A 71,453-nucleotide genomic window follows, 5' to 3' on the forward strand; every position below is an offset into this window, starting at 1 on the left:
TCGGCCAGGCCTTGTGACAGAGGCTGGGCTGAACCCATGTAGCTGATGTGTAGATCAATGTTTGGGTCCCATGCCATACAAGGATAGCCAACTGGCCAGCAGATTAAGAGGGCTAGTGAGCACATAGGTTTAATAGGCCTAAAAGCCCAATTCGAACTGGCTTAATAAGATTAATTAAAAGATGACGGTTCTGGGATTTGGATCAGCAGATAGGATAAGGGATTATCCCTATCCACTCAAAGAGTCCAGATCCAAATAATAGATTTGGATCAAAAACTCCTAATTTGATTAGGAAGGTTGATCTTTATTTGCAGATAAGATAAGGGGTTATCCTTATCTCTTAAAGAGAGTCCAGATCCAAATAAAATATTTGGATTAGGAAACTCCTAATGAGATTAGGAGAACCTCTCTTTAAGGCTATAAATAGGAGAGCAGGGCGAACCTACAGAGACACAACAAAAATCACAGATAGTCTGCTGAATTAAGAGAGAGGACAATATACAGTTCGACTGTTTCTGCCTTCTGCTCTTGTTCCTGCTCTTGCCGCCCTACCCAGTTCGATCTCCACCAATGGGAGTGATCAAGAATAGTTCTTGATATTGCCCTTTGATAGAAAATGCAACTTGAAGTCGTGCTCACCAGCCCTCCATCATACTTTTGCTGAAGAATTCGGTTCTTGCTGAAGAACTGTCCTGCTGATTCAACCTCACCTCGCACCGTGTCATTTTCGGTGGAAGCAGTCTTTGGTATTCTCCTTGGGCGTGAACACCTTCATTGGGGGTTTACTATTACTCCGTATCAGGTATATCCCTCTACTCCCTTTTGGTTTCAGATCTGATCCGGTTTGGTTTCAAGATTGATCCTTGAAAATGCAGTTTTCTAAAATAGGAAATGCGATTCCCATATGGGAGAGATAAATTTTTGAAATTTCACCCAACCTTCCTGTAGAGTTCGGCCATCCATATGATGGATCTCTCATCCCTTCATTATGAATGTTTTCTATCTACCAAAAAAAAAGACAAATGGGTAAAATGGTCAGAGAAATATCATAAAGGGTAATTTTGTCATTTTGAAATGATTTAATGCATAGCTAAGTCCGTGATGGTATTGATTAATAGTCAACTAATGGTAGGAACCTATTAGACACAATTTGGAAGTTTAGGATACTACAAGACACGTTTTGAAGGTTGAGGACAGACTTGATACAACCCCCAAAATTCATAGTACTATTCAGGAATTTTCCCAATAATATATACAAGTACGGGAGATATTCCCGATGTACGGTCAGGACATGCTTGTAAGATGGGTGTGAGACGCACTCTCTAAGGAGCAGATTTCTTTTCTACCCGTTCACACATTCCAACATCAATCCACATGTATCATAGCCCTGCGCTGAAACAAGTAAATCAAAGCCTTTGATTTGTCATCATGGCCCCATTTGACGGGCCACTACAAAAGATCCAACCCATGATTTTCTGTTTTGGCCCTGCTTATAACAATAGGGCTGTAATCATATTGGATCCAAAATCAAGCTACATCGCTTCCGATCCGATTATCAAATGATTAATCTGATGATTCTGATCGAGAGTCCAAATATGCCATACTCGATCGGATTCAGATTTAATCTGCTTCTATCTTTATTTATTTATTGAACAATACCCTTGGTCAATTCCTTTGTAACTAAATCTCAGATTAAATCAATCGAACATTGTCTGGAAAATACAAGATGGTATCGCCAAACTACTATCACATAACTCGTGATTACATCTATTTTATTGTGCTTAAAATGACAAAAATTAAAAATGTTTAAAAAATAATTACTCCTAACTTATAAATGCATATAACTATCAAATTTATTATATATATACTTGAAAATAAAATTTATTAAATATATAATTTTATATAATATATATATATATATATATATAATTAAACTATATTATATATAATATTTTAATAAGACTTAAAATTTTAATTGAATGGGCTAGAGTTAAATTCGTATATGATCCAATTATTGATTGCATGCAAATTTTTTTAAGATAATAGAATTGGGTTCAAATTAAAGTTCTAAACAAGACTGAACTCTGAATTCTAAACCATGGTTTCTGCCTTCAAATTAACCAAAAACACTAACGCAGTAGTGGCCTAACTGACCTATCTTTTTCACTTAATGGCACTTGACCTGCACATCTGAATTCTGAGAGACTGTCGACAAGCACCTTGCAATCAGAATAAAAAATAACATTGTCCAACTCAAAAGAAACTGCCAATTTCACGGCTTCAAGGAAAGTTTTAGCTTCTGAAATTAGGAAAGACCCCAGTTGGAAATAATTCAATATATTGACATAGGGCTCTTAATTAGGGGTGGCCACGAGTGGATCTTTTGACGAGTTATTTGAATTCAATTTGTGAAATTTCAGTTCGGTTTAAATTGAGTTTAAGTCTAATATATAGGCTTGTTTGCTAATTGAGTCAAGTTTGAGCTTATGGGTGGATTCGAGCTGAGTCGAGCCGAATAGTATAAGGCTCGATGTTTGAGCTTGAGCTCGATTTGAACCAGAATCTTGAACTCGAGTTCGGCTCGAGTCCAAAATTCATAAGTTCGAGCTCGATTTTGAGAAAAAATATTTTATAAAAATAAAAAATTATATATGTAAATATTTTTTATTTGATATTTAAAAAATTAAGAATTATAATAATTATATATATATTAAATATCAAATATATATATATGTATATATTCGAGCTCGGCTCAGTTTCAACCGAGCCGAGCCGAGCTCGAGCAACTCGTGAAAAGCTCGGCTTGTTGCCACCCCTATTTGAGCCTAATAAAACTCAGCTCATGAGGCTGATGAGCCAAATCAAGTTTTTACATACATATAATAACTAGTTTTTATAATTTATAATTTTTAAATATTAAATAAAAATATTTTTTATATGTACAATTTTTTATTTTTATAAAACATTTGGCTTAAAATCGAGTTTGAGCTTACGAGCTTTTGACTCGAGCTGGATACAAGCTCAAGTCTCTATCTCAAATTGAGCTCGAGCTCGAGCCTCATATTTTATTGACGAGCCAAGGTTAAATAATTAGATATTCGGCTCAGCTCGAATCTACCCCTATTCTCAAATGTCAAACATCAAACCGGTTGGAATCAGGTTGGTAATCATTAATTAGAAATTTCACACACATGTAATCAAGTTTCAAGCAAATATAATTAATGCACGAATAAAAAGTTGGTTATTAAAGAGTTGGTGGAATCAGTCTCAAACATTCTAGCATCTCTATTTGTTCATTAAAAAAAAAATTAATTCTCTCTCTCTCTCTTAGATATCCTATGGTCTGAATTGTTGCCCAATGAATGATTATTTCTCCATGTAAAGGGTTTAATGGTCCAACCATTGGCTCAAGAACGGGTTGAAAACATAGTCTAAAACATTGACCTCCTCACTTGTTAAGTAAGTGTACCCATTTTATCAAACAATTTGATAGGTTCAAATTGTGTTCCAAAAAGGAGAAAGAACCATAGGAAGGTTTTAAAACCGTTGTAAAAGGATCGACTCCATGGAAGCAGTTGTCAAGTCTCTAAAGTTCTGAGGAAGATGGTGATGGATGCATGTTGGTTGTAGAGAGAGAGAACCATGTAGGTGGGTCTAAGGTCTCCATTTGGCATGGGGCCCATATTTATTAGCACAATGCCAACTACCATGTACTTTTATAAACCTATTGTCTTATGGCTTGGCTTGACTTGACTTGTTATATTGGATTGGACCACCTCGGTTTGGTTTGGGTTTACGCTGAGCCAACCATGTTCATGGACTTTTATAAACCTATTGTCTTACAGCTGTTATTGATCTAGGCAGTCGAACTGTTTGGTCTAAAAATCGAACATGTCATTGGTCTGTTTTGCTCTGAATTGCTTTCTTTTTCTAAAAAAAAGGTTATAAAAGTCAAAAAAAAATATGGACCCAAACAATTAAACCATTCGACTTGAGCAGCAATTCACAGGTCACATTTAAAAGTAATTTAACTTAATACAAAAGAAAAATAAAAATATAACTAATTCAAAGAAGACACTGTTCATTGTCTTCTTTCTCCTAATCAACACAAAATAGTGGCAATGGGCCATCCATCTTCTCTCTCTCTCTCTCATTTTTATTCTCCTTCTTCCTTTCTTCCTTTTTCTTTCTCTCCTTCCTCCCTTCTCAGCCACTATTCGTTATCTTCTTTAGCCTTTCATTGAAAACAGTTCTTCCTCTCTCTTTTTTTTCTTTCTTCTCTTTCTTCTTTTTCTTTCCTTCTCTTTTCTTTCTCTCATTCCTTTCCTACTCTATCATTTCCACCAATTCCCTCTTCATCACCTCTTTCCTTCATCCCCTGCCTCGAGCTTGGTAGCGATTGCATCCATCAAAAGTGTTAGTGTCCAAGGATTCCATCAAAGACAATATTTGTGTGGTGAAGAATGCCATGCAAAACAAGATTATACAATATTCTATAAGAATTTTGGATTTTGTTTCCACAAATTTGGTTCTCACACCATCCTCACAATCCTTCCTACCGTGCATTGAAAACATCTTCCCATGAATGAAAATATACAGTTATAGTGTCGTTTTCAAATTTCAATGCATGGATGCAAGTGTTGTAAGGACAGCATGAGAAATCAATTTCATTCTACAAGTGTCATGTATCACAAGAGCTCACAAACCTTAGTGTTTTGCAATGCTGGTCAAGTTGAGATCACTTTGGGTTCTGAAGCTTGGCCTCGGTCAAAGTGGAGATTTTGCAAATTTATTGACTCCAAAACCGGAAAAGGGGAGGGGGAGGGGAGGGAGGGAAATTGTTAATAAATATTTTATAATTATTACTATTATCATGTCATGGTCAAATTATGACCCGGATGGTTGAACCGCTGGTGGCCAAATAAGGAGGCCCAATTCCATTATTGTGCACATACCTTTTTTGACAAAAGAAAGCCTAATTCCTACTTAGGGGAATTCTTATAAAAGAGACTTTTATGTAGCTCTAGATTTTTCACACTAGCTAAGACCCATGAAAAGACATGTCCACTCTCGCTCTGAATAGTAAATAGGTGTATTATACATATAATTTTGATTTTGTTTTTTATCAAAATTATATCAGATGTTAAATTATTCATGGATACAAAGAAAAAATTGTAAATTTTTCATAAAATTCCCTAATTAAGAAATCTCCCTCAACTTTTTGTTTCTCTCATCTCATATATTTATTGTATGAAACCAACCAAGTTTAACCTTAATATGTGAATAAATTATGTGCAGGACTTCAAACTGCGATGTTCTGTAAGGATGGTGACTGTTTGAAACCTACCAATTAATATTTCAGCGTTTGGCAGAACACAAACCTCAAACCAACTGATTGGTTAATGTTTATTAACTTGGCAAGGGAGCTCCTTCTGTTACCAAATGGGCATGCTAACGGTAAAGGGCGCCCTCATCATTATTCATAACAACACCTGGAACCCCATGCCATCTAGGGAAAGAACCACAGGACCCACCATCAGATGGGTCCCATGCATATATGCTCATTAGCAATATTTACATTATAAGTTGGAGGCAATCTGACTGTGAATAAGTTCTATACATCAAGATTATTATTATATATGCATGGTTGAAAACGGAATTTAATGGTGGCTCCAGACTCAAGATCCTGCCGGCTCGTGCGCCTTCCAAGTTCTTCCATCCTCCCTCACTCATTATATTAGGAGTAAGGACTTGTTTTTGTTCTGGAACCCTGCAGTTGGTGCGAGCCTCTCTCTCTCTCTCTCTTTCTCCTCGGTTTACATAAGTTCAAAGCACAGCCAGAAACAAGGAAATCTCACACGTAAGTTAATTTCAGAGCGAGGAAATGGAGTTGATAGTTAACATCGCAACGCTTTTTATTGGCCTTTCCATTTTGATAACACCCTCTGCTTCTCTCCAAACTCAGCAGAAGTCAGCTCATCAACAAGGTGAGTAACTCGCTCTCTCTCTCTCTCTCTCTGCTCTCTCTCTGATGCAATTTTATCTACAAGTTGAAACAGCTCATGATATCGGCCTTTCGCTTATTACTAGACTGCCAATCAGGAAGCTGCAATTATTCGAGAAGACCATGGTAAGAAAGCATTCCATATGCATTAATTATTCGTCATTTTTGTAGTGTAACTACAAACTCTTTTCTTGTATTACTACTGCTTCTATACTCCCCCACCCCAAGTTCTCTTTCACTAATCCTTGTATACTTCTCCGGCGTGCAGGTTCAAAGATATGAGGTGGAAGACTGCATTGCTGCAGACTATAAACAAAGTAGAGCCCTTTCAGGTGAGATATTATTATAATTACAAGTTCTTATACTGTTTATATAAAATCAACGACACAGCAGGAAGCCAACATATTTACACTTTGTCTTCAGGCCATACACCCTAATCCCAATTATATTATTCCAAACCATTATAGCTTAGACTAGCTAGCTTGGGAGCTATTATCTGAAGGTCAAAGGATGCATTACCATCATTGTATGCTAACCAAGCTTATGATCAGTTATTAAAAGAAAATTAGCGCTGATCTTAGATTACCCTTTTTAATTAATTTCTTGGGTTAATGCTTTCAACTGGTCGCACCTTAATTTTTTTGGCTTTTAATTTGCTCGTATTCGAAACTTCTATATTCTTCTTATTAATTTTGTTCTTTTTGGTTGGATTTATGTGCATCAAGGTGTAATAAACACTCCAAGCATGCGAGATGGAAGAGAAGGGACAAGACAGAGTTGGGTGGAAAGACCAGACACCTGGCAATATTTTACAATGGACTACGCCAAAGTGAGAAGACGGACGCCCATACATAACAAGGCCGTGTCTGTTACTGTTAGGCCATGAAGAAAGAAGTAGGGTCTTTAATTACTCTCTACTTCTGGTAACACTACCTACTTTTTTACATGAAGATGTTATCTCTATGATAAAGAAAGTGCTTTGTATTTACTCAAGGATGAAGCTAGCTAGTTCAGAGAAATGAAGAGTTGTCATCTTTTTGTTTTTTGAAGCCGTGTTGTGGCCGACATTACTTAGCAAAACAGTACTTGTTGCCACCAAGCTAGGTTGAGAGACAGAGAGAAGAGAGCTCCTTTTTGTGATTTCTAAGCTTTGAAAATTGCAAGTATAAAGGGATATCTCATCTCAAAACCCAAATTTTTCGTCCTCCAGTGTCAGCAAGTTACAAGAATCAAACACAATCAAATTACATAACAACATTACTTAGTAAACAAAACTATGTCTCGTTAAGGGAAAGAAAGGGGGAGGGGTTTGGAGTAAATTAATTTCACACTCACCAACCTCCTCGTACCGTACCTATTTATCTCACCTCATATTAGACTTATTCTGGGTTTGTTTAATGAAACCGAGGGTGGAAGTACAACGGAGAAGATCTTTGGGCTCTTTGGCTCTTGCTTCTTGGAATATATATACTACAATTCCCAAGTTAATTTGACCCGTCGACGGATTTGACTGTACTAATCCTAATCCTATTGAACTCGGAGAGAGCTATCCTTCCACCCGCAATCCGGTTCCCGATGTGGATTCACAAACACAAAGCAAATATGAGCATGTGAATTTTTGAAGTTAGGACATCTACTTTGGGTTTGGGTTTGTGGGATGCGAAATCCATTTCTACACTTCCAGTCTATAACTCATCAACAACCCCATTGTCATCCCGCGTACAGCCCACTGTATTAAAATAAGATCCCACTGCATGTTTGATTTGGACCAAGGATTCTGCATGCATACATACATGGCGAATTGGCAATGGATCAGGATTTGCCTTTGCCTGATTCAACTATAACTTGATGATGATCCTACTCAGTCTTAAATCTAAGCTAACTCAAGTCCTATTTCCGTCCTTTCGTTTATGTGGCTAGGGGCCCGGCTGGGATCAGGGAGCCAAACCAATCTATATCTCAATAACAATTAGTAAACCGTGAAACACATTTCATATTTCTAGACCAACTTATCCCAATTCCCACAGCTTTAAAATTATTTCGATCCTATAAATCATTTGATCTTCGTCAATTAGGAATTTTAGTAGGGTTACTGATTCATTTGCAGCGTGACATTGAGGGATGATCAAATTGTTTCACACCAATGAGGTTCCTTTCGATTTTCGGCAAGTTACTGCTACGCAGGTAAGAGTTTCCTAGGAAAGATTTATCCGGGTAAATGTATTTACCCATAATAATCCAATATTAAAAGAGGCATTTTTGTCCCATTCAAGTGTTGGCAATTCCTTCCCCCTCCCCTAGTGAAAACGTTATTTATCCACCTAGGAGGCTAGAAGCAGGAAAATAAACTTTCCCTGATATTTTGACCAATTTCCCCCTCTTAAAATCCAAAAAAAGAACACACACCCTGAGAGTGACGTGATGAGTGAGGACAAGCTAACCAACCCATTGGCTTCTAGAAGCAAAGGCTGGATTTAGGCATTTAGTCCGATCAATACCAACCCCATGCCCTGATGATATTTGATAAGTTGCATAGGTTTTACAACCCACTCTCTTACTCAAGTAACATGTTTGGCACATCCAGCATGAATCATCTCTTTGGAGGTGGGACTTGAGATACAAAACAAACCAGTTAGATTTTGTGAGAACCCCATGATAGTCCAACTTTGTACTAATCCGGCCTGATATGGCAACAATATATCCTTCAACCTAGGACATGATGGTGTTTGTCTCAACTACATAATGTGGAAGCCAAGTATGGACTTGGTTCCAGAGACTTTTTCTTTTTTTTTTTTTTTGTTCTCTCTTAGAAGCAGTCCCTACATCCGAAAGCATATATCATACATGCATCCTCCATGAGAAATATTAAGGCCAAGGAATGAGGAAACAATTCTATCTAATGCCGGTCTACAAATCCACATCTGGATCACTGCCACGCCCCATGGGCTGATATTTAACTTTAGAGAAAAACGAGAAGTAGGGGCCTCACCCTGGTCGGGCATAGAAAGTAGAAGGCCAAACCTTCGTCAAGAATCAACTATAAAGAAGCTTTGGTTGAGAGCCCGTTTGATACGGCTTCTGCATCGGGGGTGAGTTGTGATGATAGAGCCGTGGTGGTTGAGCACCCATGTTCTAGAGAAGCTACCTAGAGTAGCTTCTTATATTACAGTTGTGTTTCTCATGTTTGGAGCACAGTGCACGCTTTTTGGATTTTTACCAAACATAGCTTCTGGTGTTCCTATGTGAGGCCCGACTATGAACACCAGTAGCCACATCCTGAAAGCCCTCCCAAACAGGCACCGAGTTGTTTTTGTTGAGCTGCTTTGAAGAAACCACTAAAAGAAGCTTCATACAAAAGTCTTTTTTTTAGCTGAAATACAGCCAACTTGGGCTTTTCATGTTTTTTCATCGAACATTACAGACATTGCTTATAGGTTGTCTAAATAGGACCTACCTTACAAAGCCAAAAGCCACTGAATAACCCTCCCAAATAGGCTACTTCTTCGCTTCTAACATTCAAAGAGGGTCTTGTTGGAACGGGTGGCCATAGGCCCTCGATTTGGAATCCTCAACGTGTAGGAGAATCCACTGGCCATGTGAAAAGCCACACGTTGATGGAGTAGCTTAATGATATCATCTCTGTGAACACAATACAACACACACCAATTATAATTTTTGTTATATGTAATTATTTATTTTCTAGTAAAAAAAAAATCTGTTTTCTGTAAACTGTTTTTGACTTGTTCACAGGGTGGTTATTGGGTCTAAATTGGATCCATTTCAGCTTTTGACTAAGTCAGCAAGAGGATGTTTGGCTTGGAATGGGCTGAGTGATCATGTGGTTTAAAACCATGATCATTGAGACACTTGTCTCAATCCGAAGGGGTAGAACAAGATAAGTGTTGGTGAGTAAATCTTTTGCAACGGCTCTTATCTCCTTTTTCATAGGAGAGACGTTGTGGCAATTGCCTATAAAAGGGAATGTGCAGAAGTCACAAAGCTCTACCCAACAAAGTTATTCACTTTATTGGAAGGCTATCAAAACCTCCAACAAGGTTCTGCCCAATTCGGATTGTATCATCAGCTTTGTGAAGTCCAAGGTTGTGTTCAAGTGTTGTTGGATCCATCAAGAAGAAGTGGAGTTACTCTTTATTTGCAGCTTTTTATTTGTACTTTATTTTGTCCCTGTTCTGTTATAGTTTTTCATTGGTATCAGAGCTTTGTTACCTATGGTGTGCATGTACATGTGCTACACCATATCAGTCCTTTAAAGTAAAAGGGACTGTGAGCAAATAAAAAGAAAGAACAAAAGTGGTTCAGCAGCTTTCTTTTTAGACCCCAAAAATGGAGTCTTTTCTTTTTCACTACTCTTACACATTTGTCTTCCCAAAAGAAAATATTTGTTATCAATAAGAACAAAGCTTACTCTATTTGATTTACGACTCCAACATCCGGTCTACTGAAACGACATCAAGATTCGGTGAAAGCATAAAAGGTTTGAGATCTCTATTACAGAGATCTATCCAGGTATTTTCTAAACTTTTTCTTTACATTTAGGGTTTCAACCCTTTTTTGAGAAAACATTCAAGTAGTGTTTAATAATTTCTTTTTCTTTTCTTCCTGAATACTTGTTGCTTGGTATGATTGATATCTCTACCGAAGTCTATCCTGCGCTATTGTGTGCTAAGCATTTATTTTGTGCTTCTATAAATTTTCTTGGCTTTATCTTGGGTAAAATATTAATCTCATTCTTACAGAGCAAAATTTAAGAAAGCTGATTTCTTTTTTATGATTTTCAGTTAACTGTTAATCATAGTTAATCATAGTTAGATCTCACCAATTTTCTTGACTGAAAATAGCTGCTTGCTCATATTAGCTTACCATTACACTATAAATTTCATTTTATTTTTGCTTGCAGCCTCCTTGTTTATTCATAGACATAATGGTTGGATCTGCAATAGCAAATGAATTAAACAAAACTGAAAAACTTAACGGTAGTAATTTTCCTCTCTGGAAACGTAGGATGAGACTTATACTAGATCAAAAAGACGTTGAATACCATATTAGAACAAGATGTTCCCTCTGTTCCTGATGATGATGCATCATTGGTTGTTAGAAAAGCCTATAAGAAATACTTAAAAGATAATAAAACTGCCCGCTCTTGTTTGTTAACTTTTATGGAATCAAACATTGAAGTCTTGTTTGAAGAATATGGGAATGCTAAACAATTATTTGATGCAGTTAAGGAAGCTTATGGAAAGGTAACTGAATCTTATCTTCAAATGTTAATAGAAAAATATTATGCTTGTAAGATGAAAGATGGAGATTCAGTAATAGATCATATTAATAAGATGAATGTTATTGCAAAAGAATTAGTAGCAGTTGAGAATCCCATCCCCGAAAAGATTCAGGTGTCTACTATATTGCATAGTCTTCCAGACTCTTGGGATAATGTGGTTGTTGCCTTAAATCATTCTGGAAGAGACATTAATATGAAAAATCTACCAACTTTGCTAGGCCTGGAAGCTGAACGAAAGAGCAAAAAGGCTCAATCATCATCATTGATAGTTGCCACTAGTCCAATTGAAACTAATAAAACTACTAAAAAAATTGAGAACTATAAAAATAAAGGAAAGAAGTATCATAATAAATCTAATTTTTCAAAGAAGTTCAAGAAAACTAAAGGCAAATGTTTTATTTGTGGGAAACCAGGCCATACCAAATATAATTGTTATCAAAACAAGAAAAATAAAGATAACAATCATAATAAATCAACAAAGAAAGATATCATTTGTGTGGTTTCTGAATCATTACTTGCTGATATTGATTATGTTGATTAGTGCATTGATTCGGGTTCTTCTCGCCATGTATGCAAATCCAATGAACTATTTATGGAGATGAAGGAAATGAAGCCTAGCAAACATAGGATCTTCATAAGAAACAATACCTATTGTGATGTACTAGGTGTTGGGAAAGTGAAAATAGTCATCAATGAAAATAAAAATCTTATCTTAAATGATATAATGTATACACCTAGTGTTAGGCGGAATCTTTTGTCTGTACCCCTTTTGGATGAAAAGGGTTTTGAAGTTCGTTTTAGGGGAGGAAAAGTGTCAATTGGAAAACATGGGAGAGTCTTATTGTTTGGAACCAAGTCTGATGGTCTGTATCATTTATCTATTAATAAAGTGAATGTCTCTTCTGCTTATTTTGTTTGTGTATATAATGTGGATGAAAATGCCTATATATGGCACATGAGACTTTGCCATATTAATAAAGACAAAATGATGAGGATGTCTTCAAGTGGCTTAATACCTAAGATGGAAATTAATTTTAAATACTGTGAAGCATGTCTTAGTGAAAAATTATCCAAATTACCATTTAATAAAGGAAGAAAATCAAAAGAATTGTTAGATATTGTACACTCAGATGTTTGTGGTCCACTAAATGTCAAGACACACAAGGGAATAGAATACTTTGTGACCTTTATTGATGATAGCTCTAGATATGGATATGTTTATTTGATTAAAAGAAAATATGAAGTATTAGAAAAATTTAAAGAATACAAATTAGAGGTAGAAAACCAATTAGAAAGAAAAATAAAGATATTAAGAAGTGATAGAGGTGGTGAATATATATCTAATCTATTTAATGATTTTTGTATACAAAATGGGATAAAACATCAATTAACTATGAGTTATACTCCACAACAGAATGGAGTTGCTGAACGTAAGAATAGAACTCTACTTGACATGGTAAGGTCAATGTTATCATACTCCAATCTAGGAACACATTTCTGGGGTGAAGCATTAACTACAACAATTTATATTCTAAACAAAATACCAACTAAAGTGAATAAATTGACACCTCATGAAATCTCGACCGGTAGAAAACCATACCTATATAATATTAAAATTTTGGGTTCTAGTGCCTATGTTAGAACTCCTAGTCAACTAAGAAACAAACTAGATAACAAAAGCATAATATACACCTTTATAGGATATTCAGAAAACAACAAAGGTTACAAATTCATAAATCATAAATCTGATGGATCTATTGAATTCATAGAAAGTCGGGATGTTGTGTTCTTAGAAGACCAAATAAAAGATGAAAATGATAGTCTTGACTCAATTATTTGAAATAGAAAAGGAAGATATACAAAAAGAAACATATACAACAAAGAATGATACATTATGAAAAATTCAAAGAGAAATGTTTCCCTCTTCCAAATTGAAAGATTATTATACCTTCTTAAATGAAGAATCAATAGATGATCCAATAAGTTATTCGGAGGCTATGAAAGCACCCGAAAAAGAAAAATGGAAAAAAGTCATAAATGAAGAACTAAATTCAATAAATAAAAATCAAGTGTGGGAATTGGTAGATTTGCCTAGTAATAGAAGACCAATTGGAAGCAAATGGATCTTCAAAAAGAAATTAAAAGTAGATGGTTCTATAGAAAAATACAAAGCTAGGCTTGTAGCAAAGGGATATATACAAGTTGAAGGTATAGATTATGATGAAACTTACTCACTGGTAGCAAGATTTACTTCCATTAGAATTTTAATGTCCTTAGTTGCACATTTTGATTTAAAGTTATGTCAGATGGATGTAAAAACCGCTTTCTTAAATGAAAAGCTAAATAAAAAAATTTATATGACACAACCAGAATGATACATAAGAGAAGGGCAGGAAAATAAAGTATATAAATTGAACAAGTCTCTATATGGACTAAAACAATCCTCTAGGATGTGGTATTACACATTTCATAATTCCATCACAAAATTTGGGTTTATCCCAAATCCATTCGATCACTGTGTTTACTCAATGAATAGTGGGAGTTCTTTATTATACTCCTTATATGTTGATGATATTCTAATAGCTAGTAATAATATATCAATGATAAATGAAACAAAACATTGGTTAAGTACTAATTTTGAAATGAAAGACATGGGAGATGCTAGCTATGTACTTAGAATAAAAATAGAAAGAGACAGAAAATATAAGACATTATCTCTTTCACAAGAAAATTATTTACAAATGATACTTAAAAGGTTTAACATGATAGATTGTAATGGAATCGATACTCCTATTTGCAAAGGAACTAAAATGTCTAAGGACATATCACCTAGAAATGAAAGAGAAGTTACATGAAGAATATTCCTTATGCACAAGCAGTTGGTAGTTTAATATATGCAATGTTATGTACAAGACCTTATTTGTCTTATGTTGTTAGTCTTGTTAGTAGATACCAAAGTAATCTAGAAACTGCACATTGGTCAGCCATTAAAAGAATTCTAAGATATTTACAACAAACCAAGGATTATAGACTAACATACTCTTGTGATCAATTAGAATTGATGGGTTACTGTGATGCTGATTTTGCAGGAGACCCGGATGATAGAAAATCTACTACCGGGTTCATCTTCCTTTTGGGAGGAGGAGCCATTTCTTGGGCAAGCAAAAAGCAAGGCTGTGAAGCCAAATATACTATGGAAGCTGAATTCATAGCTTGCAGCACAACAGCATCAAAAGGAATTTGGATAAAAAGGTTCTTGGAAGAATTAAAAATACTAGGTGCACCTGAAGGAGCTATCAGAATGTTCAATGATAATGAAGCGGCCATCAAGACAATAAAAAATGGAGAAATTGGTCCAAAAGAAAAGCACATTGACTTGCAATACCGGTATCTTCATGATATCTACCAACGGAATGAGATCCTGGTAGAGCACGTGCCGATAAATGATATGGTTATTGATCCATTGACAAAGCCCATTGGGGTTAGTGATTTTAAAAGGCGCGTGGTGTCAATGGGATTGAGAAGCAACCAAACATCTCGGGCCTAACTGGCTAAGTGGGAGATGTTGGAACGGGTGGCCATAGGCCCTCGATTTGGAATCCTCAACGTGTAGGAGAATCCACTGGCCATGTGAAAAGCCACACGTTGATGGAGTAGCTTAATGATATCATCTCTGTGAACACAATACAACACACACCAATTATAATTTTTGTTATATGTTATTATTTATTTTCTAGTAAAAAAAAAATCTGTTTTCTGTAAACTGTTTTTGACTTGTTCACAGGGTGGTTATTGGGTCTAAATTGGATCCATTTCAGCTTTTGACTAAGTCAGCAAGAGGATGTTTGGCTTGGAATGGGCTGAGTGATCATGTGGTTTAAAACCATGATCATTGAGACACTTGTCTCAATCCGAAGGGGTAAAACAAGATAAGTGTTGGTGAGTAAATCTTTTGCAACGGCTCTTATCTCCTTTTTCATAGGAGAGACGTTGTGGCAATCGCCTATAAAAGGGAATGTGCAGAAGTCACAAAGCTCTACCCAACAAAGTTATTCACTTTATTGGAAGGCTATCAAAACCTCCAACAAGGTTCTGCCCAATTCGGATTGTATCATCAGCTTTGTGAAGTCCAAGGTTGTGTTCAAGTGTTGTTGGATCCATCAAGAAGAAGTGGAGTTACTTTTTATTTGCAGCTTTTTATTTGCACTTTATTTTGTCCCTATTCTGTTATAGTTTTTCAGGTCTTACAATTTGTTTCATCATTGACGAAAAATATGCTGGTGCCATCATGGTTTATAAATGCGCTTGATAAGGATGTATATGCAGAACCAAAGCAAATCTTCACTCTAGTTCAGTTTTGCAGATGTTTTTACACTGAATGGGAAGTAAATTTGTTTTTCCACTGTTTTTACATTCAAAATAGGAACAAAGTTTGTTTCCAAAAAATGGAAGCAAGCTTTGCAGTCAAAGTTGGTCAATGTAAAGGGAGGAAGACCATCCAAATCCCCACCAGTCCTTCAAATGGGAAACAAAGTGGGTCTGCAGTCTGCTCTAAACTTCTAGGTTCTAGCATTCACAGAAGAGTGGAAGAAGAGGACGGGGAGCATGATTTCCCAACAGAAGCCACCATGTCAAGGGTTATAAAACTGAACGTTTGTCTAGGATAGAAAGGATTGCTAAGATTAGTTCAATGAAGGCATGAAAGTAAGCACTACCACAGAGCGTTCAAATCCCCATCAGATTGTCACTTCCTTCAATATCCTCTTGTAACAAATAGTTCCCAAGGTTATAAATGGGTAGACCACTTATATGGTTTTAAATGAGTTAAGACTTTCCTTACAAACTTGTGCACAGTATTGATCATTGGGACCAAGGGACCAACATCCATATGAAGTAGAGATCTAAATTTCCTATCCATTTAACCAGCTCCAGAAAAGAAAATGCAAATTAGAGTAGTTGAATATACACATACAGAATTTACTACTCAGAGATCTTATTTCATCAATCATACGGCTGTAGTTTTGATAGTAAGATGCCAATGGGCCATCTAGAATTGGTAGTTCTCATTATAAAAATCTGATCTTCAGTGGGTGTTAAATAATGAGATTCCATTGTTTTGTGCATGTATGTGTGTTGGGGGAGGGGAGGGGAGGTATGGCCTGAGTTTTATTAGAGAGCCCTTGATTCAAAACCCATCTTTACAACTTCAGCAAATGACAAAACAGCAACCTTCTTGCATGCTAGCCTATTCATATCACAATTCTATATGAAAAAAAGTCACTATTTAACACCACAGTGAACTCATCTCATCAAAAAACAGTTTTGTTGTATAATAACTTAACTCTTGTTAGCTTACATATAAACTTAAATTAACACTTCCTAGATACCCAAAAATTGAGAAACTTGATATCATTTTATTACGGAGTACTCCATTAGAAAGCACAAGAAAAGGGGGCAAAGGGATCATTACTTTTCTTTGTTTTGTCAGCATTTAAGCTACAACTACAGAGTTGGTGATTGATGTATAACACTGCATAAAATGTCAGATACATGAACCAGAATATATGAAAATGTCAGATACATGAGAATAAAAACATCAAAGAAAAAAGCTTCCAAGATTACATTTCACACGTGTTATTTGGTTAGACAAAAAGCTGCTAGGAGCAAGATTACCTGTCCATTTACTGAAGTAGTTTTATCAAACAGAAAGTCATCCTTCCCTTAGATGTTGGATTGCAGTGTACATCTTCCGCCGAGTCCCAACAGCATTAATGCCCATCTCTTTGAGATCTTCAATTGTAAGTAAGGGCAGCACATCCTCATCCACCTCATGCATTTCAAATATATCAGAATACCTACCAAACCCTAGCTCCTCCAACCATCTTCTAACACTATTTACACCACTACTACCCATATCGTCATATCCACCACTTGATTTATGAGCCATACAGGGCCCATCATGAGAATACAAGGCACCATCTCCTCTACAAGCATCCCCTACCCAATGCTCATCAGAATCTCCCCTTGCCTGTGCATCGGAAATGGGTTCTAAGCAGTTATTCTCATGAGCTTCTTTGCTTGTATTTGAAGTATCACGGTCTGATGAATCCTTGAACCCCTCAACAGTGTAAACATCGTAACATGGATTTGATGCAGGACCAAACTCGAAGCCCCTAAACCCTCTTTCATTTCCATAACTCATGTCAGGACAAAACTTAGAACTCCAAGCTCTGCCAACAACACCATTGTTACCTCTGGTACTCCGCCCTCTCCTCTTCATGAGCCGGCCCTTGCGCTTTACTGTTCCAAAATCCAACATAGGTTTACCAGCATTAGTTTCACCCGTACTCGCAAATTCAGAAACCAATTTCGAAGAGTTAGGGTTCCTATTCTCTCTGCTGTGCTGCGTATCGGACGAAACCCTTGGAGATACACTAGGATCTGAAACTGTTAATCCGGATGACCTTGGCATAGAAAATCCATAAATGGGATTATTAAAATCAGTTTCTCTATAGTTATCCAGCTCATATTTCCATCTATTGTCTTCCAAACTTTCCTTAGCTTTGTGAGAAAAGCCACAAGCAAAAGCCGCAGGAACGTCCCCTATCTCTACCAATCTGACATTTGGGCGTCTCTGCCTCTTCGAGTCCATGCTAAGAACCAACATATCTCGGAAACACTATCAGCTAAAACATGAACCAAACCCTAAAAACCATTAAAAAAAAAAAAAAACCACCAAAACAAAATACTAATCAGTCAGTAAAAAAAGAAAGTAAACCCACAAGCCAATCAGAAAGCCGAGATTCAGGAAATCCTTAAATCACCCAAACCAACCCAAAATTGATGGAACTAACATCACCCGCCTCTCGGAGGCGTAAACAAAAGATAACCCAGATAAGTACAAAATTCATCCTCTAAATTCAACGATTGCTAACAAAACGAAAACAATAAAAAGGGAATGCTTGTAAAGAGCATAAGAGTGAGAAGTGCACCTTATGAGACGGTTTCACACTCGCACTGTTCGATGACTTGTCCCAACCCCCAATGTGGAAAAGCTTACGATGGTTGCCTTGCTTACACCCACACATATAGATACATATAGAGGAACGAAACGAAAAGGAGGAAAACTGCGGAGTTTTTACCTTGTGGTGGCCATCTGGTTTGAGGGTCGAGGGTCGAAGCTGTTGTGACTGGAGTCAATGGAGACTGATTATCATTATATATTATCCTTTTCAAATTTAAAGTGCAGAAAGGAATGAGTAGGATTGTTAAGGTGTAACAACTAACAAGCAACAACAAGTCAACAACAACTAAAGCCCGATAACCCCACCCCCATTCATGTTACTCAAGTGGCCCACCTTTGCTTTACAGCATTTCAGAGTTCTGACGTTTTATTAATTTGTTTCTACAGCATTCCTCCAGTCCCCATATGATTCTAGATCCCTCGCCTCATTCTTTTACGTTTAAAACAAAGACACAATGGCAAAAAAAGAATCTCTCTTTTTCCCATTTAAGATACTTCGGAGGTGAACAGCAGATAAAGGACAGCGATGCGTGTTGTTAAACATACTTTCTGCACCTGACACGTGGAATTTGCTCTTCAATTCTAGGGGTGGCTGGCCAATTGCATTAGGAGTTAGGACTTGGGCTTGAAAATTCCAAGCCCATTGACATCACATTGTACCATCTAAAAATGGGTTTTGTCGCCAGACCAGAATCTTCTTCTGATACCGGGAGTTCCCTTGCTTTTCAAAAACCACTGGCCGATCATGGTGTCAATTCAGAAGGGATAACGATTAGTATTTACCTAATATTTAATATTAGGAATTTAGGATTGGGAGTAATGTATTGGAGATAGCCAGATAGGTCTAAGGGTAGGTGTAATAACGTATTGAATCATTGACTTGGTAATGCTTTCAGCTCCAGTTTTCTTAAAACCCGCATATATCAATTAAAAAATAAAAATCATTGACTTGGTTATGTATACATGGATCCCGGCGGTTTAACTGTTAAAGTTTTCATACGCCCGGATTAGAGTGATCTTTTTATAGCTGACTTTTGGAGATCTATATTTCGTTTTTTAGCCCAAAGAACTCTTTTTTGCTTCAAATTTCAATTTTTTTATTTATAAAAATCTAAAATTATAATAATAATAATAATAATAATAATAATAATAATATATAAATTAGACCTAGTATGAACCACATATAGGTATTTGGCTTATGTCCATGGTCTAACCTATTTAACCTGCAGGCAAAAATGGTTCAGCGCCCGCGTTAATTTTTAAAACTCTACATGACAGTTCATAAAAATGAAAAACCCTAGTTTTGATTGTTTATTAGGCATGACCCCGTACTAAGTACGGGCCCATTAATATAAATAGAAAAACTTTCTGATAGGTACTTGTATTTTAGGTTGAGTGCCAATTTAGTATCCGAACTTTAAAATACGATAATTTAATACATGAATTTTCATTTTACAACAATTTAGTGCCCAACCTTAACTCACCGTCAGTTTGAACCATTACGTGATATCAGGTGCGGGCTAAAAATTTCCGTAATACCAAAACTAACATTTATGAAAACTCTGACCGTTCCATCCCTTTCTCTTCATTCCGAACGCTCTTCACATGAATTTGCCATTAAAACCCTATCTCGTTGAGCGGTTGAGCCCTAGATCTTGATCGTTCAAATGGTCCAGCTCCAACGATGGCGTCACTAGTGGGCTCTTCTTGTACGTATCTAGATATATACATGTGCCATGCATAAATCTTTCTTCCTCTGAAACCCTGCACTGTATCCCTTTCGATGTCATCAATGGCATCTACCTCTACACAGCTCTCCCTCTCAAGGCCCTCCCACTTCCCTTCCTTCAATTCACTAAAACCCCATTACCAAATCTCGCTCCCCCTCTCGACAAACCACCAGAAATCCAGTTCCTTTTGTCCTCTCTACATCGCAAACAGCGTCTTAGATAGGAAGCCAAAACACTCCATCGCCGCTGCCCCTGCCACTGCCACTGCCTTCACCACTGCTACCATCACCACCTCACCCTCCTCTTCATCAACTTTCGTTCCTCGATTCACCCCCGATGAACCCAAAAAAGGTGCTGATGTGCTCATCGAAGTTCTCGAACAGGAAGGTGTAACCAACTAACCACTCTCTTTGCCTACCCAGGTGGAGAGTCCATGGAAATACACCAAGCCCTCACCTGCTCCTTCATAATCTGCAATGTTTTCCCCAGACACGAACAAGGTGGCATCTTTGCTGCAAAAGGGTTACGCTCGTGTGTTGAGGCCTTCCGAGAGTCTGCGTTGCCACCTCGGGTCCCGGTGCCACCTGATGGAGCACGAACTGGATGCTCCCTTCTCGAGGATGGCCTAAAGCTTCATTGTGTGATGAGCTGGTTGTTCTGCAAAACAATGAACTCAGAGAACTAAGGGTGGCTAACCCAACGAGGCCGCTCCAATGCTTAAGTTAATATTCTTGCGGGAGACTACTAGCTGAAAATGAGCTAGAGTGTTAGTGTGCAAATGATATTATGCGTACCTGGGCCCCGAAGGGGTTGCTGCCGTGAACCTTATGGAATAGTTCCAGGATCTTCGACCTAGATGGATGAGGTCGGTTCCCGTTTTATCCGGAGGGTATCGTGAGTTTATGATCCTTATCGTTATCGCCCGATCCGGACGGAGAGAGGATAAGGCCTACCATCGTGTGGCGTAATCCCATGGGGTTCGGAATTGCCTAGGGACAATTACGTGTCACTTTGGCTCCTATGTCACGAACTAGTTGGAACGCCGAGGTGACCTGATTCCAAAGTGGCTACATATCGAGGTAGCTTTGCGCCGAGGTGATAGAAAAGTGGGTTTTAACTTTCAAGCAACCTAGATTGTTTGAAAAAGTGGTGTCGTACATTAGTCACCTCTCGAGTTTGCACTTCCTAGTGACGATGCTGGTTGACTCGGTTGCAGGGAATGGGATTAGAGGAGGAACAAAGGAAAGGAGGGAAGAAGAGAGTGGGAGGTAGAGAAAAATGGGAGAAGAGAGAAAGAGAGAGAGAGAGAGAGGAAGGAGAATGTGTGTGAGAGAGAGCAAATGAAATTGTCAAAGATTTTTTTCCTTTTCCGACAATGATCTCTAATGAAAGTCATTTTTTTTCTTTTTTGGGATGATCAAAGTATTTATGGGCTAGTTAAGTTTTAAGAGAAAACGATAAGAAAAAAAAAATAAAAAAAGTTTAGTGGAGTATTTTGATAATTTAGCACCCTCTGCCATTTGACTTATCAACCGAGGGAATTTTTATGGCAATGTAAAAATTCAGGGGTTCTTTTGTCCCAAATTAAAGTTAAGGGGTCTTTGTCACTGATCTATAATATAAGGGGGTTTTTGTAATTCACCAATCAAATAAAATAAAATCTAAACAAAAGTAAATCATAATCTACTCTATTTGGGTTATGCCGGTGCGGGCCGTGCCACTCTCCTCGATGAAAATTTTGAGGGTCGGCCCGCCATGGCCCACGACCCAAGCCCATGCGGGGCCCGTGCTATTTATTTAAAAAATTAATAAAAAACTTAAAATTTTAATTTTATATGAACTTTATGCATACAATTGCTTATATATACAATAATTAAATAAATTAGTATAATAAAATAAAATATTTATTTTATTAATATATTATATACTACATATTATTATATAATTATAATTTATATAATATTACATAAATATATATAATATATATATATATAATATATGGGTCGTGGGCGACACGACTCGCTTGGTTGTACCGTGTTGTGCCGGCCTGTGGACCTAAAACCCTAGGCCCAGCACGGCTCGCATGATCGTGCCAGGCCACGGGCGGCACGACCCGATTCACCTCTAAGCTTGGGGGGGGGTCTTGGGTTGGGGGGATGGGCTAACCGACTAACCCCCATTCTATAGCCCCATGGAGTAAAAAAAGAAAAAGCCCAATTTGTCTCCATAACCCCATCCAGTTTGTTACTCACCGTTATAACGACCATTGATAGCTATACCGTTATATCACAAGGCCAAGGCAAGTCCACGTAGAGTCAAGGTTTTCAAGACTTTAATATAGAGGTGTAAATCTGCCCATCCAGTTTTTTGGGGAGTTTTTTTTACAGAAATATCATCCAATAAGTATAAACAACTATATAGCGAGGTATTTATGTATTTTGGTTTTGGGGGAGAAAGAATGGCACAAATGCCCCCCATCAACTATGTAACGACCTAATTTGGGGGCATTTAGGGTAAAGTGATAAATATTTTACAATGATCAAAATACCCTTTCCAATAACTAAAAAACAACTATTTTAAAGCATTTGGGCAATTGAATTATTTTCAATTCCTATAAATAGCCCTATCCAATTCTCGCCACCATGGCATGTGAGATGTGCATTTGTTTTAAAGATTTGCTGGATGCTAAAGATAGATTACAAGACAAAGGAGGGCATGACACTACACCTTATGTTTCACCTGAAGCAGATGATCAAAGTTAAGAACAATAGGAGAAAATGATGAAATCAATATTTTTTGTACATAGCATTTTTTTCAAATTATTTTAAATTTTGTTTAAATTTTATTTGATTTATTTGATATTTTTAATAACATAATTTTTATTTTCAATTTATAACTATATTGTATTTTTTATGTTTTATTTATTTATTCTATTTTCCAATTTTCATATTTCATCCAACCATTGTATGCTTAATATCATTCAAATTTAAATGAAATAAAATTCATATTTTTTCCAATTTATTATTCACTTTGAGTCTTTGTCTCTTTGACTTCTTATTTGGTTAAATATTTTTTATTTAATTTCTTATTTTTCGAATAGTTTCTAAAGGAAAATTAAATATTTTAGTTTTACTTACTAAAAAAATAAATAAATAAAAAATGTAAAAAAACAAAAAAAATTGACCCGATTAAGCCTTTGCCCAAGGCCTGGCCTATGGCCCAATCCAATATGATCTGCAGCCCGCTCGACCCAGGCTTACAATATATCACGGTGCAACACGAACCCGCACAGGCTTGAGCCGTGGGCCATATCGGGCCGACCCCCAAATTATCCTTCTATTCGAGAGTGCGGCACTGACCGTTTTACACCTCTACTTCAGTATCGTTATTTGATTTGGCGCTACTGGCTTTAACGTGTTAAGGAAAAGATATGTGGATCTTCCCGCGTTTCTGAACTCGAAGTCTAAAGCTCCCCAACCGACTCTTTTCCAATTACCAAATGCCATCCCGTGAGCCGTGGTGGTTAGTAATTTCCATTGGCGCACGTTAGCAAACACTAGTTCAAATTTTCCCGTACAAAAAAATAACCATTTCCCTTTATCTTTGCCTTATCAAATCCAAATTATTGTCATAATAATAATAAGCACAGAAAGAGAGGAGAAACAATCGAAAGTAACGTTTTCCGGCCATGGATTTATGGCAGAAAGCTAGAAGCTTTGCCGAAGAAGCAGCGAAGAGATCTCAGGAGATCACAAAAGAAGCGATCTCAGCAGCGAAGCGATCTCCGGAACTAACAAGGGGAGCGGCCAGGATCTCTGATATCGTCTCAGAGACCGCGAAGAAATCGAAGGAGATTGCTGCCGAGGCCACGAAGAAAGCCGATCAGATCAAGATCGAGGCCTTGAAGCGAGCCGATCAGATCAAATCCCTTGCCGAGGGGATCTCGCCCCAGATTCCTGCCACCGTAATCTCACTTATCGACTCTTCTGCTGCTTCCTCGTCTTCGGATCTCGAGAAATTTGGCGTCACCCAAGAACTGCGGGAGTTTGTCAAGGGCATTACCATTAATACATTTCAGGACTTTCCCATTGAAGGTGCTTGATTCATTTCGATTTTCTTTTGGACAATTTTTTTTGTCTACTGTCACGTCTGTTTTGGTTTATTTTTGTTTCTCCATCGAATTCTTTAATTATGAAGATCTTCTTAGTTTAGGGTTTTGGTTGAGTGTTTTTAATTTACGCATTAATAATTTGGGGGCGGGGGTGTTTGTTGACTTTGGAGGAAACTTGCGAGTAGTGGCATTAAGAGGAATACGGGATGTATTAGTATAATGTATTACAAATCCAATAGTGTGGCTTTTGAAATTTTGAAGTTTAACTTATATTGAGCAAGAATTTGAACGTCTAACGCAAATTCCATAATGTATTGGAAGTTACGTAGATGTAAATTGGTCTAAACTGTGCTTGGTGTTTTAAAGAGTACGTGAAGTCGTTCAAGTTTGTAGTTGGTGCTTCTAGAGTAAATATTCTTACTTTCAACTTCTAAGGTTTCTCGGTATTTGTCTACCATCCGTGAACATGTAGGTTTCTTGTTACAAATGTCTAATGAATTTTACTTGGATTAGGTAAAATTGGTCTATTTAGCTTATGTATGTTGGGTAGTACTGCATTTTGAGAGAGTTTGATTAAAACTGGCAAGGATCATGTTGTTCTTTCTATCCTGACTGGAATGCATTCAAATCATGCTCCTTCCCTTTCTTACAGTTAAATATTAAACTTGTTTGTTTGACATGTAGATGAGCCTGAGATCCCTGATGTCCCAACAGTCTCAAATGTCCGGAAGGACCTTACAGAGTGGCAAGAGAGACATGCCACTCTAGTTCTCTCGACTGTCAAGGTAGTTCCCTGCTTCTCATCTGGACATATTTGTACTGATAAAATGAAATATAACTTACTGATTTTACAATCTTGTTATAAAAATCCGCAAGTGCTTTTCCTGCTGCTTTTAACTTTTTTTAAGTAGATGTGAAGTTGCTAATTGCAGCAGAAATTCTTTTGCACTATCTCTAAGGAGTTAATTTTCTTTGGCTGGTCTGAGGGGAAGTAATTATTTTCTGAACTTTATAAGAAGAAATTAGAAGGTCTTATTCAACTCTTATTGCTATCAGAAAACATGAAAAAAGGGAGTGCTTCCTGTCTCAGAGAAGAGAATAATGCCTGCAGCTGCACGCCTGGAAGAGAAACTGGACCCTTGTCTTTATAAAATGACAAATAACAAGCTGGTTCAGGTGGATTGAACAACTTAAACTTTAGGTTTCAACCCTCATCACCAAATAAAGGCAAATTGAATGGTGTATGTTAGCCTCTGGAAACGAAATGATTGTAGGCTCAAAAGAGAAAAGACAATAGAGGAAATGAAATGATTGTAGGCTCAAAAGAGAAAAGACAGGTTTGTTAATGCAGTTATTGTTTAAAAAACACTTGGAAGAAAAAATATGACTGCAACTTTGAACACTATTGGAGCTCTATACATGGACTGGAAATACCTACATCTTCTCCATATTTCTATCTGCATATACTTCATCCTTCTTTTGCTGGAATGCTTTTGGAGGGCTGGAAGTGTCACATGGACTCTATGGATCAAGTACCCATGTCATTCACTCATCAGATTTCAACACTGCAGGATTCTGAAGGGTATTTGTATGTAGAATTTTCCTTTTCACCCTGTTATTTGGCACAAATAAACAGCTAATTTACACAACATATGCCATTTTTTCTATGGAAAATTATTAAGTGACAAAAAATGAACTTTCAGACCTTTTTCTCTAGGTGTGTAATGTTAGAAATAAGAAAAATATAAGGATTATTTTAATAGATTTACTTGCCTATAGGTGTGTCCATGGTTTTGGTTTTTTCATCTTTCTAGGTCAGACTCCCAATATGTCTCAGATGCTCAGATTCTTATCCCCTCATATTTATTTCTTTTCTTTTTTCCTTTGTAAGGCAAGTGATGAAAACAGTTTTCGTCTATTAATTTCCTGCCAATTTGCTACCAACATTTGTGAGTTTTTCTTTTCTTCATTTGATTGCGGGTGGCATCTCCCATTGGACATACAAAGCCTCTTCAGAACCTCTTTTTTCACTCCTAAGAGAAGAGTCAAAATTAGGTGGAACTGTGCAAGAGCAGCCATTCTTTGGTACATTTGGGCAGAAAGAAATTCAATAGTTTTCAAAGATAAATGGGAGAACAGAGATGCAATAGAGGAAAACAATGGTGAAGGTTATCCATTAGCTAAAATCATTGGAGATTTTTTTAACATCTCATTATGGATGACTTTTTTTAAAAATTGATTGATACCTCGTCTTCGGCAAGAACCAAACATATTCCGACCACTCAATGTAAATAGAGTTAAGCTGAACTTCAATGCATGTCGGCTAGGGAGCCCAGGGCCATTTGGAATTAGAGGAGTTTACAGGAATTGAGAAGGACATATTCAAGCTATTTTTCCTGGTCTGATAGGGGAAGATGACTCTATTAGAGTAGAACTATGGACAGTTCTTTGTGGTCTAAGGCTGGCTACTCCTATAAGCTACAAAGACCTACAGGTTGAAGGAGACTCAGAGGTGATAGTTTCTTGGGAAAATAACATCAAAGTGGGATCATGAATTTTATATAGAAGCCAAATATATTGAAGTGTCATACCAAATGAAGGACATGTGTGATGGACAGGAATTAGCCAAGGCTAACTACCCAAAAGGAGTGCAAGGACTCTGAACTTTGTAACTAAAGCTTCACTGTTAAAATAAAGTAATAAACTGTATGTTATTGATACGAAAAGGCTCAGAAGCTCATTGGATGCAGTGTTTTCAACCCATTGTTGACCTGGCCGGTTGGACTAGTAGTCTGGTCAGGTGGTCACAATTCCAGTTTGGGTCAACCTATAACCTGCTAGGTTACAAAAAAAAAAAAAAAAGAAACATTGGCTTGGTAAATGATCCGTCAATCTGACCGGTTGAAATTTTTTACAATAATAACATCACAAGTTGATCCATTGGCCTGGATGGTTGAACCACTGAGTCATTGGCCCAGAAGGAAAAGCAGTTCAACTTTCCGAATGGGTTTTAAAACACTAATTGGATGTAGAGAGATCATCAATGTTGTTCATTTATTATTATTATTTTTTGTTTTTATGGGCACTGGTGTTGCTTAGCAAATAAAAAATAGATAATTATCAAATCATACTCTCTGAAAAGGTTTTTGTTGCAGGAAATCTCGAGGCTAAGATATCAGTTATGTCCACGCCATATGAAAGAAAGGAAGTTCTGGAGGATATACTTTATACTTGTGAGCAGTCATGTCACTCCGTAAGTAACTTTTATTCTTGAAAAAAAGACTATTTTGGCTGTTTCTTGCAGTAAAATGCTTTTCTTCATGAATATTAGTTAATTTTTTATATTTATAATGAAAATTTTAATATTTTATTTTGGTTCCTAGAATCAGGCATAGGTTCTATCTTTTGAAATTTTTATTGATAATTTAACTTTATTGATTAGAATAAAGAATGCTTGATCTTTACAAAGATGCCAAGCATCCCTGCATGGGCCAACCAAAGTCACCTATGCTATTTCCTTACACACATTAGTATTACACAATTTAAATTATATCGCTATTTCCTAGCTGTCCCCAAAACAGCTATCCTCTACTATCATATAGGCCATCTGGAAGGAAAGGAATAGCTGATTTTTTGACACCAATTTTTTCTGATATGGTTTCAGTAACAATAAAGGTTGTAGGTTCTTTGTGTTTAAGTGTACAAAGGGCTTTCAGGGGTGTCCAGCTTTTCTCTTTTTTGCAAGCTGGACCTTTCTTTTGTTGACACTTTTTGTATATTCCCACTGTACAGGCTCTCATTGTACATGGGCTGATGTTATGTTTTTCCTCATCTTTTAATGCAATACAATACTTTACCTGTTTCAAAAAAAAAAAGCTCTCCTCTACTGACCCCCCTGTTTTCCCATTGTACCAGTCAATTCATTGGTTGACTTGTGAATCAGCTGTAGCTGACAAGTAGGCCCCTTGCCGACATCCTTATCTCTCGTATAGTGTTCCTGCACTACCATGCAATCAGACCATCACATGTAAGCTAACTGATCACCACTTTGGAGTGTCTTTCACAACCAAATTACTATTAGTTAGAAGACCTTGCCAGCTTTAAACTTTGTAACACCTTGCTTATTTCTGCTTTTTTGGAATTTGCTTGATCGATGGGGGCTGAGAATAAAGCAATAATTTTCCCATTATAGTCCCTAAAACTGTATCCAATCCCAGCAGAGCCTGGGTTTCCTTTACTGCACCATCAAATTTTAATTTAATCATGTTCAAATTGGTGGCCTGCAACTAGAATTCACCAGTCCATATTTTGAATTTCTATCTTACAAATATCTAAAATGTAATTAAAATGGTAACTGATGGGAAAATTAAGAGGAAAATGTTTGAAATCTCCACCGGTAGATTTGCTTTACTGGTTCAGTATCATTGTTTATGTGTTATTACTTTTTAAGTGTCAGTTATTTATTGAACCAATTGTAACGTTGCAAGTTAAGTTAAACTTGTTATGACCTAGTCTTGCACCTTTTCACTTATAGTATTCCAGAGTAGGGATATCAATAGGGTTGGGTTCAGAATGGGTCAGGCTTAACCTGAAACTGAACCTGACTAATGGAATAGCCGAATAGGATTATCAGACCCGCCCTGCCCCTGCCCTGTCCTATGAACACTACTCCATTCTTAGTGAAGGCTATATTTATATTGTTTTCCATATCACCATGACAATGAGCTGGGTGTGGTATGGTCCAGCCCCAACCAAAACCTGACCTGAAACTTGATTAAGACTAACCTGAAAACCTTATTGTGTCAGGCCATTGCGGGTTTACCATTTAACCCAACCCATGTTTCAATGTGTTGGAATCTGGATTTATTGTTTGACTGTTTCTTGAGATTTGTTTCCATGAGACCTGTTTGAAATTGCTTCCATATATCATTTTCATATTTATATATTCTATTACATCTACTGCCCCCTGATTGCTGGAAGCTTTTATTTTTATTTTTTTATTTGTCTCTTTCTCTATTTTTAAGGTGTGGTATGTTTTGATGAGAATTGGCTTTAATTTCAGCTCGTTTGGCAAAACCAGTATGATGTATTTCACTTTTAATCAATTTCCCTATTTCATTATTTTTCTTAATTACCCAAATAGGAGAAAGGGACATTTGCTTGTATGGTGCACATTCAAATGAAGTGCATGGAAACAGACCCAAAGTAAACTATGTTTAACTGTATGAGTTGCCAGCTTTGTTGGGAATTTGGATTATTTTACTGTATCTGGTAAGGTAATCCGCATCTTCATATCTAGATCAACATTTTATTTTATTTTGTTTGGCTCTGAAGATTGCCTCTTTGTGGTTTCGTTCCATATTAGGTATGAAAAACGGTATATGGAAGAGCTTAAGCTGAAAGAAGCAGAGCAACCAAAAGATAATAAAGTAGAAGAAACTCTAAAGGTTGGAACAGAACCAAGGTCAGAAATGGTGCAAACAAACCAGAAAAATAAGACTTCAACTTCAACTGCTGAGGACTTAGACGCATTTCTATTGGGAGATCTTGGAAGCAGTGATGAGGCCCCAGGTACCACCACACTTACCAGTTTCATGATATGTGGCCATTGTTATCATGGGACTTTGACCATACAATGTAGGATATAAGTGTGTGACAACAGAAAATTTCACCCTCATGAGGAGGCCCCTCATTGAAGTAATCATTGTCTGTCAAACTGATGCATATTAGAATTGTAACTTTTAGTTGTTAGCTCCTACTCAGAGTCCACTGATGATCAATTTGCTGTTCTCAGATGATGGAGATGATAGGGACTTTGATGATGATTTTGACAAGGTTGTGGAGAATATGGTAAACATGAATCGTCTCATCTTAGGTGTCTTTAGTATTGCTCTTTGTTTATAAACACTGGCTACCTAACTGTGTGAAACAGATAAGTTTTCTATTTTGAACTGGTTTCAACATTGTCTAAACAGTTTTTCTGACCTGCAGGATGCAGATGAGAAGTAGGGGATGAAAGCAACCACAGAGTAGGCCATCTTTATAGACAAAATAGATATGAAGGAAAAGTCACTCTCTTGTCAAAAAGTTGGAGAACATAGATGTGCTTTTTTGGAGGGGGGAGGGGGTGATGAATGTTGCTCCAATTTGGAGAAAAGGCTGGGAACTGCGGTTTTTGGTGTATGTTTTACATGATATTCTTGTTAGTTCAAATTTAAAAGTGTCCTTTTCTTTTATTTACAATTTCGGTTGAGTTCTTGAATGTCTGAAAGAAGATTGAATTTTCCGTCTTTTCAGGCTAATTAAAAAAAAAAAATCCAGACCCTTGGTTCTGTGAGGTCAGAAGCTGCATTACAGCTGTTTGAACTTGAAACATCATAAATGGGGAATTGGGTCGGGCAAGTCCAAATGTAGGTTTGATCTCACTATTAGTATTACCCATTGGAGTCCTTTTTTTTGAGTGTAAGGTAAAGTAATTCATTAATATCAAAAGCCAAAATACAAAGAAGCCTCTGTACAGCAGGAAAACAGTTATCCACAGATTTCCAACCCTCTAAAAGACCAAAAAAAATTATTGATTCCTTCCAAATGGGAAGTCTGAATCAAAAAAGGAAGACATATGCCTATTTTTGAATAACTGATGAGTTGCCAACCAAGAATGTATCATCCCCATAATTCTGTTAATAACTTCTTCTTTTGGAGTTTGTCTTCCTTCAAATAGCCTATTATTTCGTTCACACCAAACTGTCCAAAAAACTGCTGCAAGAATGATACTCCATGTTACCTTTCCAGACCTGGATAAACCTCCAAATGCCCAAGCTGCTATAAATCCCTTCACATCAGCCGAGAAGCACATCTTAATTCCAAACAGATTCAGCACTCTCATCCAAACCCAATGAGTAAAGTTATAGTGGGTCGGCAAATGACTAGAGGATTCCACAGTTCCATAAGATGCAGCCCAAGTCCACCACCTCTATACCTCTTCTAACTAAATTATCTTTTGTTAAAATCTTATCCAACACTGCTGATCAAACAAAGAAAGCCAGCTTAGAAGGAACAGATCTGATCCAAATTTTGTCACTTGAGAAAGCAGAGGTCTCCTTCCTAGACAAGCTATGGGAGAAGGATTCCACAGAGAATATGCTTGATTTCTCGAAGAGCCATTTCCTCTTGTCCTCTCTTACTCCCTTCATCTTTGCTTCATCCAATAATTGAAATAACCTGACCAAAGAAGCCACCTCCCAATTGGTAGGGCTTAAACTTTTTTATCTTTTTTGGCTCAGCTGTTTGAAGAAGGTAGTAGAAGAGACTTGTGGGAGAACCATGTAACTGGCTAACTACTGTAGAATAACCAAAATTTAGTTCCATACATCATCTAGACACCGTTCAGAGGCTATTCAAGTAGGCCCCATTTTATTCAGGAAAAAAGGAAATCGGATTTGGTCCTCACTAGACTGTTCTCACACTGTCTGCACAGTCCCTTACAGCCTTGCATTGTGAATATCCCTATGAAAAAATTTATGCAAGTATGGAGATATTCCCCCCAATGCAAGGTTGTAAGGGACTGTGCGAACAGTGTGAGCATAGTCTTGTGAGGACTGAATCAATGTCAGCAAAATGCCACGAATCAGGAGAAATGAGATTTTGGTCCTCACACTGTCCTCACATCTCCTTGCAGCGGTGTAGTGTGTATATTAACTATATTCCCTCATAAATAAAAAATTATAAGTATGGAGATGTCCCTAATGCACAGCTGTATTGTAAAAATGGTGTGAGGACAGTTTTACGAGGAAGTGAATCTGAATTTGAATTAGGATGAGCTCCCTGGATTTGGATTTGTTTCCCATGGATCCACCTCATAGCACATTGCAGCTGTGCATTGGGAATATCTCTCCCATGGGTAAGGGAGATATTACTGATGTACGATTGGAAGTGCTATGAGGCTGGTGTGAAGCATGCTCTGTGAGGAATAAATCTTGATTCCCCACACACAACTCACAATACATCCCAACCGTGCATTGGAAACATCTTCCCATCCTCGTGACAAGTATGAGAGGTGTACCCAATGCATGCTGAGACGTGCGTGTCATGTGGGGATTGCTCTGTTTGGAGCACATCTGAATTCAAAAGCCATAGCGTGAAAGCCCTCTAAATGGTTCGGAAGTGAGTGTACATGGGGTCTGGTTTGAAACTGGGTTCACATAGTTTTGGTTTGGGATCAGGTTGGACCTGTTTAAGACTAGATCAGGCACATTGACAACTCTAAAACGGGCATTGGAACTGGAAGTCCGAACCTCCATTCCAATGGTAGTTTAGCAAAGTGGCAAAGTCATTGAAGCCCCCCGGTCAGGCATTCGACATTCCCGCAGTTTGGTGATCCAATATCTCAAGTTGAGATCTCTTACCAACAAAACACGTTCCAACACCCTATCAATATGATCTGACACACTGCACATCTCATCATGAAACTGGAACCCACCATATATGGTGTTGGAAGGTATTTCATTAACAGAAGATTCAGACGATTGGGATTTATTACTCACAGTGTGCTCCTCACACCAACCTCATAAACATCCCACCGTATAATGGAAACTTCTGTAATCAATAATAACATACAAATGCTCCTAAATCTGTTTAAACCGGCAAAAGGGATTCGAATCTGCTACTCACAGAGCACTCCACACATCATCAACCTCAGTACACCCCAGCCATGCATTGGGAACATCGAACAAGTCCGGATTCTTCCTTTCTCCCGTCACGCCCTCCTCATCTTCAATCACATGTTTATGCCTCTTTGCTCTTCTCATTCCGTATACTTCCCTCACAAGTCTTCCATCACCTTCCCTTCTCTCTGCAAAGGAATTAAGACTCTTCACTCTTGGTAGGTATAATGGTACATCACTAGTCAGTACCTCCCGTTGCAGTAACGTAACACTTTTGAAGGCCAGATTTACTACTCACTTTTCCTACCCACAGTGAGATGGAGTCGCACATCTCTCAATTCATAACAGAGATATGTGGCTCTAATTCACAGCGGATAGAGAGTGGATAGTAAAAGTGAGTAAAAAATCCTGAGTGCTTCTGAAGAGGATTCCCTTTTACAGTCTCTCTTCACAGAAGATTATGGGAAGATCCTTACCATTAGATGTCTAACACCGACGACCCAATCTCCTCAAGTGCCTAGCTAAACCAGGAAAACAATTACGTCGAAGCTTTCATGGCCGAAACCGTCCAACTACAATTCCTGTCTGAGATGAGAAGCCAAATGCCTTCTCACATTTCAAATCTCAACTTCAACGTACGTGGAATAGGTTATTATTTGTCTAGATGGAGGGCTTAGAGATGTATAGTTCCATTTGATTTGGCAGGTCACTTTTGTTTCTTCTTCACATGCAGACGAATTATTAAATCCAGGTTTTGACAATTAATAATGCTTCAAATTATTCTATTGTACTATATTCTTTTAGAAAAGTTTTAGTGTTTATTAAAATATATTCAACATGAACAGGAAATGATAAAAACTCAAGCGATCAATGTATGGAAGAAACATAAAAAAGAATATAATTTCGCTTAAGGATCCCTACTGATTTGGATATGAAATGGAAGGCGCAGAGCTAAGAACAGTTATGTTTTTTTTTTTTTTCTAAAATCTTCAAACAGGGTGAATGGTGAATTTAGCTTTAGTTTAATGGTGTATTCATTGATTACCTGTATGGAAGCATAATTAATGCACTTCCACAAATACCAAGGCAGATTATGGAATTATGGCTAAGGGCCGATGGCAGGTTTCCATAATCAAAATAGCTGTAAAGACACGAAGCTATGGTTGAATAAAGAGAAATTTCTGGTGATTAAAACTGGGTTAAGTTCTCTTTCAGGATGCTTCCATAGGAACAACAAGAGCTGTTGATGAGCAATAGATATGTAAGAATTAGAACTGCATAGGACTGATCAAGTGTTCTCTTTCTTTTTCTTTTTTCACAACAAAGAGAAATTTTATTAAAATAAAAAGGTTGACAAATTAAGTAGGTGAAGAGATTTCATCATCAATATATCACAAACCAAACTAAAAATACATCAAAACTAAACAAAGCTTTAAAAAAAAAAAAAAACCTCTAGAGATTACATAAACAGCTTTTCTAGCTAGAAATCAATACCAATCTTGAAAGAGCTTTCCCGGTGGGTTGGTTATAGAGAAAGACGAAATCTTTTGATAATCTTTTCAATATAATGCATCTGCTTTCCTAATCATACAAGGTCGATAAAAAATACTACTGAAAACATTTTCACAAGCTTGTAATTATTTTGGTAAATCTTGAGGTTCCTACAAGCTAATTTGGAGAACAACATAGTAAAGATATTCAATATATGTAGTATGTGCGGCCCATCTAATAGTTTGAAATCTTCAAGCTGGCCCAATTTCATGGGCCTTGGGCTTCAATGGCAGCCTTCTTAGGCTTCGGCCTGTGGACATAGACTTTTATTTCTGTGGGTGCACCTTCGTCATTTTCCCAATTGACTGACCCACATATATAAGTAAAAAATATTACACCTTCTTCAATGCTAGTCAAGGCCTTCATTGCATGACAGAAAGCAAGCTGGTAGCTTATTGATGCATGTGCCTTGATATATAAAAATGTACATGGATGCATTTGTACACCCATACATCTCACCTGGAAAAACATATAATCCCATATATGCATACATGTTCACATGTATATGTGTACGTATAAGTTTTCAGGCAGTTAAAATTTTTGAAATTAGTGGAAATTTGCCAACAGCTAGGGTTCTATATATGTAGTTCAAGTTCTCTTATTGGATGTTTGTTTTGGGTTGTTTTATTGGATGACATGCATTCTCGAATAAGTAGAACCTGCATTATGTTGTACAGTATATGACAATAAAGGAAGCTACTCCGACATGGATCTTATCTTGATGATAAATTTATGCTTGAAAACATGGTGAAACATACCATTATTCAAGTAATGATATATAAACATATAGTATTAAAATACAAACTATATATAAATATATACAGTACAAATACATACAAAATACAAGGTTTTGTGCTTTACATATTTAAATTTGTACTCCTTCCAAATGGAGCCTTAGTGATGGTGCGCAATCCGGCGGGTCCTAACTGTCAAAGATCTTGCCTCGGGCTGGAGCAGAAGGTGCCTGAAACGAAGGGGAAAGAGAGTAATCTCTGGGGAAGAACCTGGTGAGTATGCTCAGAAGCTCAAGTTAGTATTTCCTCAAAGGCAAGATAAAACCAGATGACGCAAAGTTCACATACCTTGTTCTTGGGGGGTAGAGAGCCTTTTACAACCACTTCACGCACTCACTCCTAAGCTTCTGTCAGGTCGGGCATGATTACTTCTGTGCTTCTCCCAGTTTGGGTGTCATCACCTCTGCTGGGGCAGAACCGCCACTGCTCTCTTTGTCGGAGCTGTCTCTGTAACTGGAGATGGCGGTGGCAGGTGGCCGTTGAAGTGCGGCTGTCAAGCGTTAGATCCCAAGTCAGTCAGGTGCGCCGCCCCTGGATACGGACTTCTTTGGTGTCAGGTACGGTGTGGTTTGTTTAGTTCGGCGTCCTGGAGGCGAAGTGCTGGAGTGGTGTGCGAGGTTAAGTCTTGAGTTCGGATAGAGGTGTGGCCCGAACTGCCATGGGCCAAGCCAGTTCGGGTTGTTTCGTAAGGCTCGAGGCCTAAGGGAGAGCCCGGGCTTCTTACGGGGAGTTCGGGCTCTTTGTAGGGAGTTCGGGCTCCTTGTAGGGAGTTCGGACCGCTGGTTCCTCCCTTCGGAGCTCGCGCCTTGGGCGTGCTGTTGTGCTGAGTTGTTGCCTTTGCCATGTGTTGAGTGGTTACGAGGTCGGGCCAAATCTTCCTTCATCAATTGCCCCCCACTCCTCGCGCAAAGGGACTTACCCTGGTGCGGGGAGTTCGCGAGGTGGCGGGTGGATTTGTCCCGTACTTCGAACTGATTTTGACTGATAGCGCGAAGTGTGCGTTCGTTAGGATCTTTTCGGATTTCTTGAGCGCCAAAAAGTCGGGAAAATGCACCAATCCATCTATAAATGTTGACAGACGTGACAACGCGCGTTTTTTTGAAATTCAAAAAAGCGCGCCGCTGGGAGACGTGACAGCGGGCATCTTTTCAAATTTGAAAAAACGCGCCGCAGCCGCCTTTAATGCGAGGCGACGTGTGCTGGCACTCTTTTAGTTTCAAAAGACGTGCGACTAGTCACGTCTCGGTCTCAGGAGACGTGCGGCCAGTCACGTCTCGGTCTCAGGAAACGTGTGGTCAGCATAACTGCGGGCCGTCGGATCTGCTTTGATCAGAACTGTTGATTTTTGGTTATTGTGGGTATAAATAGTGGGGGACCCCAGTCACTTTGTCACTTCTATGTTTTGCTTCTTGAGCTCGTGTCCAAGTTTCAGCTCGCGTCCAAGCCTTTAGCTCGCATTCAAACTTTTAGCTCGCGTTCAAGTTCCCGTAGTCCATTCAAGCCTTTTTCCGGGTGAGTACTTTCCTGGAATCCATCTTCTCCTCCCGATGTCTAGCTCGGATAGCACAGACAGTTCTTCAAGGGGGTCAGATGCAGGTTCTACGAACCGAGTTGCATCCCCCGACAATCCTAGTGAACCGGAGGTAGAGCTCGAGGAAGAGTTCGAACCCATAGGTCGAGTCGCCTCGGGAAGTTTGGCGTCCTCCTCCCGCCGAGGTCGGCCGCTAGACAAGTTTGGGCCTTCGACCATGACTCCTGAGGGGCTTCACTCCCTTATTACCCAGTTTAACTTGCCTAGGGAGTACACCTATTTTATACCCTCGGGCAGTTTTCCTTGGGAACACGGTCCAGATGAGATCATGATATTCCGGGAGCAGCTCGCTGCTGGGTTGCGCCTGCCTTTCCACCCCCTTATAGTCGAGGTCATGAACCACTTCCGCGTTACTGTCGTCCAGCTTCACCCGAATTCTATTCGTAACTTGGTGGGGACAATCTCCCTATTTTGCGAACAGATCTTGCCTTTATACTTGGAGATTTTTTCTTCCATTCTGATGCTTAAGAAGCAAGCGGGTCCCCTTCCCGGGCGTAGGCGGGCGTATTACATGTCTCCTCGCCCGGGTTTTAAGCTTTTACACGATCTCCCCAACAAGGTCCCAGCGTGGAAACGGGACTACTTCGAGGTGCGAAGTGCATTGGGGTGGCCGTTCCAAACCGGGTGGGGGATGGCTGCCCCTGATGCTGGTGTTACGCTTGATAAGGAGACGGCGAAGGGCCTCCAGGAATGGGCACGGCTTGGGCTAAAATGCCACCATTATCTGACGGAGGCCAAACTCATTGAGGCCGGTCTGAGTTCGGGTAGGTTCCTTACTCAGAGGCTTACCTTTTGTTTTGCTTTGTTCTTTCGTTTTCCTGATGCCGAGCTCTTTTTGCAGGTGTGATGGACTCAGAAAAGACTCGTGGTGGGAATCTGTTTCGCACCATGAAGAGGAGGAAGCGAGTCGCCAAGCGAACTCGTGCCGAGCTGCCCCAAGATGCGGAGCCCGAGGTACCAGACTACCCGTCAGTGGATCCGCCCAGGGAGCCCGAGATGGCCCCTCCAGTACAAGAAGCGGCAGGGGCCCCTTATGCCGAGGCTACTTACATGGGGGCTCCTGCTTACTCTGAGTCCGCTTATACCCGAGTTGGGCCTTCAGGCTCGGGATACCAAGGCGAGTTCAGGAGCGTGTTGTCGCCGAACTACACTCTTCAGAAGAGTAGGGAGACCATTTATCCTGAGGAGGTCGTGGCATGGACTGAGCTCCCCCTGAACCAGGTGGCTTGTCGTGCTGCCACTCATGCCATGGTGGTAAGAGCAATTTTCTTGTCGGGCTCTTTGCTTTTATCTCTCGCTATCGTTCTTTTGATCATTTTGTTATTTTTCCTTTTGGTAGGTGAATTCTTCTATCCACGCCTTGGCGGCCCAAGTGGAAAGGAGCTCGAGGCAGACGCGAGCTACCGAAGAGGCTTCCTGTGCTGCCGAGGCGGCTTCTCGAGCTGCTGAGGCGTCTTCCCGCGCTGCTCAGGCCAGGATGACGAGGTCTCAGAGGAATACCGAGGCCATGGGAGTTGTTGTGAAGCATATGGCGGACCTGAGGCTGGATTTGCAGCATCAGGTTGAATACCTTCAAGAGGACATTAGGGAGAGGACACATATCTTTTCTCAAGGCATCAAGGATGCCAAGAAGAAGGCTGTTGATGAATACATTGCCTCGTCGCGCTTTGATGACCTGATGGTGGGCTCGTACAGAAGGGGCTTTAAACTAAGCCGGTGGATGATCCGGAATACGTACCCCGAGCTCGATATCAGCGCTATAAACACTTCGTGCATTACTCAGGAGATGGCCAACGCTGCAGACGCTGAATCGGACTTTGAGGATGAGGCAAGTCCTTCGGGTGTTGTTGAAGTGGCTTCTGATGATTCTTTTGGTTATTTTTTAATGGAATGTACACTCCATTGGTTAAGTGTTGGTTGCTCTTTCTCCCGAGCTCGATATTTGGAAATGTACACTCCCTTATTTTGCAATGGAATGACTCTTTTGGTTAAATGTTGGTTGCTCTTTCTCCCGAACTAACCGTATTTGCCGAATTGACCATATGCCCGATCTATTTTTTGCCCGGGTTACTGCACTTGTGCAGCTTGTTTTGGTGTTAATACTTAGCCTCTGAGATGCCCGGGTTACTGCCCTATTAGTTCATTGTCAGCACTTTGCCTGGGCCTTTGGTTGGCACTTTTTGCCTTTGCTTGCCTATGCCAAGGTTCTTTGTTAGCTCGGCATCCTAGCCCTTAGTCTCTGGTAGCGACTTTGTCCACTTTGCTTGGTGGTCTATAGGTAGTATCGCCTTAAGTTGACGACGTTTCACGCTCGGGGTACTTGTTTGCCCTCTAAGGTTTCGAGCTCGTATGCCCCCCCGAGCGCTCTTTTTACTCTGTAGGGCCATTCCCAATTTGGTCCAAGTTTGCCCACGCCGGGTTCGGGTGCCATGATCTTACGGAGAATCAGGTTGCCGACGCGGAAGCTCTGCTTCTTTACTCTGGCATTGTAGTACCGAGCTACTTTTTGCTGGTAAGCTGCTGTCCGGATGTACGCGAGGTCTCTTACCTCATCTAGTAGGTCGAGGTTGGTACGTAAATCGTCTCCGTTTGTCTGATCGTCATATGCTTCTAGTCGCAGTGTAGGTACTTCGATCTCTGCCGGGATTACCGCTTTAGTGTCGTAGGTGAGGTTAAAGGGGGTCTCTCCCGTGGCGGTTTTTTCCGTAGTTCGATGAGCCCATAGAACACTTGGTAGCTCATCCGCCCACAACCCTTTAGCTCGGTCTAGTTGCGCTTTGAGTCCGCGGAGGATAGCTCTGTTCATTACTTCTGTTTGACCGTTTGCCTGCGGATGTGCGACCGATGTGAAGTTCTGCCGAATTCCCATATCTTGGCACCATTCCTGGAACTTGATATCCTCGAACTGTTTGCCGTTGTCGGAGATCAATACCCGAGGTAACCCAAAGCGACATACTATGTTCTTCCAAAAGAAGTTCTGTATGTTTCGGGCTGTAACTGTTGCCAGAGGTTCAGCTTCTATCCACTTTGTGAAGTAATCTACCGCCACCACTAGGAACTTCCTCCCACCTGTTGCTGGCGGGAATGGCCCCAGGAGGTCGATGCCCCATTGCGCAAAGGGCCATGGATTGGTGAAGTACTTGAGGTTGGCGACAGGTTAATTATGTGTTTTGCTCTTACTTTTTGCGCTAGGTTCAGTCCGGCTATCAGTGCCTCATACTCTGCCTCGTTGTTGGATGCCACAAACTCAAAGCGTAGTGCATATTCCAATTCCATGCCACCCGGGCCGCGCAACACTATTCCAGCCCCGTTGCCCTGCTGGTTCGAGGAACCATCTACGTGAAGGATCCAGGGCTCCTCATCCTAGTTCGCGTTTGGCCTAACCAGGGGAGATGCCATACTGGTTGCTACTTCACGGGGTTCAGACTCTATTGGCTTGGGAGCTCCGTGCTCACTTGAACTGTGGATCTCGGGCTCAACCGACCTAGGGACTTCGAGGCTGAACGTGCACTCAGCGATAAAATCTGCTAAGGCTTGGGCCTTAATAGCAGTTCGTGGCTTATACTGGAGGTCGTACTCGCTGAGCTCGATGGCCCACTTTGTCAGTCGACTGGAAACCTCGGGCTTGAGTAAGACTTGCCTCAGAGGTTTGTCAGTCAAGACGATGACAGTGTGAGCCTGGAAATATGGGCGGAGTTTCCGAGCTGCAATTTCCAGTGCGTATGCTAGCTTTTCTATCTGCGGGTATCTCATCTCTGCTCCATGCAAAATTTTACTAACATAATAGATGGGTCGTTGGACCCGATCTACTTCTTTTATTAGTACCGAACTGACCACCTCGTCGCTTGCCGAGAGGTACAGTTCCAAGACCTTGCCCTCCTCGGGCCGGGTTAAGATCGGCACACTAGCGAGGTAGTTTTTTAGCTCCTTGAACACGAGCTGGCAGTCTCGGGTTCATTCGAATCCTTTGCCTTTGATTGCTTTAAAGAAAGGTAGGCAGCGGTCTGCTGATTTGGACATGAAGCGGCTAAGCGGCCGTTTAGCCTCTGAACCTCTTTTACTTTTCGGGGTGGTCTCATATCTAGGATGGCCATTATCTTGTCCGGGTTGGCCTCAATACCACGCCGGTTGACAATGTACCATAGGAACTTACCTGAGGTGACACCGAAGACACACTTGTTTGGGTTCAGTTTCAATCCGAAGGGCATGACCTTGTAGCAGTACAGGCCGAACTCAGTTATGAAGCTGGTTTTTTCCTCATCGGACTGGTCCGTCCTGATTTGGTTGTAGCCCGAGTAGGCGTCCAAGAAGCTTAGCAACTCATGTCCCGAGGTCGTGTCCACTAGGCGGTCAATTTTGGGGAGGGGTGTAGTCGACGCACATGCGTCACTTGCCGTTTGCCTTTTTCACCAGCACTGGGTTGGCTACCCAGCTCGGGTAATGAACTTCCCTTATGAAGTCTGCTGCGAGGAGCATTTCGACCTCCTCGTCGACCGCCCTCTAGCGCTCTGGGGCTAAGTTGCGTTTCTTCTGTCTAATGGGTTCGACTACAGGGTCAGTATTAAGTTTGTGAGTTATAAGGCTGGGGTCAATACCGGGCATATCGGCCGCGGACCATGCAAAAATATCTAAATTTTGAAGTAAGAAACTCACCAGTTCGGTTCGTAGAGGTTCCTTGATGGAAGCGCCGATCTATAGCGTTCGAGCCGGGTCCGTAGCCGAAGTTGGGATTGCGACCGTTTCCTCTGTAGGCGAAGCTCGTTCCTCGCCTTGCTCCGTAGGTCGCTCCAGTTCGAGGTCATCGGTCGCCTTGGTTTTTCCCTTTAGGGCGGCAACATAACACTTGCGGGACTCAAGCTGGTCGTCCCGCGCTACCCCCACACCGAAGTCTGTAGGGAACTTCATTGCCAAATAGTAGGTGGAGACCACTGCCCGCAGGATATGCGTAATTTGCCGCCCTATTATGGCATTGTATGGGGAGGGGGTCGCGACCACCAGGAAATCGTGGTTGAGTCTGACTGCACAAGGCCATGTGCCGACTTCCATAGGTACTGTTATTTTCCCGAGGGGCCTGACTTCCTCTCCGTTGAAGCCCACCAGAGGAGTGTTCGCGGGCTTCAACTCGCTTCTCTGCAATTGTAGTTGGTCAAATGCCAACTTGAAGAGGATGTCTGCCGAGCTGCCCGATTCCACAAGTACGCGCCTGACCTCGAAGTCGCTGATCCTTAGTTTTATGACAAGTGCGTCATCGTGGGGGTAGTGGACCCCTCGCACATCGTCTTCCGTGAAGAAGATCAGTTCTTCCGTCTTTGGCCTCTTTGGAGGGTTCTGTTCTTCTAAGGCTGCTTCACGAACTGACATCCGGGCCGCTGCCGAAGTACAACCTGCTACCACCGAACCTCCCACTATCACATGGATGGTTCTCCGAACTAGCCTCTCTTCCGGAGGCTGTCGTTGCAACGGTTCGGGGGCATCCCTTCCGTGCTCCCCTTGTCGACCTGCCTTATTGTTATTATTATTATTATGCTGTACAAAATTTCTCAGGTATCCACGACGGGTGAGTCCCTCTATCTCGTCTCAAGTATCCACTGTTCGGTACTATGACCGTGATCTCTATGGAAACTACAGTACAAGTTTTTATTTCTCTCGTTTGGGTTCCCCTTTAGGCGAGGTAGCCACTTTACGTATGGGGCGTCTTTGTTCGTCATCAAGATCTCGGTCCGCCTCGCGTTTAACGGTGTGTAGTCCATTCAAACTGCTAAGGGAGCTCGGAATGGCTGGCTCGGCTTCGGCTCCCAGGCCGGGTTTTTTCTTCTGTCGACTGGGTTGGAGGGCTCGCCTTCCCTCTTCCTTTTCTCGATCCCGCTTTCAGTCCTTTGGTTGATCTCTTCCTCTGTTCTCATGAACTTATCCGCGAGCTTGAGGAATTCGACCATGGTTGCGGGCTGGTTAGCTACCATCTGCCATTTGAACTCCTTGTGTGTTACTCCTCTCTTGGTCGCCGCGAGCTGCACCGCGGGGTCCAATCGCGGTATCTGCAAGCACGCGTCATTGAACCGTTTGATGTAGCCCCAGATGGACTCTCCTTCCCTCTGGACTACTTCGAAGATGCTTTCCTCGGTTATGGGGCACCGCTTGCTGGTGACAAAGTGTGCGGTGAAGACCTGCACGAACTGGGTCCAACTTCTTATCGACTCGGGGGCCAGGTTCCTGTACCAAGTGCGGGCCACCCCCCTGAAGGTGGTGGTGAAGGCCACGCACATGCACGATTCACTGGTCCTAGCTAGGTGCATTTGGGACTGGAAAGCATCGACGTGGGGCAGCTTTTACCTCGTCCAAAGGTGGGAGCTTGAAGTCTCTAGGCATGGGGACTGCAAGGAGTTCCGATGCGAGGGGGGAAGGAATTGAGAGAATCGAGGCAGCTTTTACCTCGTCCGAGCTTGTCTCTTCTTTACCGCTGAGCTCGGGCAGGACACGAGTGGAAGTTCGGCAACTTCGTCGGCGTCTTCGTTGCTGAGTGGGCCTGGTACTAGCGCTGCTGGCCTTTGTGTTGCCGAGCTCGATGGGCCCGGACTGTTGGCAGTCTGCCGCTAGGACACTGAATCGATTCTCTGTCAGCAGGAGCTCAGACTTGGAGTGCTGAGATACTGACTAGGCGGGCGAGGTTCCTGACCCGCCGGCGAGCTGCGAGGCGGGGGTGATTTTTCTTTCCCCTCTGCCCAGGGATGAGGCCTGGCTCTTGTGGGGGTTCTGAAGTTGGGAGGCTTCTCCTCAGTGATGGCATCCACCCTGAGGGGAGGGCTTAACCGGCTTTGGAGCAGGGTGCCGAGGTGGAAGCAGTGGTTGGTTCAGAGGCAGTTGGGGGAACTGCTGCTGATAGTGATACTGAGAGATGTGGTGCAGTACTTGGTGCTGCTGGAGCTGATGTTCCTAGAATTGTTGCATTTGGGCTTGCATTGCCCGCATGCATTGCATCAGGTCGTCCAACTGGTTCTGGCTGATTGCCAGGGGGACAACAGTTGGTTCAGTAAAGGTTGTTTCGACAGGGAGAGGAAAGGGGATGTTCATGGCAGGAAGGTTTACGGGTGCCACTGTTCGTGGCGCATTCAGGCTGGGGATCCCATCCACTGGAAGGGGGATGGTGAACTGTCCGATGCACACCACGGGGACTTGAAGTTGTTCCACAGTGGTGTTCATCTCCGTGCCACGTCCGGCATTGCTGGAAGAAGCCATGAGTGTTGGGGTTTTTGGAAAAAAGAGGTTATGAGAGTTTTAGAGGGAGGCTTTTAGAAGCTTTCCCACAGACGGCGCCAATTGATGGTGCGCAATCCGGCGGGTCCTAGCTGTCAAAGATCTTGCCTCGGGCTGGAGCAGAAGGTGCCTGAAACGAAGGGGAAAGAGAGTAATCTCCGGGGAAGAACCCGTTGAGTATGCTCCGAAGCTCAAGTTAGTATTTCCTTAAAGGCAAGATAAAACCAGATGGCGCAAAGTTCACATACCTTGTTCTTGGGGGGTAGAGAGCCTTTTATAACCACTTCGCGCACTCACTCCTAAGCTTCTGTCAGGTCGGGCATGATTACTTCTGTGCTTCTACTAGTTCGGGTGTCATCACCTCTGCTGGGGCAGAACTGCCACTGCTCTCTTTGTTGGAGCCATCTCTGTAACTGGAGATGGCGGTGGCAGGTGGCGGTGGCAGGTGGTCGTTGAAGTGCGGCTGTCAAGTGTCAGATCCCAAGTTAGTCAGGTGCGCCGTCCCTGGATACGGACTTCTTCGATGTCAGGTACGGTGTGGTTTGTTTAGTTCGGCGTCCTAGAGGCGAAGTGCTGGAGTGGTGTGCGAGGTTAAGTCTTGAGTTCGGATAGAGGTGTGGCCCGAACTGCCATGGGCTGGGCTAGTTCGGGTTGTTTTGTAAGGCTCGAGGCCTAAGGGAGAGCCCGGGCTCCTTGCGGGGAGTTCGGGCTCTTTGTAGGGAGTTCGGGCTCCTTGTAAGGAGTTCAGGCTCCTTGTAGGGAGTTCGGACCACTGGTTCCTCCCTTCGGAGCTCGTGCCTTGGACGTGCTGTTGTGCCAAACTGTTGCTTTTGCCACGTGTTGAGTGGTTACGAGGTCGGGCCAAATCTTCCTTCATCACTTAGGCTCAATTTAAAAAAAAATACATACAAATATATAGAAATATAGAGTGCAAAACTTGTATTTTATATTATGTTGTATGTATTTGCATTGTACATATTTATATTTATACCGAGTTGTAAGGATCATTCATGTTGTATTCTTTCGGAGTAACTATATATTGCCTATGCATGGGAGATGCCCCAATGAATTGACCAAAAAGGCATTACCCAATGGCTGATGCCGCTTTGGGTTATTGAGGATCGTGGGAAGGGTAGAGCAGGTATATATAGGGGTGAGTAAGAAAAACTGAAAAACTGATGAGTCGAATAAAAAAAAAATGATCAAAGCCGAACCGAAAATCTGGTTAATTGAACCAATCGATATACATATATTTCTATATATATTTATTTATACTATATATTTATATATTTAATATTTTTTATATATTATAAATTAACAAATATGCATTATATATAGATGTATATTTATAATATATAATTTGTTATTTAAAATATAGTATTTTATATATATATATATTTTTTTTTTTATTTTTATAATATATATTATAAATATAAAAAATAAAAAAAACTAACAAATGATCGGCTTTGGTTCGATTTTGGTTACTACTTTTCCAAAAACTGATAAGACTGGTTTAATTTAAAAAATAGGCATATAATTCAATTAACCGAACCATGAACATCCCTAGGCGTATATGATCTAACCCCCGATATTTTTTTTTTGCACAAAATAACCACTCTCAGACTTGAACCTCCATTTTCATGCTTGTCTGCCCTAGGTTTTACCATTGCACCAAAAAATGGCCCCTCACCCGTAAATTAACTTTGTTTTAATTTCACGTTAAAGGTTCAATTATCTATTTGCTTTCAACTATACAACTGCCCTAAAAAATTATCGTGGGAACTTTAATTAGAAACTAAGAAAATTCACTATTGGTGATGTCTTGCGCCAAAGTTGCTATTGGCTTATTGGTGATGAGTGGACTGTTGATGCTATGCACGACGCTTGGCTAGCGAATGGTGTTATTCCCCAGTGTTAACCCAATGCAGAACCGCATAATTAAAGTTATGGAGTTCATTGACCCCTCCTCTATGACTTGGCAAAGAAATTAGATTGACTGTCCAATCTATTTTTCATAGTTTTCAAAATTGGATCGGACCAGATGGTTGGATCAGAAAAATTAGGAATCAGTCACCTGACCGATTCTATTTTATGTCAAAACTTTTATTTTGGTTAAAAACCGTTGATTTGATCAGAAAACTACTGACCCAAGTGGTTGAACCGTTCAAACTGTCCATCGGTTTTGACTATTTTTTATTTTTTATATATTTTTAAATTTTCTTTTTTTATTATAATGGGCCAATTTTTGTTCGAGGGTCGAACCATTCAACCCGAGAACTGGACCCTGAATGGTTCGTTATGGGATTCGGTTTAAAAATCTTGAGTTTCCTTCGGTGTCTAACACAATGCAATGCAAGACAAATTAGTATGGAAAGTGAAACGTCATGGGCACTATACTGCAGCAGCAGAACCTCTGCGCAGCCTGGTTTTTCAACACTTGGCGTCATTCGGTCCTAAATTACTTGTCTTCATTTGGCGGCTGATTCAAAATGCTTTACCCACCCCACCTGAAGTAAACTCAACAAAATTCTTCGTTTCTGCAGCGATATATGCCATTTGTGCGTCAGATACAGATGCAGTTGACCATTTCCTGCACGGCTCATTCATAGCTAGAGCCTAGAGGGAAGTCTACCAGAATGGAATCCTATGTCTTGATTTGTGGTCAGTATTTCAATATTAGATCAAGGTTCAATCCCCCGAGATCATCATATAAACTTAAAGAGTGGCTCATGTTGACCGGCAGTTGTATTCTAATACTATCCATCGATCATTCTTTATTTATTATCGTCAAATGAGAATAGTATAGTGATCCGGCCCCACTACATCGCCCTCATTTGGAGCCCACTACCAACTTATCAAGAGGTAGTGTGAAAATTAATTTTGATGATATCAGTTAGACATGTTTATGGGCCGGGTAGTCCGACGGGTCAGCTCGGACTGGCCCGACTCTCGGACGGGCTTAAACATGTGTTTTAGCCTGTGGGCTTGATCTTGGGCTTAAAAGCCCGATTATTTTATAGGTCAGGCTCGGAATTTGTTAATAAAACCCAGCTCAACCTAATTTTTACTAAATTGCCTAAAACCCTAACCTTAAATACTTTTCTTTTCATTCTCCTTTCTCACTCTCACTCTCAGAAGCGGCTCTCATTTCTCCCTCTCAACTCTTAGAACTGGCGAACCTAGCTGCACCTGTGAATTCAGGCACCGGCAACCGGCGCCACCAAAACTAATTATCTCTCTCTCTCTCTCCCTCTCTCTCCAGCTGGCACCGTTTTCATCTTCTTTCTTCTCATTCTCAGTTCTCTCTCTTCTTAGAACTAGGTCTTTTATCTTCTCAGTTCTCTCTCCAGTCGGCGCCACCAGAACCCAGGCGTGCCGTTTTTATTCTGCGAACTCAGGCATTGGCGGCTGGCGCCACCAGATCTAGATCATCTCTCTCTCTCTCTCTCTCTCGAGCGGTGAACTCTCTTTCTCTCTCTCTCTCTGGCCGGCACTGTTGTCATCTTCTATCTTCTCACTTACTCAGTTTCTATTCTCACTCTCAGACTCTCAGGAATCGGCGAACTTAGCAAGCACAATTCTCTCAATCCTCAGAGGTCACCCACGCTCAAACTCCCAAGTCAGGCTTCAGACTCGGACCTGAAAAATTTATGTTAATAAAGAGCAAAAGCCTGGCCAGTCCATGAACAGGTCTAATGCCACTGCTGCTAATAAATCAGGCATTCATTTTGCACGTGCTATTGCTATTCCAATAGCAGCTCAGTCTGCACTCTTTAAGACTATTCAGTTACCTTTGCTCTCCGGAATTGTAATCCGGCTGCTCATAGTCATAGACTTGTCAAACATGCTCTGTTTTGTTTTTCACCATTTTACTGGTCTGTAGCACTAGCACCCATTTTCTGGGATCAGATGTAACTGAGTAAATGTTGGATGGATTAGCCTTCGGGCATTTGCATTTTAAAGAAAAAATAAAAGAAAATTCACTATAAAAATAGTATGGTTTTGATAATGTACGATAAGCTACATTAGTTGCAAAGAAATCAGATCTCTTGACGGAGTTGGGAAAGTGGAAGATCATTCATCATTGAACGCAGTCCACTTATCCCTTTGTTTTATCTGTTTATGTTGTAATTACTGCATATATAGATGCATGAACGCAGTAACAGTTATTTCTTTTATCTTGACGGGGTATGGGTTTGGGCCTTTGGGGAATGGGCTACCCCCGTTGTATAGCTCCTTGCATTAAAAAAAAAATACAGGAGAGAGAGAGGTGGTTTAGAAATGGAGAAACAAAATAATAAAGATATGGAGAAACAAAATGAAAGGGAAGATAGATTTATAAGAAACCCTTGTAATAGATTTTCTTTTCTTAGATTACAACTGCATTAGTTATATATTGGATCTCCTGCCCGCAAATTCTTTCTACAACCCTATAAGTAGGGCTGCAAGTTGGGCCAGGTTAGGTCGGGTTGAGGCCAACCCTAGCTCAACCCTAAGTTATAAACCTCCAACCCTAATCCTAACCCTAACTCTAATCCAACCCAACCCAATCTATCCAACCCTAACCATAATCCTAACCCTAACTAAATTCCTTCAACTCTAACCCAACCCAATCCAAAGTCAATTTCGAGTTGGGCCCAACCCAACCTTCTTCCCATCCCTTAAAATCTTGTAGAACCTCTTCTTAGATACTCAACTTTCATTACATATATTAATCCTATGTTTTATTAGATTTGTTTGTTGATATTTTTATTGGTTATTTAAGTACAAAGTTTAGAAAAAAGTGTTTGAAATGACTATAATTTATTGTGATGACTTATAATAGATCTTTTATAGGCAACAAGCTATGGGTGGCAAACAACAAAGAAGAGATAAAGAATAAAATATTCAGACAACATAAAATATGTTATTAAGGTTTTAGTATTTCCAATTAGGATTAAGTGAAGTGATTATCTTAAATGAAATAAATGATAGTATGTGGTAGTGGCTATTCAACTATCATGCATCTAAACAAATCGATATACGATCATATATATAACATATATTTATATACGATATGTAGTACAGAGTCGGGTTGCCCAAGAGATCAACCTAACCCAACCCAAAATAAAGTTGGGTTCATAAGTTTCAACCCTAACCCTAATTTGAGCATCAACCAAACCCAACCCAACCCAACCCAAAGACTTAGGTTTGGGTTTAGGCTAACCCGGCCCAAGTTGCAACCTTACCTACAAGTAGGACATTACTAGTATGTATTGGGAATATCTCCCTTGTTATTCATGGAGAGATGCTTTCAATACATGGGGATAGTGTCTTGTGGAGTTGTGGGCCTTGTGGCCTTGTGGGTAGTGATGGGATGTGAGAAAAGTTTGTGGGTAGGACCGTAGGAGATCCAATAGTAACTTGAAACAACTTGACTATGTCAGCTTATTCTCTCTCAATTAGACCTATTCATGGGCGGGGCGGGGCTCGGGCTGAGCTTTTAGTCTTCATAAACAGGATTTTGTTAGGCTTGAGCCAGAGCCCGACCCGACAAACGGGTCTACAACATGGGCCCTAGCCCAACCCTAATAAAAAGCCTGAAGCCTGACCTAACAAAAGAAAGGACTCACCACCGATGACTGTGATCGTCGGTGCTGAGTTTGCATATGAGAGGGAGAGAGAGAGAGAGAGAGAACTCACGCCGGTCTACCGGAGCTTACTGGTTGTGCTGGTGAATGTTCACTAGTTCTATGTTTGCTTGAGAGTGTGAGGTTGTGAGTCATTGTGAAAACTAGGAAGAGGTTTGGCTAGCTTAGACAAGAAAGAGATGAATGAGAAGAGGGGTTAAGATATTAGGGTTTTTTGGTCTAACCTATAGGTCGGGCCGGGCCGGGCTTTTTTAACAAATCCCGAGCCTGGCCCGTAACATAGTCGGTCTTGGGCTTTTAGGCCCGAGGTCAAACCCACGGGGGGCTCAAGTGTGTGTTCAAACCCATCCGGGGGCCGGGCCGGGCGTCGGGCTACCCAGCCTATGAACAGGTCTACTATCAATGTATTAATTTTAATACCCTTAAAATTTTATCTTTTCTTTTTAATTAAAAAATAAATCAAAAAACAAACATGAAACTATTTAATTTTTTTAATATTAATCACTGCCTAACACTCCTTAAGAGTCGTTACCCTTTTAAGTGAACAAATCGTCCAACGCACCAACCGCGCTACCCCTCAATTGATTGGGGATATTTAAATTGACCCATAATAAACAATTTAATTAGGGCCACTCACAAACAATTCAGTTTCTTAATAATAATAATAATAATATATAATCCCTCCCCTATACAAAATGGGCATCTTTATAACATCCCGTTCCTCACATGGATCTCTTCTTAATTTTTCATACATTATGTCAGTAGTTATGTCTAGACAAGATACATGATTGGAGTCTTCAACAATGTATTGTTTTCATATTATTATACCCTCAAGTGGTACGGTTACATTTTTTTGGGACATGCTCCCATTTTCCATACATGAATAGAATGGTGAGAGAGATGAAAAGTAAATGGGTTGGCAGGGTGGTGGTCATCAGTAATCTATCTGTATAAGTTTGACTTTTAGATATTCATATTCACGGTGTTTGGAAGTGTGGGCATTTTTTGGAACCGATTTTCAAGAAAGAACGCCTATACTTCTAAGATCTGTTTTTTACAAAAAAATACTTCTTCTATATGAATAGTGAGCAATACTATACTGTTTGATAAGGTGATTTTCATCACCATTTTTCATATATGTGTTGACAGGTAAGCACCATATAAAATACACATCAGTCAATCATTAGGGAAATGATTCACCAATGCATAAAACATCAAATTATCGGTAGAGTTCCAATTTTAAAACATACCCAATTTTTAATAATCGGCTAAACCAAACAATGAGATACATGGACATTTTAACAAATGCCTATATAGATCCGACGTAATACCGTTTTTTTGAAAAACAGCCATGATTCCAAATCTCCCCATTGTATGAAATCCTAGGGTGTTAAATGGTCATTAAATTGTCATAAAGAAAGTATCCCACTAGTGAAGATATTACATTGAAGTTTGTTTGTCGCCACCAGAGTAAAGAGCAAAGAGAAGGGGTCTCCCCTGTCAGACGATGAATTTTTAGGGTTTGAAAAAAAAAAATGCATTAAATTGTCTTTTACGGGTGCTGCTGATATTATTATATAAGTTTTACAGGGAGTTGCGAAGTATCCTTGCATTCCGAATCTTTATAATGGCAGAAGTATTCAAGAACCGACAAATTAGGTAAAAGCCCACTTGATACATATTACCTTATACCGAGCGGTGGGCTGTTAATTAGTGAATGAATGCTTTCAATTTATTATTTTATTTGCCACTGCGCCACTTATTTTTAAGTTGCGTTTGGCACTAGATTATTATGTTTTTGGCTCATTTTTGGTTCCCTTAGAGCCCAATGTTAAAAAGCAAAATCCAATTCAAAAAGCGCCTAATTTTATTTTATTTAATTTTAGATAACCCAAAAACAGGCACCTGATTGCAGAATTATAGGTTGCATCTAGTAGTACATAAGATGGATCATGGATGCTCTACCTAGGATCCATAGTTGTGGTCCATTATCATGTATATAATTCTGGGGGCCCAGCTCCTATTAGAAGTCGGTTTCATTCACTGCTCAAAGTTTGGAAGGATTATCATCATGTACGTACAGCGGTACAGGCTTGGATTCATCACAAATTGTAAGCAATAGAAACGCAGGATAATTGATAGGCCTTGTTATTTATCACCAGATGGCCCATGGGCCATCGGAAAGTTTGGAAACGATAAAAAACCAATAACACAAACCCTGAGACCCTACTTGTCCCATTCTCTCTCTCTCTCTCTCTCTTTCTCTGCAATGGGCATTAACAACCTAGTCTACGTAGAAGGAATCCATAGGCCTACACACAACAATCTCTACTCTCTACACTCTCCAGGGTGTATATGTGGTCATCCACCAATGAACCATGAAGGGTATTAAACTTCACCAAGACAGACGTGTAATTTTTTTATTGTGTCTTTAATCTTATGAATATTTAATGGACAAAGCAAGGTAAGACTTGAGAGATTGTATATATAATAACAAAATACACTAGTGCATTTATTGCTTAGTCATGGCTACTTTTATTTTGCTTTTATTTGGGGAGGCCTATTTTTAATTGGTGGAGATCTTGAAATCCACGACTGACTGAGAGAGTTCAGACTTCAGAGAGGGGTCTATGACTCAGAGATCTCAAACCCAAGAATCCAAAGATCTAGAGAGAGATGTTTGGGGCAGTGGGAGTGGTGTGAAGCTAGATACTGTGTGGTGCTCTTGTAGAATGACGTAAACCCCACTCTGGCCTCTGCACATGTTACAACTCATAGTCATTACAAAAAAACAGGAAAGACAAATACTGCATTTACGGTTTTTGGCCCTCTTCTCTTCACATCTATCTTTTCTTTTAACTTTTTACTTGGTTTAGCAAGTCAGTCTGAAGGCTAAAGCCACGGTAGCCACCCCCCGCCAATCTTATTTTTAATACCAGCGTTTTAACGAAGTTTCCTTTTATTTGGATTTTGGATCATTCAACTCAAGAATGCCCGATTCATCATATTCACTATTAAATGTCCAAAATTATTCATTTTCAAATCCCCCGATCCGAGTTCTGAAACATGTGTTATTGCACACTTGTGTTTCTTTCTCTCTGTGTAGTAGAGTAATAGTATTGGTGCGAATGGGAGGGACTGAGGGAGTAGAAGAGAGAGACATCATTTGTGAATCTGAAACGATGAAAACGGCAACCTATACTGTATAGGTCTAGCTACAGCTAGGGTCCCAGCACAAGTACACTCTCTGAGACTCTGACTCTCCTCAATCAATTTTTAATTTTCACCACCCGAAGAATCGAATCAGGGGAGGAGCCGGGATCTGTTGGTAGCAACTCGACATTGCTGTCAAAGAGAAGGGCTAGGGGAGGAGGGGGGGTCGGTGGCAACCCCAAAACAAGCACCCCACCCTTCCCCAGAATAGTTGATTATCATATCAAACCCCAATCTCATTTACCTATTAACTAAAAAAGACGTCTCACCAACCCAAAAAGAATTCAAGATCGATTTCAAAATAAAATCAGAGAAGATTGTGATAGGAGTTAGCTCGAGGACCATAACATGATAACAATAACAATTAATTAAAAGGAGCATATGATATGATAGGCGTGCCCAATCCAAAGACAAACCTGAAAATTATAACCATTATAAGCAAAACCATCCCTACATTTTCAGAACCAGTGGATCACCAAGTTAGAGTGAGAGAGATTTGAGATCGCTAAGTACTCGTCAGATTTTGGCAATTGTCTAATTTTGCTACATTAACTGAAATCGCTTCCATCACTACATTATATTCAAAACATCCACCAATTTATTTTCTCTGCCGACAAACTCGATTCCAGGTGTCCAACTTCTAATCTAAATATGTAATCCCTTTGTTTTTAAGAGCTGCCCATCCCTCAACCCAAGTGCAGGCGAGATTTAATCTCAAGTCTCGACTACGATCAACAAGAGACCTTATCAATCCGTTGGTTAGCACATTGCAATCTAATCCCTTTCATATTCTACCTTAACACCCTTCCACCCCAAGAGAAATATTCTAATGGTATGGATGTAACAATGTTTAAAATTTTGCAAAAAAGAAACAGTTTTCATATTTCATTGGGCTAAAATGCAATCATGTACCTACCTTTTCAATTTTTTTTTATAAGTTATTCAAATTTGGCTCATGAAACATTTGATTCGGTTTAATCCAAACTGACTTTCAAGTTAAGGTCCAGTGCAATGAAGCTTGACTCATGAAATTCACAAATTTAATCAAACTTACATTATATATAATATTTTACTTTTTTTTTTATATTTACAATTCTTGATTTTTAAATGTATATATATATATATATATATATATATATATATATATATATTTTTTTTTTTTTTATATGAAGTTTGGCTCATTGTCAAGCTTCAACCGAACCAAGTTCTAAATCATATGAGCATTTGAGTTAAGCGAATTTCAAGTTCATGTTTCTAGCTCAAACTTCAAATCGAGTCCGGATGTGAATTTGAATTAAGGGGTGAGTAAATGGACAAGTTCTATTTGGAACCAAATAGAATCAGCCTTGAACAGACCTTATGTAATCTGTTACGGGGTAGGGTCTAATTCCAAATTTTTGAAACCAACCCCCACCCAAATTGGTTATAGGGTCTAAGAGTTTATCCTACTAGAATCAGCATGATGAATTGGCCTTGGTGGAACCAACCTTAAAGCTGAAGTTGAATTAAAATAAATGGTAAATATTTTGAAAATATAAAAATTTGAACACAACCACTCAAATCGCAAAATAATTTGAAGATGAACCATTGAAGCTGAGATTAAATAGCTATATATTTGACTCAACTCCACTCAAATCCACCCTTTCATCCATCCATCCAATTACACATTTACACCCATAAAAAAAAAAGAATCACAAACACAAAGGAGGAAAATTGCCTTGTAAGGTCTCCAACCTTTCCAGTTTCATTATTCTTTTATGTAACTTGCCTTTTCACCTAATCATCCATCTAACCACATGCTTCATTAATACCATCCACATTCAACAATACGAATATGCTTTCATAATCTGAACCGTGGTTCGAGCAAACGGCTGTTGTGGTTCAGTTTTGAAGGAAAAGAAGTTAAAACCGTCGTCCAACTCTGTTTTTTTTAACCATCTAACTAATTCTGTAACCGTCGGTTGTTTCCCCTCTTCATTCATACAATACAACAAAACAACTTATTGGAATTTTGGTAGTAGGTGGTGCTTCCTTAATTCTCCATCAAAGTACTTTGGATGTAATATGACAGGACTACCCTCAACCTCAGTCGGTCTCAGTCCCCTCTTCCTTAATTCTTCTCCAATCTCTTTTGATCCGTTCGGCTTCGGCCTGTTGAAGGAAAATGAAACCGTCATCGTCATCCGTCATCCGTCCTCAATCACTCCAGATTCTGACAGCCCCGTTATTTTTGGGTTCTTCATTTACTCGACCGTTGTGCTCCTTCTGACACATTGCACTATTTCACTTCCATCTAACGGCGCAACCGACATCCTAACGGACATCCTTCCAGTCAATTCTCACGATATCTCTGCAAAATGTCATCTCTCCCCAACCAAACTCCAAAGGGAGAAGTACCGATCAGCCCAGCTCAGAGTTTACTAGCCATGAAGTACAGGGGGAATGCATCTGACTGTGAATTGATATCAAATTTACGGGCAGGATATGATTTATAGGGGGAAGAGAGCTAGTTGTAGAGGGTGACTGGAATTCAGAATTCTGCATCGTGTGTATTTATACTTTTCCCAACTCCAAATGGGTCCATTCATCGTCCTCAATCCGGAATTTCGGATCTTTCTTTTTCACTTCCAAATAAACCCGTAACCGACAAATATCGCGATATTTTGTCGGCGTCCGACGGTCGACGGATGACTCACCGGAGTGAGTCCCAGATCATAATTCCTGAATCTAACGGCGTGTACTATATTTGTCTACTGTGATGTTGAGGTATTTTTCGAGTGCCACGTGTTTAAAGGTCGGAAGGTTGTGTTGTGACATATGTGGGGGCAAAAGGACCGTGTGGGTCACAGGGCCCGACTGGAGTCTGGATATACCCAGCGAGGCGCGAGAGAGAGAGAGAGAGAGAGCTGCGAGCCTGTATTTATTCGCAGTAGCATTTGACCATGGTTGGACAGAGGATACTAAAGGGAGGAGATCGGGAGAGGGGAAAGAATTAACCCTAGTTAAAAGTAAAGGGGGAGGGCAAGGGGATTATCCCATGCTGTACGACTCCTCATCTTCTTTGCGTATAGACATCACCGACGCCGAATTTATATCTGCGGCATTTCTCTCTCTGTTCTTTCTTTGACCGGCGATTTGAATCAAAGTTTCCGGTGATTTCCGCCGGGATCTGCTCGACGAAATCGAATTTACGAAACGGAGCGATTTATCCGATCGGCGCCGGAACTTCCCTCTATCTGATTGGAAAGGAATTCTTTGTAAAGAAGGAGATCGGGATTCGGGAGGCACTTTGTTATCTTATCTGTATATTTGGGAGAGGTCAGGTTCGGTTAGGATTTCTTTTCTGTTGGAGATCCAAGTGAGAATTTTGGTTTTTATGGAAATGTATAAGTTATGTTTGTGATTTGAGGCATATTTTGAGAGAGGAATCATTGGGTGAGCTCTGATGTTTCTGAGCTTTGAGAGGGAACTCGGGAGAGATTTGAGTTGATAGATAGTAAGGACTTTGTCTTCTCTTTTACAGGATTGTTTCTTAGGATTTAGGTGGGGTATTGGTTGGATTAGTTTCTGATTTAATTTAGTTTTGTTCTGAATTCGTTTATCATTTTCGGGAGTAAAAAGATTCGGGGTGGATAGCGACTTTGTGGGGTTCTTGAGATTAATTATAGATAGTTGAATTATTTGTTCTAATATTTTAATGCTACATTGATCGGAATCGAGGAAATTTTACAGTTTCAAGGCGTTTTGGGCTTGAGTTATGTTAGTGTGAAGAGCCATCTCTTCCTAAAGAGAGGGCTTCATCTCTAACTGCTAACCGTGTATTCACCAACTCAGTTGTTCCCTTTGTCTCGATTTAAGATAATTAGATCAGAAATCAAAGAGAAGGGGGCTAGTTCTATCTACAAAAATTTCTCTCCTACTGTCCCTCAATTCCAGCTGGCCCCTCTGTCGATTACCACATTGGTGCTGTGTCGTCCGAGGATTCTTATCAGAACCCATTTTTCTGATGGAGTGAAAGAGTTCAACTTCGACGTCTGTATGGGGGAAGATAAGAGTCGCAGGGGTCGGTATCAGGATGTGCAGGCTGGAGAAATCTGAGAAGAAGTTTGATTTTAGAGTGGAGAAGGAGAAAAAGTGGCAGATGGCCTTCAAGTATCCGGGGGAGAGTAAAGTTGAAAAATTGAAGAGTTCAATGGTTCCCCGGTCTCGTATGAAACTCTGGTTGATTCGGGCGACGACTACCGTGTTGCTCTGGACTTGCGTTGTACAGTTGACAGCATTGGGGGAGATGTGGGGGCCGAGGGTGTTGAAGGGATGGCCGTCTTGCTTTACGCCTTCGGATTCCGCTTTATCCGTCAAATTGTCTTCTGCTCCAGCGAAAGTTGTCCTTCCGCCCAAAAGTGAGTTCCCAAACCTAACAATTTCATTCATTCTCACCATCTTTAGTTCGTTCTGTTTTTCTTCTGATTGATGGCCGTTAGTGTTGCTCTTTAGGTTATTTAGATTAAAATGTATCCACATTTTATTGTTAAACAAAACCAGTATTTTCCCCTGAGATTTATACAGTAACTAAAGCATATCAATTGAATGGAAATCTAATTTTCATTTAGGACTGAACCCCGGATTACAGATTCTTTTTTTTTTTTTTTTTGGAGACTTGGTTCTCCTCTTGACTTTGGTAAGTTGAGAAGCTTATCAAATTGGTAATGTCTCCAGTCCACTTGAACTTGCTTTCTTGAAAATTTAATTTAGGTGTCACATTCCTTCTTTGTCTGTGCGCTATTGGTAAATTTTCTTTTTTTTTTTTATTGGGGATTTCCTAAAGTGATTATTTTATCTTCTCCTGTGGTGCTTCTCATGTTCTCAAGTATTCAAATTCGATAGATGGTGCCTCCTTGCAGGTAAAATGAATGGGGCTTTATCTTCATTATAGTAGGAAAATTATCATTCAGTCACTGATTATGGCATGAAATCCATGCTTGTTACTTTCATTCCTATGGTCAGGTCTTTCCTTTCAGTTTTCTTACTTATAATAGTTGACTTGTTTCAGTTTGATATTTGCCTTTGTTGATGCTCATCAGACTCAATTGAGGTTGTGCTGATCCATTTGGCATCTTCCTTGTTATGATTTGTTTTTCATTTGGTAACTCTTAGAGGTTTTGTGTCTTGACATTAAACATAATTTGGGCCTTGTTACAGGGGTTTATAAGAACAATGGTTACCTGATGGTTTCATGCAATGGTGGACTTAATCAGATGAGAGCAGCGGTGAGTGGTCAGCCATTTATTTTGCATTTTTCATGCCCTTGCATTTTCTTCATGGTAGATATTCTAACTCATCCTTTATTGCTGTGTTTCCCTTCTGATTGTTTTACTTTTGATTTGCTCTACAGATCTGTGACATGGTTACAATTGCAAGACATCTAAATGTTACACTCATTGTCCCTGAGCTAGACAAAACCTCTTTCTGGGCTGATCCCAGGTGGGTCGATTTTCTTCCCCAGTTCAGTTAAATTTATGAACCCTGTTTATTGCATTGTCTTTTAATTATAGGGATGAAGTATTTCTGTAGGTGAATTTGTTATGAATCATGCTGTGCTCCCCAAGTTCTTAACAATATTCATTGCTTGTTGATATCACAGTGAGTTTGAAGACATATTTGATGTGGAACATTTCATAACATCCTTGAGGGATGAGGTTCGGGTATTGAAAGAGTTACCACCCAGGCTGAAGAGAAGAGCAGAACTTGGAATGGTGTATTCCATGCCGCCTATTAGTTGGTCTAACCTTTCATACTATGTTAATCAGGTCTGTTCTCTTTTCAACTTAACATTTTGTTTTGCATTGTTAGTTATGGTTTACAACTGTGCAACTAATTCTTTTATGAAAATAAAGAATAAAAAGTACAACTAATTTTTTGATTTTTTTTTTTGTAAGCAGATCCTCCCTCTCATTCAAAAGCACAAGATCTTGCATTTAAATAGAACTGATGCTCGACTTGCTAATAATGGGTTGCCTCTAGAGATTCAGAGGTTGCGCTGTCGAGTAAATTTCAGTGCTCTGCGATTCACTTCTCAGATAGAGGAGCTGGGAAGACGGGTTATTAAGCTTCTAAGGCAAAAAGGCCCTTTCCTAGTCCTTCACCTCAGATATGAAATGGATATGCTGGCATTCTCCGGCTGTACTCAAGGTTGCAACGATGAAGAGGTGGAAGAGTTGACAAGAATGCGGTAAGATACTAAGATTTATTCTTTTCTATGAAAAATATTAGGCTGTCTGCCATTCCTTTAATGACCAAGGCCCTCTTGTCAGATATGCTTATCCATGGTGGAAGGAAAAAGTCATAGATTCTGATCTGAAAAGAAAAGATGGTTTGTGCCCTTTGACACCTGAAGAAACTGCTCTAGTGTTGAAGGCATTGGATATTGACCGTAATTTCCAAATATTTATTGCTGCCGGAGAAATATATGGAGGACAAAAGAGAATGGAAAGTCTGGCTGAGGCTTATCCAAATCTGGTCAGTAGATGGAAGCAGAAAAATGAAGTCCTTGAATTCATTGGACACCCTTCTTTTTTTCTTTTTTTTTTTGCTACTAACTGCATTAGATTTCGAACAGGTGAGAAAAGAAACATTATTGGAACCCCCAGATCTTAGATTTTTCCAGAACCACTCATCCCAGATGGCGGCATTGGATTATCTAGTTTCACTGGAGAGTGATATCTTCATTCCTACATATGATGGAAACATGGCTAAAGTTGTTGAAGGGCATCGCAGGTACTATAATCCATATGATTTAGTTTGCGAACCTAGTTCTATTTTCAGGCTTTGGAATTAGTATGAACTTGCAGAAATCAAATAGACTGAGTTTGATGAACTTAACCTAGGATGAAGTTACTTGTTTTGGTTGTAATCAGCGGAGGGAGTCTAATAGTGTCAATTGAGCAGCACAGATTGAATCAGATTAAATAGCCACCCCAGCCAAGTCCTAAGAATAGAAGAATTGATGCATAACCTATCTTAAGCTCCCCACATCAGGATAATTTTCTTGAATTTAATCCTGCACTGGGTTATGTAAGATAGGAACCTATAGTGCTGCACTTACAGAACCATGCACAGTAGCAAAGCAGATGCTTCTGTTATTTTCTTATTTGTATGTTTGCAGAATACAAAACATTGTTTAGGTGCAAACGTAAGTTGAAAATTGCCTCGGGGTGAGTGTGATATCCCAGTCTGCATAACTTGAGGTTTAATAAAACAAGCCTGTTGTTTTCTATGAGATAAAATTTTTGTTTTTAATTCTTTTCAGATTCCTTGGATTCAAGAAGACAATTCTATTGGACAGAAAGCTTCTAGTAGATCTGATAGATCAATACAATGATGGGTTACTGGATTGGAACAAGTTCTCCTTTTTAGTGAAGGAAGCACATGAAAATCGCATGGGAAGTCCAACTAGAAGAGTGGTGATTCCAGACAGACCCAAAGAAGAGGATTATTTCTATGCCAACCCGCAGGAGTGTTTGGGACATTCAGATGAGCTATTGAGTAGTGCATGAGATTACGCCAAAGATTTATCTGTTTGGCTGTCAAACATCCCTCATCGCTATCCTTGGCAGACAAAATGATGCATTTCCCTACAGAGGTAGAAAAGCGCGGGAAGGATTCTGGTCTAAGGAAAGAAAGGGCAGAGAGATGATTTCGGATTGGGGGGATGCCCCCAGCCCCCAGGGAAGGTTTATTGGGAAGTTGCTGGATGGTATTTATATATCTTTTTTATATTTACAAATAATACAATTCTTGTATAGAGAGCGATTCCTGCTATTGCAGGAGAAATATCACATCAGCTGTAATGTACAACAAACGGGGATTGAAATAGAGATTCAGTTTATTGGAATTGGGGGGACTCCGTGAAGGTTGGGTCCCTTTTCTTCCCATGAATGATGAATCTTCTCTGTTTGTTTAATTGATTGTCCATTGGATGCGAATTAAAAAAGCCTTCACCAAAAAGATTTGCCATACTTTTGAGTCTTGTGTGCCACTGATCAGTTTCTCACCACAAATTTCCTCAAACATATCTTGTTCGGTTGGAACTTGGAAGATTGTCCCGAGTTGCTCTTCAAGTGAAGCCTTGTTGATGTGTCTGTGTGTTTTGAGGGTCTTGGTGGTTCATGACTATTATCAACTACCGCCACCGCGCCAGCGTCCTTTTTGTATTTTAATTGTTTTGCCTTTTTTTTTTTTTCTATTCTGGCCGGCAACCTACTCTACTTTCATTCATGCCGAATGCTCTAATGGTGGATTCAATCTACTTTAGCAACTAATTAGATATGTTTTTCAATGGTGTCGAATTAGCGATTATGGAATGATTTAGGTGATGTTTGGTACCGTTTATATTTATTCAATAAACGTTTTTTCATTCTCTCTTGCCCTTCTACATACATCGAAAATGTAAAAAGTGAACTTTGATTTATGTGTATGTCATCCCTTTGTAGAAGTTATTTCCAGGCGTTTATTTGCTGTTAGGCTTAAGTGGTGCTTAGTGGTGCCCGGTTGTTATAAATTGTTGTAATTATTGTGTTTCTTGGTTTTACTAGCAAATAAAGTATAAACATTTATTCAATAAACATAAACGGTAACACATACTTAATAGGTGTTTAGCACCAGTGCGATTTTCAAGCGATATTCTATTCTTAAAAAATCGCTTCATGACCTTTTCTCAGAAAATCTCATTTGGTTCTGTTTCATGCCACATCAGTAAGAAACAAGTTTTTCTAAAAAGCGCATTTGGGAGCATGGCTTTTCTTTGTAGCATTTCCTTGTCTCTGAAATGATCCCATCCAACCCATGTGCATGCTATACAAAATTATTCTAATTCAACAGTATCAAAATACCCAGAAAAAATGGTATAGTTGGTGTAGAACGGGAGGAGAGAGAAGAAAACAGTCAATCGGGAATACAACGGTAAGAAGAAAACAGCAAATCGGAACCGACGATTTCTGAAGAATAACAGGCAAGGAACTATGTTTTGGTGAAGAAAACAGCAAGACCCTGAGGAATAACTCCCGTTTTCATGCCGATGGAAGATAGAAGAAGACCCTGAATCAATTATTATCCGAGTTGGATTACACCTGGAACCACGTCGGATTGCGTTTTTGAATCCGTGGGCTGATTCAAGAAATGTTAAAACAGTGTTTCCACTTTTCACTGAAAAAGGTGAAATTGGGAATTCTGAGACAAACATTTTCTCGGAAAATACAGTGCCAAACACAATTTTCACACGATTCCGATTCGGTTTATTTGCTGATGTATTGTTGCTGCCACTTCAGACTTTAGTGAAAACGAATAACTAGAAAATGGCACCGGTGCCAAACAACCACTTAATTAGTTGGAGAGTTATCTATATTCCGTAGAGTACAAGCTTCCATTTAGCCAAGATGGGAGACCTTCTAAAACACAAAACTGTGGACAAGAGGACCCAATTTCTCACGAGTCACGATAAGGAAAGTGGTGTTTGACAGTGCTGCTTGGTGGCTCGTCGAATCTGTCTTTGGATGGATCTGCCTTACAAAACCTGCTCACAATCTGGGGTTAATCGATTGTGGGGGTTGGACCATTTGCAGATGCGGCTGGCCAAATATAACTCATATTTGCTGGTGTCTTCCAGGGTTCAATGTCACTAACATAACAAACAAGCCCCACGTTGGCAAGGTTTGAGAGAATCTTAGGCTAGTTTAGGGTGCAACGCAACCGTGCAATGCATTGTACTAGTAAGTGCTAATCATTATTCCTCTTCAATGATAAAATTACTGGAAAATGTAACAACTTCAATATAATTGAAAACGGTCAAGTCTCGTTTTAATCCACTCCATTAAATTTAATTAATTAATTAATTTAGGCCCTGTTTGATTTTACTACAAGTGTTGGATAGGGTTGTTCATGGGTCAGGTTGGGTTGGTTTACTAGTGTTTTTTTCAAGTGACCTGACTTGGTCGGATTACCTATAGATCAAACCGAAATTGATCCTCTATTAAGTAAAACCGACCTGGTCGGTTTGGGTTTCAATCAACTCCAACCTTGCACAATGCACATGAAGTCAAAGTGCTAATATTATATATAATATTTCAGAATATATTTTCTGGAAATATATATTTAAAACCAAAACATATATCAGAATATATATTCTAATTTCTGAAAATATATATCTGATATATTTCAGAATATATATTTTTTCAGATATATATTTATTATTTAAAACTAAAATATCTATATTTAATAGATATTTTTTTAGATAACTCGATTCGGTTCAGTTTCGATTTTCACACATGAAAACCGAAATCGAACCGAATTATTGGTTTACTCATCCTTGCAACCCGAAACCGACCGGTATTGAAGAAAAACTAGCCGACTCGGGTTGGATCTGGCTGGGTTGGTTGGTTTGGATTTATTTGTGAATAGCCCTAGTGTTGGGATCACAAATTAAGTGGTAATTAAGTGCTTATGCATGTTTGCTAAAAGAAGTCACCAATAAATATATTTTTTTAAGAAGTACTTGTAGAAAAAGTGACCTGAGATTACCTTTTTTTTTCAACATTAATTGGAGAAGTGTTTATTCGAATGACATGGACGACACAGTCCCTAATATTTTTAATTCCTAAACTACTCCCACGAGAGGGTTTTCTTCTCTCTTCTTCCATTCGAACTCCAAACACGTAGGAGGCGATGCACGATACTTGGTTTGTGATCGGTGACGACCAACGAACCAGTCGTTTTGCCAATGACTACCGATTTATGCATTCCTTGGTCAACTTGAACTATTTTTCTGGATTTTATTAATGCCTGAAACTCCCCTCTTTGGTGTGTTCTCAAATCTGTCTTGAGCGAGTTTAACAACGACAAGCCACTGTCTAGACATCGACAAACGAAGGTTGGTTAGCCCAAATGAACCTCTTCCATGTTTGGTGTTGTTTTTTGGTTTTTTTGGATGAATATTTGGCTGAGTCGATTTTTTTCAGATTTTATAGATGAGAAATCTGAAATATTTTGGGCGTTTTTTTGGCTGCATTGTATGTGTGATGATTCTTATGGATAAGTAGGATTTTTTTGGTGTTTTTTCGTTCAAGATCATGCAAAAAATATGTTGAAATATGTGGTTGCAACATTTTTCTTGATTTTTTGTATGAATAATTAGTTAAATGATTGCATTTTTTATTGATTTGTGATTGCATTTTTCTTTGTTTTTTATATGAATATTTGTGATGCTTTTTATATTTTGTTGTGATCAATAATTAGTTAAATGCTTCCATGTTTTCTTGATTCGTGATTTCATTTTTTCTTTATTTTTTATACGAATATTTGTGATGTTTTTTATATGTTGTGATTAATAATATGGAAAATATGTTTGCATTTTTTATTGATTTGTGATTGCATTTTTTTCATGAAATTTTATATGAATATTTGTGATTGCATTTTTTATTGATTTGTTACATTTTATTGAAATGTATAGTATATAATATGTGAAAAGTATTATTTATAAGCATGAGTGAAGTGGGGGTTAAAGTTGTCATTTATGCCAATATAAGCACTTGTGGAAAAAGTAGTTCACTAAACATCCTATTCTAATAAGTGCTTTAAAAACATAATAAATGATTTGACAAATAAATCACCAATCAACCTTAAATGATTATTAAAATAAACACTTACAATAAATACTTAATTGGACAATAAATAATTATTTTAACAATCACTTAATCACCAAACATAACCTTAAAATTAAAACTTCAATATTCTCCCGGGTCTCTAATGTCCCTCACATGTATAGGAGCAAGGACTCAAGACTTATTGGAGGCACTAATAACAACAAATGATTGCCCACAATGCGAATTGCGAATTAGAGAAATGTTCATTTGCTTGCGACCCCACGCCCTACTGCTCCCGTCAATATTCTGAATTGTGAGTTTTTAATTGTGGGAACGCATTGACGACGATATTGGCTTGTCTGTGCGGTGGTGTAAAGTATGCGTCTGCGTCTCTTCGAACAACAGATTACAGAACAAATAACAAGGCTCGCTCTGCTTTGCTGTTTATAGTGTTTTCCTCACACCGTCCCATCTTTCCACGTGGCATTTTTTTTTTTTGCCAAATTTTGATTAGCAACGTGGCAGAAAGTTGGTTATATTGAAGGGCCACTATTCGAAAAATGAATTCAACTAAACACCAAGGAAAAATAATAAAATTTACTCTTAGAAAAGTCAAACAACAAGTAATTCATCAGATTCTATGGGTAATTGGGGTTACGATGGATCCAAGAGAATCTCCAGTATCCTTGATCCAAGAAAGCTTTTCCCATCATCTTTGGTGCCCGTGCTGCCTCCATGGAGTTATCTTCGCTCCTTGATAATACCATTTTGGATTTAATTCATTGTATCATCAATACTTGTAATAAACCGTAGCTTTCTTATTACGCAATGTTAATTCAATTCCTATATATAGAATTTTTAATTTAATTGTCAAACTGCATAATTTAATTATTAAAAAGAATTATTCAAGCAACGCATTTTATGTATTTAATCAGGATTCTTTACATATCAATATCATAGACAAAAATAAAATAAAATAAAATTCCTTGTCGATGAACGACGGTGGCGGGCGGCGGTGGCTGCTCGTGATGGTTGTTCATTGTTCATATTATTTGGCAGGTAGAAAAAACCAAGAGGCATATAATAATAACAATAATATAGAGACATGCATCCACCATTGTCATCCTTATCCAAGTTGCAGATGATAATTCAGTCACTGGCTCACCGCCATGAATGAACCATGTCTACGTACCACACAGCTGCTGTAGTTAATTTGTCTTGGGTCACGACTCACGGGCACGAGCACCAACGACTTTTCCAAGTGGGTATAGTTTGGTTCGAAAACTAAGGTTAAATGTGGGCGGCAATATCAATTCAATAGCTGCTAGTCTGCTACCCAACCCAAATAGTCACCACTCACCACTTCCACTTGGTACTTTGATTTAAACAAGGAAATAATAAAAAAGGATGAGAAAAGAAATTAATAAAATAGAAAAACAAGAATATAACATTTAATTCTTTATCGCCTGCTGAATATCAAAACGGTTTTGTATTTTTAAATATGCAGAAAGAGGTAGCCCTGTAGATTGACTAGTACTAGCAGTAGCAGTTTCTACCAGAACTTGAAACTTCGTATATGATTTAAGCCCAAGGAATCCAAATCAGCTCTGCTTGAAGCTGCATTCAATTGAGCTTCCTTATTAAGGTTGATTAATTTGCCCTTACCCCAGTTTGGAGATTCAGCTGAATCATTATTTCGTGGCACGCACATGGATATGTGGAATAATCCAGCAATAACTATGAGTTTTGCCACCTCAAACTCAAAGTATTAATCAGACATCTCTTTAATTTATAAAGACACAGATGCGGTGTCAAATTAATCATTTCATACCCTATTATATAGAATTAGTCCAGATTAAAAACCGAACCATGACAGATTAAAAACCGTCAAAAACACGGGCCGGACCAGTTCTTATTTACAGATAGATCCCTATCATCCAAAGCAGCTAATTAAGGAAGTCCAAGCACAATTAATTTATCAAAGTTTTCATGTTTTTATCAACCCCTGTAAATAATGAAACGAGGATCACTCAAATTTTCTTGAAAGCTTTATATCGGGAAACTGAATCTCCACGTAACCTTCATATAGAATTTCTACGCAACCTTCGTTGGGAACCTTCTTGCATGCATGTGTAATTGATATTCTTAGATGTATTTGGAAAATCAATTCCTACTGAAACTGAATCTCCTTCTTCTATATATAGGATGTACCTTGCATAATAAAAACACAATAATTTCCACAGTTTTTCATGGTATCAGAGTGAGAAACGGGAGCAAGAGGTCTGTGTTCTAAGACCTGGAAATCAGTGGCGGTTGCGACGTAGCTCGGCGCCGACAGAGTACAGACTTTGCACTCCGGTTTCTAGTTTGGCACTTCGTCTTCCGCAGTCGTCACTACGGCGCTCCCAGAAACCAAAATCCAGACTCGAGACCTCCATCGAAAATAGAAAGAAGAGAAGACTCTTCGTCGTCCTCATTCCTCACTGCGAATTCAGACTTTAGAATTCCATTCCAGATTTTCCAGTTTGAGCAGTTACCAGTTGGAACAGTTCCACTGTTCGTCTCGACTCCAGAGAGACAGAGATCGAGAATCCTCCAAGGCTGCGACCGGAAAATCCGAGTTTCGAGTTCTGACTTTCGCGGTTCAAACAAGAACTCTGCACTCAAGCAGAGCTCTTCGGTTTTATTCTTCTACAATCTTCTTCCAACAGCAGCGAAGTCTTCTTCTACAGTCTCCCTCTACAGTTTCGGTTCTCTTTTCCTTACCGAAGGATCGGAATAGTGCGCAACAGTGCGTACCAGCGAATCTGAAGGCATCTTGCCAGTTTCTCCATCATGTCAGGCGGAGGTGAAGAGAGCAGAAAAAGCGCAGGGAAAGACACGACCGTCCCCTCGCCGTACTACTTGCATCCGTCCGACAACCCCGGAATGATTCTCTCACATGTTCAGTTAAAAGGTGAGAACTATGAGGAATGGGCGAGATCCATGAGAAATGCCCTCAGAGCGAAGAAAAAGCTCGAGTTCGTTGATGGAACGTTGGGTAAACCAACAGATGATTCGACCGATATCGAAGATTGGTGGATGGTGAATTCAATGTTGTTTGCATGGATTTTCAATACAATCGAACCAACCTTGCGAACTACTATATCATATACGGAGAATGTGAAAGACTTCTGGGAGGATCTGCGATGGAGATTTTCTATCGGGAATGGACCTCGAGTCCATCAATTAAAGGCTGATTTGGTTGCTTGTAAACAACAGAGACAAGCAATGATGGCTTACTACGGGAAGCTGAAGGTCATGTGGGACGAGTTGGCAGAATATGATCCAGTACCCGCGTGTCGATGTAGTGGTTGCAACTGCAAAATTGCAACCATACTTGAAAAGAAGTGAGAAGAAGAGAGGGTACATCAGTTCTTGATGGGCCTTGACGACGCAACTTATGGCACCGTGCGTTCAAATATTTCGAGCATATAGCCGTTGCCGAATTTGAACCGTGTCTATGCAATTGTCATTCAAGAGGAAAGGCATCAAAGTACAACCAAGAGCAAAGAAGAACGAAGTGATGTTGTGGGTTTTGCGGTACATGCTAGTGCAAAAGCAACAGCTGCATGTACAAAGGATAAAAGCGTGAGCTGTACACACTTTGGAAAATCCGGACATGAAGCAAAGGATTGTTTCCAGGAGATCGGATATCCAGAATGGTGCGGAGATAGACCACGCTCAACCGGGAAAGGAGTAGGCCGCGGTCAAAATGGTTCGGGCGTCGGTGCCGACGGACGAGGACGAGGAAACAAGGCAAGAGCAAACGCTGCCCAAGCAACGGGAAGTGAGACTGGAGGACAAAAAGTTGGAACCACAAATGATCATGACCGCAGCGGGTTTCTGGGGCTGAGTGGAGATCAATGGACAATTCTCAATATTCTGATTTCACATAAATCTAGTGAAAAACTTTCCGGTAAGAAAAATTCTACTGATTGGATAAATGATTCCGAGGCGTCGCACCATATGACTGGAGAAATTAATTTATTGATTGAAGTTCGGAATATTACACCGTGTCCGGTGGAACTTCCTAATGAGAAGCAAACTACCGTAATGAAGGAAAGGACTTTGCATTTGTGTGGAAATATTTATTTACATCATGTGCTTTTCGTACCAAGAATGAACTGCACCCTTATTTCTATAGCTAAATTATTGCAAGAGATAAATTGTACTGTCACTTTTACTGACAAGCTGTACGTGATACAGGACCAAACCTCGAGGACTCTGATTGGAGTGGGTGAGCAGTGTGATGGGGTCTATCAGTTTAGAGGAGTAGCACTAGTTCGGGCAAATAGAACAAGTGGAATGAGTGAATGGGAGTTGTGGCATCGCAAGTTAGGGCATCCGTCTAAACAGATATTATCTTCTCTTCCTAAAGTAGATAAATTAAACAGTAGACCTGAAAGAGATAAGCCATGCAATGTTTGTTACAGAGCAAAACAAATTAGGTAAGTTTTTCCTGAAAGTGAACATAAAGCTGATGATTGTTTTTCTCTAATTCATTGTGATACATCGGGTGCTTATAAAGTACCTGCTTCTTGTGATGTCGTTTACTTTCTAACCATTGTTGATGATTATTCTCGTGCTGTGTGGGTTTACCTATTACTTGAAAAAAGTGAACTAACACATATTGTTGAGAACTTCTGTGCCATGGCAGAACACCAATTTGGCAAGTAAGTCAGAACTGTTCGAAGTGATAATGGAACAGAGTTTAAAAGCCTGAAGTTATACTTTGAGACTCACGGCATTCTGCATCAAACTTCTTGTGTTGGAACGCCCCAACAGAATGGTTGAGTGGAGAGAAAACATAGGCATATTTTGAATGTTGGGAGAGCATTAAGGTTTCAAGCAGGTTTGCCTATTCGTTTTTGGTGAGAGTGTGTCTTGACCGCCGGATACTTGATAAATAGGACACCTTCTTCCGTACTTGATGGGAAGGCTCCGTATGAGGTACTGTTCGGGATGACACCTCGATACGAGCAAATAAGAGTGTTTGGTTGTCTCTCTATGCCCGTTGGAGCCCTCGAGATAAGGATATGTTTGGAGCGAGGAGTAGGAAGTGTGTTTTTGTTAGCTATCCTTACGGAAAGAAAGGTTGGCGCGTTTATGATGTTGAGAGCGGTGAATATTTCGTCTCTCGCGATGTAGTCTTCCATGAAAATATATTTCCATATGCCGGTGATTTAGAAGTAACTCTTGAAGGCAACCCTGGCCCGACAATTGCGGCTGTAGTTGATGACGATGTTGTTCACAGCCACAGAGGAAATAAAGACAGGGAGAGTGACGAAGAGGCTATATGTGCGAATGATAGGGAGAGCTTTCAAAATACTAATAGAAGAGAGGAAGAGCAAGGCAATGGAGGGGATGTGTAGGAAGTGGAAGCTAATGGCGGTGAGGACAGAATTAGTGTGGATCCAGCATCATAAATAGCACCGGAAGAGCAACTTGGCAGGGGACATCGACATCGCACGCCGTCTGTTTTGTTAAAGCCCTATGTAACCTACACTGCTCAATGTCTGAAAGACCCCATTCACACTCAAGCCAACTCTGAATCAAAGTCCTCAGGTATGACTCCCTATCCCATAGCAAATTATGTGACATGTACTAACTTCTCTACTAGACATCAAGCTTTCTTAGTTGCAGTCACTGTAGGAGCCGAGCCTACCAGTTTTTCTGAGGCAGTAAAAAGTGAGAAATGGAGAGAAGCTATGAGGAAGGAAATCCAAAGTCTAGAGGATAATGGTACATGGACATTGGAATCTCTACCTCCCAGGAAAAAGGCCATAGGGAGTAAATGGGTCTATAAGATCAAATATAATTCAGATGGGACGATTGAACGGTATAAGGCATGCCTAGTTATCCTCGGGAATAGACATGTTGAAGGATTAGATTAAAATGAGACTTTTGCTCCTGTGACCAAACTGACGACAGTCCGAACCTTCTTAGCCGTGGCGGCCGCTTGGAACTGGAAGTTGCATAAGATGGATGTGCATAATGCTTTCTTACATGGGGATTTGAATGAGGAAGTATACATGCAGTTGCCGCCAGGATTTACATCTAAGGATCGAACAAAAGTGTGCAAACTGAAGAAATCTCTCTATGGACTATGTCAATCTCCCAGATGTTGGTTCTCGAAGTTAACAACGGCCGTGATACAGTTCGGGTTTGTTCAATCGTATCCTGACTACTCTTTGTTCACCTATTACAAACACAATGTTCGTTTGCACGTGCTGATATATGTTGATGACCTGATTATTGGGGGAAATGATACTACTGCCATTGTAAAATTCAAAAAGTATCTCCATCGGTGCTTCCATATGAAAGACGTGGGCCCACTCAAATATTTCCTAGGGATTGAAGTAGCTCGTGGCCTTGAGGGAATATTTTTATTGCAACGGAAGTATGCCCTAGACATCATCTCGAAATGTGGACTCTTGGGAGCCAAACCAACATCCGTGCCCATTGAACAAAATCATCATCTTGCGCTGGCAAAGGGTGCTCTTATGGAAAATCCGAATCGGTATCGACGATTAGTGGGACGGTTGATCTACTTGACCATTACACGACCTGAGCTGTGTTATTGTGTTCATATCCTAGCTCAGATCATGCAAAGTCCACGACAAGAACATGGGGATGCAGCTCTGCGCGTAGTGCATTATATGAAAGGATATCCAGGACAAGGTATATTGTTCCGTTCTGATAGCGATATGCATCTATATGCCTATTGCGACTCTGATTTGGCAAGCTGCCCATTGACGCGACGATCGTTGACTAGCTATTTTGTTCTGCTGGGGCAATCACCGGTTTCTTGGAAAACGAAAAAACAACATATTGTGTCGCGCTCCTCTGCAGAAGCCGAATATCATTCGATGGCTGCGACAAGCTATGAGCTGAAGTGGATGAAGAAACTTCTTTTG

General features: G+C 39.9%; 4 protein-coding genes across 8 annotated transcripts; 3 read left to right on the forward strand and 1 right to left on the reverse strand.

Moving 5' to 3' along the window:
* Positions 1–5,863: 5,863 nt before the first annotated feature.
* On the forward strand, positions 5,864–7,159 carry LOC148792080 (uncharacterized). The gene is made up of 3 exons (XM_088903719.1): positions 5,864–5,987; positions 6,060–6,149; positions 6,730–7,159. Exons 1-3 carry the CDS (start codon positions 5,885–5,887, stop codon positions 6,888–6,890), a joined length of 354 nt encoding a protein of 117 aa, XP_088759845.1. The 5' UTR covers positions 5,864–5,884; the 3' UTR covers positions 6,891–7,159.
* Positions 7,160–11,330: 4,171 nt separating this feature from the next.
* LOC104597865 (uncharacterized) lies at positions 11,331–18,574 on the reverse strand. Of its 3 annotated transcripts, none has more exons than XM_010259618.3 (3): positions 18,296–18,574; positions 16,977–18,008; positions 11,331–11,530 (listed from the first exon to the last, which is right to left on the reverse strand). In XM_010259618.3, the coding sequence occupies exon 2, from the start codon at positions 17,968–17,970 to the stop codon at positions 17,014–17,016; it is 957 nt and encodes a 318-aa protein (XP_010257920.1). In that variant the 5' UTR covers positions 17,971–18,008; positions 18,296–18,574; the 3' UTR covers positions 11,331–11,530; positions 16,977–17,013. The 3 variants fall into 3 exon arrangements, with proteins under 3 accessions (XP_010257920.1, XP_010257921.1, XP_088758508.1); XM_010259619.3 differs by lacking the exon at positions 11,331–11,530 and adding an exon at positions 14,857–14,976; XM_088902382.1 differs by lacking the exons at positions 11,331–11,530; positions 18,296–18,574 and adding an exon at positions 18,138–18,263 and having other exon boundaries at positions 16,821–18,008.
* Positions 18,575–23,476: 4,902 nt separating this feature from the next.
* On the forward strand, positions 23,477–30,411 carry LOC104597864 (uncharacterized). Of its 3 annotated transcripts, XR_016068597.1 has the most exons (7): positions 23,665–24,151; positions 24,853–24,953; positions 27,324–27,421; positions 28,084–28,195; positions 29,534–29,739; positions 29,963–30,018; positions 30,160–30,411. XR_016068597.1 is itself a non-coding variant. In XM_010259616.3 (6 exons), exons 1-6 carry the CDS (start codon positions 23,746–23,748, stop codon positions 30,175–30,177), a joined length of 885 nt encoding a protein of 294 aa, XP_010257918.1. In that variant the 5' UTR covers positions 23,477–23,745; the 3' UTR covers positions 30,178–30,411. The 3 variants fall into 3 exon arrangements, 2 of the variants coding, with proteins under 2 accessions (XP_010257918.1, XP_088742624.1); XM_010259616.3 differs by lacking the exon at positions 28,084–28,195 and having other exon boundaries at positions 23,477–24,151; XM_088886498.1 differs by lacking the exons at positions 28,084–28,195; positions 29,534–29,739; positions 29,963–30,018; positions 30,160–30,411 and having other exon boundaries at positions 23,666–24,151; positions 27,324–27,425.
* A 25,345-nt stretch (positions 30,412–55,756) lies between these two features.
* Positions 55,757–60,865, forward strand: LOC104597863 (rhamnogalacturonan I rhamnosyltransferase 1-like). The gene is made up of 8 exons (XM_010259614.3): positions 55,757–57,261; positions 58,061–58,128; positions 58,254–58,342; positions 58,503–58,668; positions 58,801–59,090; positions 59,173–59,377; positions 59,478–59,635; positions 60,168–60,865. The coding sequence occupies exons 1-8, from the start codon at positions 56,937–56,939 to the stop codon at positions 60,412–60,414; spliced, it is 1,548 nt and encodes a 515-aa protein (XP_010257916.1). The 5' UTR covers positions 55,757–56,936; the 3' UTR covers positions 60,415–60,865.
* Positions 60,866–71,453: the final 10,588 nt, after the last annotated feature.

Source organism: Nelumbo nucifera, chromosome 4 (genome assembly GCF_055504915.1).
Source record: "Nelumbo nucifera cultivar China Antique chromosome 4, China Antique-T2T, whole genome shotgun sequence".
NCBI lineage: Eukaryota > Viridiplantae > Streptophyta > Magnoliopsida > Proteales > Nelumbonaceae > Nelumbo > Nelumbo nucifera.

Excerpts from the sequence above, each read along its gene's own strand:
- LOC148792080 (XM_088903719.1), top strand. The coding sequence starts at position 5,885 with ATGGAGTTGATAGTTAACATCGCAACGCTTTTTATTGGCCTTTCCATT. Across the intron at positions 5,988-6,059 it reads GAAGTCAGCTCATCAACAAG|CTCATGATATCGGCCTTTCG; the intron begins GTGAGTAACTCG and ends AAGTTGAAACAG. Across the intron at positions 6,150-6,729 it reads GGTAAGAAAGCATTCCATAT|GTGTAATAAACACTCCAAGC; the intron begins GCATTAATTATT and ends ATGTGCATCAAG.
- LOC104597865 (XM_010259618.3), bottom strand. The coding sequence starts at position 17,970 with ATGTTGGTTCTTAGCATGGACTCGAAGAGGCAGAGACGCCCAAATGTC.
- LOC104597864 (XM_010259616.3), top strand. The coding sequence starts at position 23,746 with ATGGATTTATGGCAGAAAGCTAGAAGCTTTGCCGAAGAAGCAGCGAAG. Across the intron at positions 24,954-27,323 it reads TAGTTCTCTCGACTGTCAAG|GAAATCTCGAGGCTAAGATA; the intron begins GTAGTTCCCTGC and ends TTTTTGTTGCAG. Across the intron at positions 27,422-29,533 it reads GTGAGCAGTCATGTCACTCC|GTATGAAAAACGGTATATGG; the intron begins GTAAGTAACTTT and ends GTTCCATATTAG.
- LOC104597863 (XM_010259614.3), top strand. The coding sequence starts at position 56,937 with ATGTGCAGGCTGGAGAAATCTGAGAAGAAGTTTGATTTTAGAGTGGAG. Across the intron at positions 58,129-58,253 it reads TTAATCAGATGAGAGCAGCG|ATCTGTGACATGGTTACAAT; the intron begins GTGAGTGGTCAG and ends TTTGCTCTACAG. Across the intron at positions 59,378-59,477 it reads CTGAGGCTTATCCAAATCTG|GTGAGAAAAGAAACATTATT; the intron begins GTCAGTAGATGG and ends GATTTCGAACAG.